This window comes from Onychostruthus taczanowskii, unplaced genomic scaffold (genome assembly GCF_017590055.1).
Source record: "Onychostruthus taczanowskii isolate IOZ18803 unplaced genomic scaffold, ASM1759005v1 scaffold13, whole genome shotgun sequence".
NCBI lineage: Eukaryota > Metazoa > Chordata > Aves > Passeriformes > Passeridae > Onychostruthus > Onychostruthus taczanowskii.
The window spans coordinates 8,161,113-8,222,060 of NW_024498462.1; the positions used below are offsets into that span (position 1 = coordinate 8,161,113).

A 60,948-nucleotide genomic window follows, 5' to 3' on the forward strand; every position below is an offset into this window, starting at 1 on the left:
TTTAAGCAGCATTTTCTAAACTATAGTCTGGACAGATTACAGGTAATGTGCTGGCCAGAGTGACTGGCCACTGCTCCTGGATTGGGGATGTTAATAAATTCTGTCATAGTAACATAATCCAACCGTCTACACTCACAATTGGAAGTACAGGAGTAACAAAAACCAGACATACAACAGGACATTAAAAGATCTCAGTTAGACAGGAGAGCAGCAGAACATCTGACCCAAAAATAATATTTCCCTCAAAAGATTTTCAAACCAATCTCAGTCTAAAATTAAGATAAACCAGCTGCCAAGGCAGAGGATCTAGTTGCCCTGTGTTAGTCCTTGGGAGTGTAGACCCAGCTCTTAGTAACTGATCTCAAGCTCCAGCCTCTTCTGGCGAGGATCAAAGGAGGAGGGAGTGTATCAGAAAGCAGAGACAGCCCACAGTTCACTTCACTGGCACAGCTATGCCCCATCTTTATACACAGAGCCTGGGCAGTCAGCCCTGACTCTTCACAAAGAAACCTCTTCAATATTAAGTTACTAAGTTCTGTCACACTGACACAATCCAGTCATGTGCACGCACCATTAACAGCACAGGAGTGATGAAAAACCAGCACATTTTCCACCACAGCCAGAATAAACTGCTCTTCTTTCCAATCATCATTTCAATGTCTTCAATGAATCTTTTTCCTCCTGTTGGAAGAAAATCATGGAACTCATTGTAAAGCAGGTACCTCCCTTGCAGGTGGGGTTACTCAGAAGTGATCAAAGAAAAGCAGTCATCAAGGACAGTTTCTCCAGTTCTGCATTAAAGTTTTTTTTAAATTATATTACTATTCAGACGGTTAACTTATAAATTCTTTACTGCAGTAATTAGTATTTTATATCCTTGGCACTGCTCAAGGCCAGGCTGGATGGGGCTTTGAGAAACCCAGTCTATTGGAAGGTGTCCCTGCCCACAACAGGGAGTTGGAACAGGATGATCTTTCAAGTCCCTTCCTCCCCAAAACCATACTGTGACTCTGATATACACTGTTCCTGGGAATGCTTATTTTAATTATGTATTTTCAATGCAAATAATTTACCGTAAATGTAGACAATGCCTACTATCTCCAGGACAGCTGAAATAAGGATTCCCCATCCAGCACAGAAGTGATCTATTAGGTTAACCCAGTAAATTCCTGCCTGCAGAATAAACATTAGAGGTTAAAATTTGAGTAGTAACATACAAATAAGATGCATTTGTTCAAGACAATTGAACTAATCATGACTCTGAGTTTTTAAGTTCACAGCTCTCCAGGTCAAGTACAGATTTATGAATATTATTTTCTTTAAATCCTCAGTGTAAAGTTGAAAAGCACATCTAACAAAATGCTATAGATGCTAAAACAAAGATCTATGTATATGCAGAGCATATATAAACAGCTGAGAGCAAGATTTAAATTTGGAGCTTACAGGAATAAAAGCTGGGACTGAAGTTTTTATACTGAACTACAGCAACATCTATACCAGTTATCAGTTCTGGGAGGCTCCTATCCTCCTACATGCATGACTTCTCCATGGGGTTAACCACAGCTTTAGACACCAGTATGCAATAGCAGGATCTCAGAGCAGGAAACAATCTTTGAGCCATTCCCCACTCTTGTGTACTAAGTCCTTTGCAAGCTTCCCCACCACCCTGTTTCATGACTTACGTACTTTACTTGACCATACGAATGTCTACTCACCACAATTACCTCCTTCACATTCTCAGTCTAATTACACACATAAATCTGCATTTCTAGATGGAGTAATTGCAGTGAACCTTTATACTCTTAAAAGCAATTGCCTCAAGAAATTTTATGCAGTATACTTAAAATTCCTTTTCTGTATATCTATTTATATAAATATACACATGCAGGAGAAGTAACCATGCAATCTACAAATGCTCATGAGCTAATGGGTTTTTATTACATGGATAGGCCATTCCTCAATTCCTGTCCTGTTTGGTAGTGAGTTCTGAACAAGAAGATCCCATCAGCATTTATTAGCAGCACCATTGTGCTGTGGACATGTTGTATGCGTGTACTTGTGATTACACAAATAAATTCCTGAACTGAGGAACGATAAATCAGGCTGATCATTCACAGGCTCTATAAAGGCTTTCTATTTAAAAGCATGTCTCAGTTCAATAATCACAGAAGACCTTAGGTTCTTCAGGCTTTCCCTGGGAATTGCTTGCTTGTGTGTTCAGGCACACTGTCAAAATTCAAGGGTCTCTAAGATTTATCCACAAAGACAGGAACAGTTGGAAAGGGTATTTTGATTTGAGTTCATCACCTGCAACATAACTAAACTCACTACCAAAAACCTCAATTTCTTACCTGAGTAACACAGATAAGCCCAAGAAAAAAGAATGCTGCACACAGACCCAGGGTTACAGGTACTCTTAATTTTTTCATCACTCTGGGATTTATATCTTGAATGGTGGTTGTAAGTGTTTCTGCAAAGGAAGAAGTAGGGAGTTTGAGCAGCAAAATTAAGAAAGGCAATGGTCATTTGAAAAGCCATAAAAACCCTGTTGCTTAAAACCCCACTTACCTATGGTGGCAAACTGGGAGTCAAGGCCCAAAAGCACAAGCATGAAGAAAAACAAGAAGGACCACAGAGGAGAAGCTGGTAGCTGGGAGAGAGCCTCTGGGTAAGCTACAAAGGCCAGTTCAAACCCTGGAAGGTAGTGGAGAGAAGGATGTTATTGTCATGCCTTGACAACGCAAGTCCCAGTACCAACAGTGTGACCATCAGCCTACCTGAGTCCACCACCTCTGAGACAGGCCTCTGAGACACAAATGCCATATGTCCCAGGATGGAGAATATTGCAAACCCAGCAAATACGCTGGTGGCACAGTTGGTCACACAAACTAGAATGGCATCTGAGTAGCAGTTGTTGTGGAACTTGTTGTATGAAGACAAAGCAACAAGCCCGCCCCACGCCACGGACAGGGAGTAAAATATCTGAGTGGCTGCATCTTTCCAAACCTACCAAAAAAAAAAGGACATGAGAAGTACTGTATTACTTATAGTATTTATCATAAACATTTAAGTCTGTCCTCCATTGAAGCTCAAGGGTATTTTTTTTTTCATTCAGCCTGTATATATAATTCTATTTCATATGAATTTTAGGGAGGATAGGATATAGATAGCATGCTGGTGACCTTGCAGTCTCAATCACAAACAGTATCTCTATGATGTCTAAAGGTCATATCCCAAGCATGTTGCCAAATACTTAAATCTTATTGGGCTAACCCTGAAGAAAAGATTAGATTTGTTCACATAGGTGAATTGCTGAGGTATGAATCTTGGCACAAATACAACAAATAAGGACAACCAGGACTGGCTGCAGGAGTGAGAACTTCCATGTACCCTCCCACTTGTGTGACCCAAACAAACCACTCCTGCCTCTGATGTAGCCCCTCAGCTAGTGCCAAGCACTCATATAAGTACCACAAATAAATATCACACTTAATGATTGCCTTTGATAAAACTGCAATAATATTGGCATAAGCCAGAACAAAGAAAGTTCTGGCTTTCTTTGCATGCGGTGCCCTTCCTGGTCCACCTAATTACCCAAGGTAATTTCCCAGGCAAGGCATGGCCTGAATTTCAAACTCAGGGATCCCTTCAGCCTTATTATAAAGTCCCTTAAAATTATCAGCAGGAACTTTCTCAGCAGAACTTGCTAAGATTAAACTCCAGCATGATCCCCAAGAACTGTTTAGAAGCAATAGCACAGTTCCATCACTGGTGTGGCAGGGAGGGGGAAGGAGGTGACCGTCTTTCAATTTGAGAGTAGCTGGAATAGGGGCTTGGACTTTTTACACAACCAGCTGCTGGTACAAAATACAGGGCAGGACCTGAAACACCTGACTGGGTAAAAGAAGAAAGCCACATAACCAGGAAAGTATGTCACATTTCTGGGGCTGAACTTCCTCTCACCTCTGCCTCCATCAGCTTGGTGATGTTGGACTGTCTCCCAATGTAGTACTCAATGCCATCCAAAGCACCTTCCAGGGTGGCCCCTCGCACCAACAGGATGAGCAGGATAACATATGGGAAGAGTGCAGTAAAGTAGACAACCTGCAGAAAGATGGGCAGGGACACACATTAGATGTGAGGGGATCCACAGACCTCGATGCAGGAAGACTGGACAGACTTTAGCTAAAGTCTGCTGGTACAAAAGAAAAACAGGCGACCAGAGAACTGAACACATGACAACCACCAAACCATCTGGCTTAGCTGGTTCTGGAGCTGCATTCCAACAGAAGCAGAAGGCCCAAGCCACATATCCACATTTCAGATAGCACTTGATCAGTTTCAGAAATGGGGTTTTCTGGCATGATTTACTGCTGTAGCAAGGTCTGAACTCAACTACCCCAGATGTCTCTTGCTAGGTAGTGCTTCTAGCAAGTGCAGATTGAAAGCCAGGAAAAACTAGGTGACCAGGGGGGAAATTATCTCCTGATGAGCTCCCTGCTACTCTCCCCTACCATCCCTCAAAAAAAAAAAAAAAAAAAGCCAAAACAAATTTTTTTTAAAAGAAGTCACTGTTCTGGAAGCTTTCTTTACAGGAGCAAGGACTTTTAGGTTCTCTCAGACACAGTTCTACTCTGTTGTACTAGCACAAAGGGACCAAGGCCAGCAATACAATTATTGTTATACAGGCTATGTTAAACAATACTCTGGTTTCTTGAGTCTTAGTTTCAGTGTTTTCAGACAGGTAATTGACCCAGAACTGCTGGCTCCACCAAGCCAGAGCATTGCACCATTGTGTGGTGAGTCTGACATTTCCGAAGACCTCCTTCATGCTTGCCTAGAATGGACAATTCTCTCTGCCTTTCTTCTGTCTTGTTCCTGCCCAGCTAGATTCTTCCAAGTCTCACCTTACTCGCCAAAGACAATTGCCTTTGTGCCAGAAAAAAACTGACAGTGGAAAGAGCCAACTGCCAGGAACCCAAAGAACATGAGATTCAGAGGAGCCATGCAGCCAAACAACTGAGGCTGGGAAAGCACAGACACTCCACACCAAAGCACTGAAACAAGGGCAGAAAGCTCCAAATAGAAAGCAAAACAGGAGGAGACATCACACTGAGCAGAGGAAAGGAGGCAGCAAGGAGCCAAAGAAAGGCACAACGACAGAAGGAAAAGGGGGGGGAAAATCTGTGCAGAGAAGGTGAACAAAAGAACAAAGGCAACTGAGGCTGAAGATGTAAATGGTGGAGACGCAACATGAAGGTGAGAAAACAGTATGAGGAGGAAGCAACAAAACCACAAAGAGTCTCAGGTGAGGAAGAATGAAATTCAGCCTAGCCCAAGAAAAACTCCAGAAAACCATGCTGAAGGTTGTGGAAATGGGAGCTCAGCAGAGACAGATTCTGAAAACAAGCATCTAAGTACCTTGTCCCTACAAATAACTTCAACTCTTGGGAACAAACAACATTTCACAATCTGGAAGGAGCCTGCACACACACACACACACACACCTGTTCACAACACCTGACCTGTATGGTCCAACCATCTCAACCAGACTGGAAGTACAAAATAATCACCGGGTGTTCCCAGGGCGTGTGCCCATGTGTGCCATCACATGCACGCTTCCATCACACAGCCCAGGCAATGGCTAAAACTCTGCTGGAATCACTGGCATGACAGCAAGATCCCAAAATACAGGGCAGCCTAGTGGAGTTGTGGCCCAGGTGTTAAGTAATGGCTGTGTAATCAGCACCTTACTCATATTTTATGTAACAGTTATGAAGCAGAGTAGCAGGAGGGAAGCCAAATGCTGAGCCCGGCACAGGGGGGTGTGTTAGGACTGCATCCTGCCTTGTGCTAAACTTCCCTGGGTCCAACTGACATTGGGAGGGCAGAATCAGGCCAAAAGTCATCTCCCTGCTCTTCCTGACATACCTTTCCAGAAGATTTGATTCCTTTAAACAGGGCAGCTCCAACAATCATCCAGGACAGGAGGAGGCAGAGAGCCAGGTACCAGACGATCTTGCCGGTCTCGTCCAGCCCACTCGAGCGCTGCAGAGTCACTTTGCTGAAAGCACATGATGCTCCCGTGAGGAGGGGATGGCAGCAGCACACACACCTCACACCTCCTCTTCAGCTGCTTCTCCTATCTGCCCCATAGATCCTGAAATCCTGCCTCATAGATTCCTTCTGCCCCATAGATGCTGCCCTATAGATCCCTTGTGCCCCCATAGATACTGAAATCCTGCCTCATAGATTCCTTCTGCCTTATAGATCCCACCCTATAGATCCCCTGTGCCCCCAGGAAAAAATGAGCTGCTGTGTGAAGCTATATTTAACTGCATTTTTCCCTTATTTTTGAAGACTAGAGCTCTCATCTCTCCACACATCTCCTGTAAGGCCCACCTAAGATGTTCTGTGTTAATGATGAAATTCTGACAGGAAGAGAAGAGCCCAAAAGAATCAGTTTCCAGGAATGCAGGGAACATGAGGCAAATTGAGAATGTGGGGCAATAAAGAAATGGCAATTTTGCAACAGGCCAGATTCAGAATAAGGTGAATATATTTTACGCAGCAGCTCCTGAGAAAAATAAAAGTATATGCTGCATGTAAAGATGCCAAATAGTGCCTATCAGAGAAGAGGACTTCTTTAAATTGGAGTATTTTTCAATTGGTTAAAGGTTGACTCACTTGCTTTTCTTTCTATACATAATTTTTCTTAAAAAGGCCAAACTTATCAATTAAATTTTAAGTCCCCTCTCTAGTGACTTGCATGCCTGTGTCCCTTGATTTTTTCTGGACTGCAAGATAATACAAAAATAAAAGGTACATCCAAAACCACAATGCATAAAAAGTTATTTTTAGTAATTTCTTTAAAGTATTTACTTACTTCCAGTATTGTTCACTGGGAAATTGCACTGGTTTGTAGTTTATGGTGCCATTTATACACGTGAGATTGTTGCCCGCGATGAATGAGTAGTTTGCACGAATTATTTCCCCATTCAAGGTTGCATTGCAGTCATTTACTGAAATCAAGAAAAAGGAATCATTAACACTGGAATGACTCTTAAAAAAAAAAAAAAAAATCCGACTGATACAGCAAATGTGTTTCCTAAGCAATTACATCTTCAGTTTGCCTGCTAACAGTATTTGGAAACAAACCTGAAATGTCACTTGCAGCTGTGACTTTGCTACTTTACTGTAAATCAAAACACCAAGAATCTGGTGTGCTCACCACCTTTTACTTATCCTCAAGAACACTTATAAAAATCAAAACTGAGCATAGTTAAAATTGTAGCCTTGGTTACTCTATGAAAACCTTTATCCCAAACCAAGGTGGCACATGGATCTTCTGGTATCTGATATTCGTCTTAGTGTGGCAGAGGGCTTATTAGAGCATTTTAAATATTTTCCTTGGAGCAGAGTTGGACAAATGGAAACTGAGGTTGGGAATTTTTTGCCAGAACATACAATAAAAAGCACTTTATCAGCATATATATCAGCATTTACTGGAAATTCTTGTTGAAGCCTATTTCAGGACAGCTTCTTCAGTTTTGTGTTCATCCAAAACTTACAAATTAGGTGCTGAAATCTTTTTTGTTTTGCCAATAATTAATCATCCACTTTTTGTTACATAAGACCTCTTAGAAGATATTTTCAGATATATGGTTGAGATATATTTACATTAATGCTGTAAACAATGCAATGCATCCTCATCTTGTCCTTGTTATTTTAATAATCACTGGTTACCAGGCAAGACATTTCCAGCTGCTAACTGGTAATTACCTTACCAACTTCACCTTTTGCCTTAAACTGGTCTGATACAGAAACTGGCTGTGTTTGGGCCTTACATCTGCTTGTGAAACACAAGAACAATGGTGTGCAGATATGTTCTAAAGAGTTAATGAACTGTGAAACCAGCGCCTCAGTGGTGATCAGGATTACCATAGCCACAGGGGAGGCAAGGGGTAATGAAAAGACCTCGATAAAAACTACTGCAGTACTTTGTCTCATGGAAGGAAGGTATTTTTTTGCCACAAAGCCTGATGAAATGGGAATGCAGTATTTCCAGGGATTGGAAATGTATATACTAGAAAAAAGCTGAGGTTTAAAAGGAAAAAAAATGATCCAACAAGGTGATTTCTGCCCAGTTCTCTGTAGAGTTCCCAAGCACCCAGAACTGGTGGCAAAGTGGATAAGCATCACTCCTCTGTGTTCAGATGCAAAACTCCAGGAAGGACTTTTGAAGCCACGGCTAGCTGTCTTGTTCCCATACTTTCACCCAGAAAACAGTCCAATTACCAAAACCAATAATATTAAACTCTATCTGGTATGTATGGTACCTATTCGTGTCTTGCTGCATAATTCATCTGCCCAGGAGAAGCAGTCTGACCATGGCAGCACTTTTTGAAATGAGGCAAATAAGTAGTAGAGTGCATAAGCAATGATAACGTTGTAGTAAATAGTCACAAATGTTGAGATGACGACCATTGTGATGCCCACTCCTAGGAAAGAGAAACACACAATATCTTAACCACCCAAAATTCGGGTTACAAACACCACACCACCCCCTGCCAAAACCAAATAGGTTTCACGTGACTTTTAAAAGGCTACTTGGGAAGAAGTTGAAGTTGGTTTTTGTTTGGTTTTAAAATATTTTTTAACAGCGGACAAACAGTGAAATTTTAAACCCATTAAATGATGGATATGATCCAAACTGACCATCTCAAACATTGTTTTGAAACAGAGTTTGAATCAGGCCCATAGAAAAATTGGACTATTTACAAAGTCTAAAGGAGAAATTCAGTATTTTGTTCTCTCCCCAATCAGAGGGAAACTTAATAAAATAAACTGTACTAGACTGCCCAAGCCATTTTAAAGATTCCACTGTCATGAATGCTTTAAGCAACAGTAAATATTGTCAGTATTACTGCTCTCCCCCTTGTTAAAATGAGTTTTGTTCTGTGAGTTTGGGAAAGCCAGACAAACTGCACCAATCATCTTAAACTATATAGAAGTTTCTGTCTTCGCAGACACATTAAAGACGCGCTGTGTTTAAAACCTTTTGCTTTAGGATAGACACACTGCTTTCATGAAAGTTTCTTGTGCTGCAGAACAGAGACTGGCAAAAAGAGTAAATGTTGGGGCAACCAGTTTCTGTAGGTGACAAGCAAATTCTTGTTGCATCAGAAGGAAACTTCCTCGTTCCTACGTTAACTCCTCTGGTAGATTAAGACAAACAAAACCATTGCATAGTCCCTTACACCCATGGTACAGGACCAGGATGGACAGGCGTGGGTAAAGCACATGGTTAATTGTTTCCAAACAAATCTCCCTGTGAGAGTTTGGAAATACAAACCCTCACCGAGACAAACTACCACTACAGCATGCAACGATTTCTCTGATCTCAAGAGGCACCCCACTTTACAAAGCCAGAGTCTAGGCTGTTTTATCACCCCTGCAGATGACTCCCAAGGCAGCTGCTGGGTGATTGTACTGCACAGAACACCCAGACCTGTGTGCCTGTGCCCACACTGGCAGCCAAATACAGAATTAACCCATCCAACACACAATTGCCTTGCAAGCTACACTGGACGTGAAGCATAAAGAAATGGTGATAAAGTCAACTTCTAAAATTTATTTTCAATCAAATCAAATTTTCATATCAAGGGATATTTCCTTCTGCTGGACAGCTGGAGTGAGGGTGATGTGCTGCTGAGCACTGAAAGACTCACTGATAAAACCTTTCATAACCAAGAACCTTTTTGGGGAAATCTTTACTCAACATCTGTTTATTAGCTGAATAATGAGGAAGTATATACCTGGGTGCATAACACTGACCCTGTAACATTGGGAATAGTTTCAACACGGATATCGGTGGCCCAGAATTAGTAACTTCATGAAGAAATCATTAATTCACAACAGTTTATTACTGGAATAAAAGCAAAGATAAGAAAACCAACCTTGAAACAATGGTAGCATTCTCCAGACGGAAACTGGCCCTAGACTGGCAAACTGCCCTAGGGAACATTCCATGAAAAATAAGGGCAAGCCAGCTAACGCCAACATGAGGGTGTAGGGGATTAGAAAAGCACCTGAGAGAAGGAGATAAAAAATGGGGGGGAAAGCATAATCACACACACAGAGAAAACAATGCATCTTTTAGCATTCACCACAGTTTTATCACATTTTATACTCCTCCTTTCTCCCCTGCTCCCCACTGTAGGGGCTTTTTCTTTTTTTTGAAATAGAGAGATTTGTTTCTAAGTCCTGTTTTCTATAAGACAAATAGTACCTGCAATGAATATCAGAACTGCTGATTTAAAAAGAATGGATTCTCTTATAGAAAGTAAATTAATTTTATAAAAAACTATTGAAGATGTGCTCTAATACAAGTAGGAACACTGCTTAGCTGTAGGCACCACCAGCCTTGTCCACTTTCTATTTAATCTTCCAACTTTTAATTTAAAGAGGAACAGAACCATTCCTGTGTGTGCTCAGCTGTGTTTTGCAACTGCCCTGTTAAGCAGCTACTGGACATCAAAGCATGAAGATTATTTTCTATGGTTGGCTGAGTCCTGTGTCAAACAACGTCTCAGGATGGCTCTCATTCAAGTCCATTTAAAAGTGCATGTTAACCTGATATCAGTGAGCACCTTGTTCTGTGAAAGGGACTGGCACTTCTTTGTGTGTGCACAGAAGACAGGGAAAGCGAGAGCACAAGTTTCATAAACACAACACGATATCCCTGCAGGAATCTGTCCTCATCACTCTCAGTGAATTTAAAGCAATCAAGGACCCAGTTCTGCAAGGAACTGCAAATACCTGATGTAATTTCAGGAAGTAAATTATCCCAGAGAATTAACTGGATTACTCCTGTGTTTCAAAACAAGGATGTAACAGTTGTCTTTATCAATCACGGCAAGAGGCACACAAAAGGATGCAAGCAACAGCACAAATATGCCTTAAATGCAAAGTCTTTGCTGCAGCAGATAAAAGATCTAGTTCAAGGGCTGATGTCACAACTTATTTTGTTTTCACAATTTTCTTCAACAAAACTCCAGGTAATGCAAACCAGCCCAGCTCACTCTAATAAAAATTCTGTACTGGGAATGCCTCCTTATGTTCCATGTGCATCTGTGTGGGCTGTACTGCATTTACAGCCCAGAATTTTACTTCAACAACTTAGGCAGAGCAAATAGTTGCCTATAAGTAAGTTCTCTGCAGTTACTATTTACGGACTCTTTAATTACCAGTGGTAGCCTGGCAAGTAGATAAAGCTCTGGAATACAAGCCAAGGAAACCAGTGCCTCTGCTTGGCTTTGTCACTAGTTCATTGTGTAAGCAGGTAGAGGCTCTCTCTGTCTCACACTTCCCAAGTGTTTGATCTGGGTAATTATTGAGCTGAGATAATTATTCCAGCTTACATTGTTTGCATGGAAAAACAAAGGTGCAGAGGGGATTCAATTGTTCTCTATAAACATACCAGGTATGGTATATAACATAAACTTACCAGGAGGTAAGCACTGGGGAGGGAGAGCAGCTATTTAGACAAGTAAAGTATATTGGCACACGGACAAAAAGGTACATGTTGGTTATGAGTAACTCAGAAGATGGAATTCCCAGGTAGAAATTTGCAACTCAAACTAAATACTATTTCCCTTCTCAGCTGGTACCCAAAAAGCACATAGGTGCCTCTTACTGCCCTTTCCCATGAGCAGGCTCTATCCCAGTTCCCAGGGTGACGCTCACATCCAGCTTTGGCAGAACGTGCCCAACCTCAGACCAACCCTCGGAGCTTGCTCTCCTCTCTCCTGGGGAGAGCAAGGTGTGCACACCCGACCCTGCCATTCAGCACAGGTACCTCCTCCATTCTGGTAGGTGAGGTAGGGAAAGCGCCAGACGTTGCCCAGGCCCACGGCATAGCCCACCAAGGACAGCAGGTAGTCGCCCTTGTTTGACCAGTTGCCACGCTCCAAGTTCTCATCGCTCTCGCTGGCATCTTTTTCATTTCCAAAACTGAAGTCCTTTGAAGAGAAGAGGGAAGGCTTGTGATACCCACCAGGCAAGAAGGGCAATCATATCATCATTTCTCTGTCCAGAGACGCACCTTGGTGTGGCTGATCACCCAGACAGGATGGGCACAGCTAGTTGCTCTGCCAGTCCAGCTGATCCCTGGCAGGACAGCACAGACCTGTGAGAGAGGGTCCCACCAGAGAACCCAAACACCTCCACAGCTTTGCCTTACTCCCGCCTTACAACCCTGTGCTATCAGCTCCAGGAGACTCTCCTATTCTGCCCCTGCACATGCCCAGATGCCCCCATACTTGTTCCGATGTTCACATACCTGTATGCCCACTTTAAAAAAAAACCACCTGTCCTAGCGCCTTGCGCATATGCCGAGGCGCTCATCCTACTTTACCTTCCACTACCTGTTTGGATCTCACCCGCCCAGACAACTTCATACCTGCCCACAGCTGCCGACGTACCTGCAGCCTGCTCGCCCGAGTGCCGCTACGCCCACCTGGGCACCTCCACAACCCTGCTCAGCTGCACCCACACTTGCCTACATCCTCGGGCACCCCACCTGCCCGGGAGCCTCCGGCCAGCCTCCTCCCGCCGCCTCACCTTCTTCTTCCCGCAGGACAGAAAGCCGGGCAGGCTGAGCATCCCCATCCCTGCCGCCGCCGCCGCTGCGCTCTGCCCGCGCCGCCCGCCGCCCGCCGCTTTATCGGCGCGGCTGCCGCCCGCCCCTCGCTGCCCGGCCCCCGGGCGGGGCCGCCTCCCGCCCCCGGGGCAGCCCCTCGCAGCCCGTGCCCGCTTCCCCGCCGCACCCCGCCCGCTGGCCCTCCTCCGGCCCCGCGCCCACTTCCTCGGGAACACCCACCTGCCTGACACCTTGCACGGTCACCTGCCCACTTCCCCTCCTAAATGCTGCCTGCCCTCCACACGCCCTCGCTCCTCGCCTTACCCCGACCCACTTCCCCTGCCGCGAACCTGCCTGGGCTCGCTCCCCCAGTCAGGGCTCTTCAGCTCTCGTTGCACCCCTGCCTGGCCGCCTCTCTGTCACCCACCTTCACTTCTAGCATGTCCCCCCCACTCCTTCCCCTCTCCCTCCTCGTCCAGTACCTACCCACAAACTCTTCTCTTTGTCTTCTAGCTCCGAGCCGCCAGTTCCCCATCAAACACTGACCCTCACCTGAGCAGCTCAACCCCGCTGCTCGCTGTGCCTCCCCTCGGAGGCACTGCCTGTGCGCCTGACCTCTGCTCCCTGCCCCGGAGACCCTGCTCCACCCCTGCCTGTGCCACAAGGGAGTCAAACACCACGGAAATTTCAGCTTCTGAGCACACCTTTCAGGTACAGGCACAGAAAGGGCAGGTCATAAAAGTTAAGTCATCTCCAGAGGAGGAATTTGAGCAGAAAGACTTAAGGATTTTTCTAAAGCACTCCCCCAGTTCAACCACCAAGGTGGCTGTGACATTTCACCCTTTATGGGAAGGGATGTCACAGTGACCTCCCCCAGGCATTCCATAACACGAGGACACTGCTCAAAGCACACGCCGTGTACAGACATAAGGACATGCAGATTGTCTGGTTGCTTAATTGCTCTCCCCTATTTATAAAAGGTCTTTTCCATGGGTCTTTCAGATCCACACCTTGACAAATACCTTTTCTGTCCAAATTAGTGGGACTTTTCGTTTAGCAAAATGCTACCCAGCGTGTCTCAATCTAGCCACAACTAAGAGGTACACCAGGGCTGAGGACTGTGTGGGACAGCATCTGAAAGGTGGGAAAGTAAAATAAGATTGTCCTCCTGTGCAGGAGACTCTCAAGAAGAGTTATATTTTAGTATGGAAAGATGCCAGAATACTCTTCTCTTTGGAACAAAATTTTATCACCCTGTGCAGCAGACTCTCAAGGAGAGTTATATTTTAGATATAGAAAGATGCCAGAATACTCTTCTCTTTGGAACAAAAAGCAAGTACAGCTGCAGTGTCCTGACAGGACACAGGCTTTGGGAGAAAATAATAAATAAAAATTAAAGAAAACACTCCTTTACAGGCTCTCTGCAGCAAGCAGTGGAGAAGTTAGTATCTCCAGAGAGGATACTGGAGATATCCTCTGACAGGAGCCTGAAGCAGGGCTGCATTTCTCCTGTTAGCTCTGCAGCTGAGCAGCACAGCAGCTGCACTTGCATTCACCAGGGGCTGAGTCCATCGGGATCCCTGAAGGCTGGTTCCTCACAGCTGGAATAGCCACGCACCAGCCAAGCACCATGCCAGCCAGTCACCCCTGGAATGTCTCAGCTATGAATACAGAATCATCAGCCAGCAAACCAGAGCCAGTGTGGCTCTACCATAGATGAGATATCCCATCTCCTGACCAGCAGCCTAACTGACGTCACCTTTCTAGTTTGGAAAGCACCCCTGGATTACTATCAATGCCATTTACTGAAGCTTCTGTTAATCCAATGGGGAGAAAAAATAATTTAGAAATAAATTAATTATAATCTTAACATGCTGAGAATACAGCAAACAGTTCTGACATTTCCTAGGAGCAGAGAGATACCCATGTTTTCCATTTGGTTGCACCAGTGTTATTATCAGATGTTGGGTATTGCCCTTAGCTAACACAAACAGCTCTGGTGATACAGCAGATTGTTTGATGTGCTTATTTAAGAATACGATGAGTAAATTCTGTTCTTAACCTATACCTTCTGCGATAGCAGTGCTTACTAATATTGGCACCTGACACACACATCCAAAACTGATTCAGCAGACAAAGCTGGGGCTCGTTTACCTCTCCCCTTCCCAAATGGCATGAGCTAAAGACCAGAAAACCCACTTTGCAAATCACTTTAGAATGCACTAAATCCTGGCAGGCCAACACATGCAGACCAACCAACAAACCATAACAAAAAAAACCCCATGTTGGCCTTCAGGATCTGAGGAAGAGGACCTAAATCATTTAACTGTCTATCAACAGCATATAATTACTCTCATCCAGAACTCAACTGGCAATGTTACACTCTTTAGAGGAGAGGATCAGACAGACAGGACTGCTGTAAACTGACAGGTGAAGCAAGGCAGAAAACTTAGAATGTTGGCTCCTGCAGCTGCAGGAATTATCCTCTCCTCTGCAGCTTAACAGAACCAAGCCCTAAAGTTCATGTTTAAATTAAGGCTTTCTGCCTAAGAAAGCCTTAACCTTGATTTAAAGACAAAGTGATTAAAAGTGAGGCAATTTCCTTGGTGTTGAACTGATCTACAGGCAACTTAGACCAAGCCTTTACCACTAACTTAAAAAAAAAAAAAAAATCAATTATTGGTCTAGTAGCCCATGAAAGCAAGGCAGCATTCTCCATCTGGTGAGAAATGTCTTATTTCACCGTGAGCCTGCTGTAAGCAAGGTGGAAGTGTATCTACAAGGAGGACATGTCAAGAAGTGGTCCTTCTGCTTAGAAGACAGAATGGAGGGGTGAAGATGGTGTTGTCAAGGACAAATTACAAATGCAATGGTTTCTGAAATGGCCATCTGTGACTTCAGAGAGGCACTTGTGGAAGCAGTCAGGGTTTGTAGCAAAACACAGTGTGGGAATTACTTGCTGAAGAGGCCTCGTGCCAATACTGGCTTGCCTGGCTCTAATGGTTCATCCAACCATTTGTGCAATAAAGGTAGGAAGCAAATTTTCCTTCCAACGCTGCCAATCCCTTCAGGGTGATGAGGTTTCGCTCATGGGAAAAGGAGTTGACGTATTATATATCCTTCCTGGATTTATTTTTTTTTCTTTATCAGTTTTTGCTTTTCTCCATAAGTGGGATGTTCATTGCTGCTGCTCAACGGGCCACCAGGATACACATCTACTCAATATGGATCTCAACCCATTAATTTGTTTTCATTAAATGGAAACCCTGAAAAAAGTTCATTCAGAACAACATCAAAAGTTTTCAGTACTGTGTGACGTTTGCTTCACTAACATAATAGTAGTTCATTCTATTATGAATTATGTAATCATATTAAAGACCTGTATTGGCAAAATCACAATGAACTGCTTAATCCAATTTTCCTCCAACTTCAGGACTTTTGGATTAATCTCTAAAGCCATCTCAGAGGTGAGAAATGCAGCAAGGTCACTCCTACTTGCCTCTATGGAAAGTCTGCTATCACAACCCAAAAGAAGCAGCTGAAACCTTGCTCGTTTATCTCCTTACAATGGAACAGTTGCAAAAGTGCTATAAATGCAAAATGCTTAAGCCTTCGAAGTCATGCTCATAGGATGGGTGGAGACTTGAAACTCTATGGAAAGCAAATTTGCCCTCAGGCCTTTTCAGCAGGTTGCAACTTGCAAATCGTTCTTATTACATGCAGTAATCAAGTTAGTGATGGAGAAGTTTTACCTATGCATGTAGAAAAAACTTATAAGGCAGAAATAAATTAAAATATACCAATAAAACTGAAAGGTTCTGCAGAACAACTTTTTTACTACACTGACCTAGAAGATTTTGTTGTCCTAGCCATTCAAAAGGAAGCCACAGGTCCCATCCACAAAATTAATCAAGGTGTTTTCATGACTCTTGGCAAGATTGACAGTGCTGTATCTATGGAACATTAATCTCCACTTTAGTTAATTTTATTCAAGAGTTGGAATGTGCTCCTCAATCACTTCACCCTCTGACCAAAACTCTAGGACAACATGGTCTTTCTTGTAGCACTGCCTCTCTCCAGTCCCTGAGAGCTCATCAGTCTGTCAGAGATTACTGAATTTGCCATACAGGGAAAAAAAGATTGTTCTGAAACACAGAGCTCCATATAGAATAAGGAGAAAAGAAACCAAGAAAGGACTAAATGTTGATAAAGGTCGAAGATGCTCAAATCACACAACCATCTGAAAACCTCTGCTGAAATCCAGACTTGCATTAGAGTTACCAAAGCACAGTGAACAACATTTGTGGCCCAGGGCTCCTAATTCCCCCAATTCTGCTTCTGCTTTTGGCACAGAGCGTCTGAGTTTTCCATGAATCATTGCAGCCTTGTGCCAAACAAACATCCAAGTTTTTCCAAGATGCATCAGGCAGGTGTCACTCTACCTGCCCCCTCCCTGACCATCCTGGGGGCAGGTTCCAAACACGTCCAACTCGTCTTTGAGCAACTGAAAGGCTCTGTAAACACAAAACCTCGGGTATCGCATGAGGAAGGACCTAACAACGAAGAAAATGGAAGAGATAAAATACGGGAAAATGAAAAACTGGAAGCATGCAATTATCAAAACTTAATGATCAGGGAGCACATAGGTGTCAGAATATAATGACTTTTCAATTAGGAAATATTTCAGAGGTGGGGCCAGTAGAAACTAAGGAGTCATTTTTAATTGAGTAAAATAAAGCCTAGGAGTGAGTACAGTAGTAATTTTCAAATATGCTGTACTGAGTTCATCAATCATTAATAGTTTCATTTTTAAATTCTTCCTCAGCACCAAGTGTCAATATTTCTGGAGTTCAGCACAGCCAAGAGATGCTGGTAGGTAGTTTCTCTTCCCCAGCCCCCCAGTTCTATACTTTCTTGCTAACTGCTCAAAAAAAAAAAAAAAAAAGCTTTTCACAAAAGATAACATAAATGCATATTCTTGAGAAGTTTTTGACTAACAGAAAGGCTTTGAAATACAGGTATTGGCTATCACACAGCAAAAAGAAGACCTTTCAGCTCAGTCCTTTCCTTGAGGTAATTTTACATATTGACATGCAGTCTTGCTATGTGATAGCCAAGAGAATTATCTTTGTGATTGTCCTCCTTCACAAAAGGACAAAAGCCGGGCTGTTAGTCCTGCCTGATATCTTTGCAATGGAAATACCCCCATCAACACTTTCCTCCGCGTGATACCTGTTCCTGCAGGTTAGCAATTACTCTCAGAAAGAGCCTCATCCAAGTCACTGTGGCTTCTCACGTGAGAAAAAACAACCTCAAATCGAGTAGAAATGCCATAAAGTCACCTGCTGCAATAACATGATTCTGATTCCAAAACGAAAAAGCAAGATTTGCAGGCATACTAGAACAATTACTTAGCTGAGCATTTTCACAATTTGGAAAAAAAAAAAAAAAGGCATTTAAAAGAAGATAAATACTAGAGGTATTAATATTATTCATTCTGCTATCTGCATATCCTACAACTCTTTTCATCATTAGACTTAGAAATTCGTTCTAAAAAAACTGGTCTTTTTACCTTGTTTCTAGGATAGTAGCAGAGGTAGGACTCAAGTATTTAATACAGCACAAATTTTGCAGAGAGCATGTGAACTGCAGTGGTCACAAGCATTAGACCCCATCATTTCTTTACCTTCACCACAGGACCTCCTCCCCTCTAAAATCAGGGGGTGCATTTGTATTCCCCTTAAGCAAGGGAGAAAGCTGACCACCCCAAAATAATCCACAACTGACTGGAAAGAAAAGCTTCAACAAGAAACACCACAAGTTATTTTACCACCCACAACACTCACCTGGTTGCCACAAACCTGGTCACTCCCCTGACATTCCTTTCCAGGTCTTCAGGCTCTCTCCCTCTGGCTCAGGCTCTCCTGAACAGGCATCCTCAGAGCCCAGACCATCCTCTTCTCCTGCAGGATCAGGAACAGCCATATCTGACCCCAAAAGCCCAGAGAATGGCTGGGTGGAAGGGATATGAAGGCAACTCCCTGCTTCCCATGGCCCTGCCATTAGCAGGACAGCAGAGGCAACACCTGCTCCGGGGTGGATCCTCTCAGCACTCTCACCTGACCCAACAGCCAGAGAGAAGCCATTCTCTAAGGAAACACTGATTTTAAACAAGCCTCTCAGAACTCCCAGCACTGAGGATTTTCTGGACTTCGCCTGACTTCTTGTGCTTAAACTCGGGGTCCACAGATTTTAAACATGTTAGGCAGCATCTCAGCATGAAGCTTCTAGGATTATAGTTTTGGATTCGTGTTCCACAGGATTGCCACTTTAACTGATTTGGGGGAAGGGCTGAAGTCTCTATCAGACTTCAAGGGGTCTCAGTATAGAAAGGTAAGGGACTGAGTACTGTGCTGATGTGAGGTCTCAGTGCAGCTGTACCTCTGAAAGGTGAATTACTAAAATTAGTATACCCAATGGCAGCAACCTGCTTCCACTAGGTTACAGCTGCTCTGTAGTGCAAAGGGTGCCCACTCCTACAAATGTTTTACTCCAGAGGACAAGAATAAGTACACTCCACTTTCCTGAAAGTTGAAGACTAATGTATGAAGTTTTACACTGTTATTTTTTTGTTCTCAAAGGACCCACAATTTCTGTGGCTGGTTTTAATGTTCAAGTGAAAAAAAGTATTGTGAAGACGTGGGTTCTTTTTTTTTTTCCTTAAAGCTGGGGCAATTATATAAAGGCTGGTGTCTGGTATATCAACATTTGGCACTCATCTGGACACCTCTGGATTGTGAAGCTTTGCAAACTTTTATACAGTCATGAGTTTCTTTGCATAATCTTGGTCTGGCAATCCTGTAATCTCCTACACTCCTCATTACAAACTTCTCCTTGACTGGCAAACAAGGGAGTAAAGTTTGAACAGGAGTGCAGGAAGGCAAAGTAGGAAGTGCACTGACGTCCTTCCCATGAGATGAAGCAAGACACAAGAAGCTGTGTTTATGCACTTGGCAGGAACACCAGGACGAGGCAGAGACACTGCTAAAAACAGTGGATTGGGCAGTCCCTGGAAAGGTACCAATAAACTGTGATGGACAGCAAATACTGATCCCTAGGGGACTAGCTGTGAGAAATGCTGTGCTTTATAGTGACAGTCTGGGTGTGAGGGCTCTACAATGTTCTGTTTCTTATCCCCAAAGGCTCACCTTCTCTCTGTTGCTTTGGCTTTGGTTTTTTTATGAAGAGCAAAAGCTGTTTTGTTTTTTTATGAAGAGCAAAAGCTGAAGGAGAACCAGATTTTCTGTACATTATGGGAAGTCTCCAGGACTGTTCCACACAGCACAGAGCATATGCAGCTGCTTTTAGGACCATGTAAAAAATGCCCTGCAGATTTATTGCTGAGTTGTGGTACCCAGTAAGAAGTTAAAAACAGTGGGAAGCCCCAGAGTTTACTCAGAACGGCTACATCAAACCCAAGAAATGTGCACAGAGATTGTCTTTGTTTGCATACCCAGATACATGCTTTGCAGCCATACCTCCCACACCAGCACACGTAAGAGTATTTGCCCTGTTTTAGCACCCTGAGGCATACAGTTAAAACACATCATATTTTCAGCCTTCTGAGTAGAAAGGACCCGCCTTGATTAAAGAATTTAATCAAGTAATGTGATTAGATGATGTAGTCAAAGCAGATCCTGTCCTACTGACATCATGCAACATGATAATTTTCCCAGTTGCACAGTGCAGCACCTGGAAAAAGTCCCAGGAAACTTCTCTCTGTTATTCCACCCAATCCCATGCACTTCTGAGCTGATAATTCAAGGCTTAGTACAATCACTGCAGAGCTGTTGCAGTATGGAGAAAATTCGAAAAAGTCATTTTTAAGGGTTAATTTTCATTTTAAAAATTGATGGTTTATGTTCAAACCACAAGATTCTATGTTTATTGATCATCACTTTGCAGAATTTCATCAACTAAGCACATATCACTTCCTTCTATAGATGTTTCAAGGTAGTATTTCATTTAGGACATTCTGGTGGTAGATATTAACCAAAATGTAAATTTATAGCTTTGTTTCCAGTGGTGCTTGTAGTGCCAGCAATTGTCCAGTTTGTGGAAGAAATGCCAACCATGCTTATACAAGTTTCTGTGGTTATGAAACAATCCTGTGAGGCAGGGCTTTGTTAGTTACATGAAAATTTGCTTTCACTTTGAAATTAGGGGTTCCTTTGCTGTTGTTATTTTTTTATTTGCTCCCTGGAAAGTGAATGTTGATACTGGAATATAGTTCCACTTAGACAGAATTGTTCAGGACGTAGCTTGGTCACCTCTATTCTGATACATGTGCATGGATACAAAACAAAATTTGTCTGAATCTGAATCTTCCTAGGATATAAATCATGGTTGCCTCCTTTACTGGGACACTGAGGGATGGTGCCAGGTCTGTCTGCAGCATTAACACGAAACTGATACTAAACTAGGCACTGGTAGGAAAAGGAACAACACTCAGGCACAAGTCCTTCCAGCAAGAGCTTAATATTGGCTGCTCTCTTGTTTCAATGCTTCCCATGTATTGGCTTTTGCCCATATACAGTGTGGCTTTACAGGCTAAATTACACAGCTTTGTGTCCTTCCTTTTAGTGCCCTTCCTACCTAAGTGAATGCTGAAGCAGGGGAGGAAACATGGTGGTAGAAAGTAAAGCCAGACAAGAGAGCTGTGTTTACTCCCCTGCTTAACTAAGAAGATAATCACATTTTTTCCTTTGTATTCAAATTTCATGCACTTGGGACTTACCCTGGGTGTATATACCTGAAACACTAAATAAATAGATTTTTTTTGTTATTTTTTTAACCTCAACAAGATTACAAGGAGGCTGATAGTGCTGTAAAAGAAACATTTTCCCATCAAAGACTAAAAGACTACTGGTGATAGGAGTTCAATCAGAAATCCTGGTACATTGATCTCGACTGTTTCCTAAGGATTTCCATGGTTCACTTGACAGTGAATGCTCCTTCTCCAAGGGCATGCATTGGCTGATGAAGTGGATGTGGATGGTGGAGAGGAAACTGAAACCTAGAGAAAAGTTCCATCTGCCACGCTAGCAAACAGATTTACTGCTATGCTGCTGGCTGTTTATATAAAGATTGAGGTCAGGTCCTTCCTATTTGCCTAAATCAAGGCCAGATAACATCTCTACTAGTTTGAATATTTCAAGCACAATATTTAATGACATGGACACTTGTTTTAGGCCTTTCGTTTGGGAAGATAATGATTGCAAACACAAGAACACAATCACCACATGGCACTCTGAGCAAGGTCAGGAGATTCACAGGCACACTAAGGTCACACATGATAAAACAGACTGCAAATGGCTAACTTGCTAGCTGTGCTCCAAAATAGAAAGGATATTTGCCAACTTGGCACCTGTATCTTCTTTGCCAAAAGAAGATATCAAGCATTCCTATTACAGGGTCAGGAAAAAGAAAGTAAGTATTTCTTCAAAAAATTCTTAGAATGGATGATCTGCAAGGGTTCATCCTAGCTGTTTTCTTCAGTAGGAAGGGTCACTGTGGTGTCAGAAGGCACAAAGCAGGATTTGGGAGACAGGCAGATCTAGATTGTACAATCCAATATTCTGTGGACAGTAGCCTTATTCCATTCCTCTCGAAGTGATCAAGCCTCAATTTAATCTGTTAAGATTTTCCACCCACTACTCCTGATAGAACGTTTCCACAATCTGACACCTCTGAAAACAAAATGCACCTTTAACAGCTGTACTTGTACTTAATTCACTTTGTTTTCCTCCTTTGCTTTTCCCCACTTCTCCCCTTTCCTTCTGTCTTTCCTCTTGCCCTTTTCTACTGAGACCTGTCATATCACTTCTCACTCTGGTATTTCTAAGGTAAATAAACCAAATTCCTCTAGTCACATCTCAGTTCCTCTGGTTATTCTGACATCCCTTTTCTGCACAGTCTGGATTAAGTCTTCAGTCTGGATTAAGCTCCTTTGAACATGGGTAACCACAGGCAGGGACAAAGAGCAGGGAGGCCAAGGATGCAAACTTTGAAGACAACCTAAGCATCCTGTTTACATGAGAACCCAAACAGAAGAGGCACATTCTCCAGACATTTGAAAAGCTGTTGATCCCAGAAAAGTGATAAAGTAGAACCAGCAAGTCTAAAGTCTTTATCAGCTTAATACATTTATTTATTAAGGTGTTTCTTTGGTTACTGTTTGAAGGTAGTTCCCCGCTGGAAACAAAACAAACAACTATATTTGCAGAGGATTAGATCATATTAGTCTGTTTTATAAAGAGAAAAGTATTTAGGAGGAAGTCACTGGAGGTGAGATGTCTTTTTTAAATGGCAGACTCAATAGAGCTGACTTTCCAAAAAACTACTCATCTCAAATTCAACAAAAATGCTTAGGCATTTTAAAAAATTTTAAAAGGAAAAATACTGTAACATAGTTTTTTAACTTTTATTTGCAAAATGTCTTTTAAATTTTGTTGTAACTGCCTTTATCTTTTTTTCTTTCAACTTAACCTGAGCATTTATATGGCAACAGGCTCAGAAACAGAACAACTCAGGCAGGAATGTACCTCTAGCCCAGACTTCTGCCTATCAGGTGAACAGGTTTTTGCCTTTTTATATGAAATTAAGTAAAGAGGATGGAAATCTAGGCTGAAGCAAGCAGTCAGGTTTTGCTTTACACTGAAAATATTTTTACCTTCAGAAGACAGGAGAAATAGCTTATCCTCATCTCAGAGTGAGCAGAGGCAATCAGAGGTGGCCTGTTTTAATACTGTCACAGCAAAGCTTTCTGCTAAAAGTCCTGAGATCTCTTTTACTGAACCTGTAGTAGTGGAAATGAGATTCCTGAAAGTGAGAAATTGAGAAAAACTTCCAAAAAAAAAATCAATACCAAAGCAAAAGCCTGCTCGAGATGAGGGAAAGAAAAAAATAGTGAAATAGAACAACTAAAAGCTTCTAACACCCTAAAATAATTTAAAGTTGTAGAAAAAAAATTAAAACAGGACTTTGACAGTCACAGAGAAGCAATTCAGCAGGAAAAGCCAGAAAAAAGTCATTAATGTTTCTGAAGCCCAGAGATGCAGTTTGGATATATTATGGCACTTCACACACTCAGCAGGCAGAAAGCAGTCCATAGGTCATTTCCTCATGGCCCATGAAACAGAAATTCTTGCCTGACTAATGCCAGGAAAAGATTAGAAGAAAAGAAGACTAATGCCTTCTGAGGAAAAAAAAGCCAAGCCCAGTAAAGACCTGTAGCATTTCCCCCCCTCAGCTCTTCTGGTGAGATGACATTTGAGATGACATGGGCATCCAAAGATTTGAGAGCAGGCATTAGAACAAGGAATCACAGTTGCTATTGCTCCAGAGTCACTGTTGTGTATCCCATGCTTAAACAATATGGTAGATTCATCACATACTCAAATGTTGTGATGACGCTATGAAACCTTACAATAATGAAATAATGACACTGTGATGTCATCCAAACCCTTCAGTTGTCTTTCTGCAACTCTCTCTCTCTGAGCCAATTGGCTGTATCTAGCTCATTGGATTGAAATGTACTTCTAAGTCTCTTTATCTGATCACAATATCTGATTTCTCACTGTTAGTGAAACCTGCTAGGCTCTAAATTTTTGGTCACACTCCTCATTGGATTGAAATGTACTTCTACGTTCTTTATCTGATCACAATACCTGATTTCTCACTGTTAGTGAAACCTGCTAGGCTCTAAATTTTTGGTCACACTTATTTTGTGTCGTGAATGAAGAAGAATTTGCAAATGAAGTAGAAAAAGTGTGGGGGAGGTGTGTGTTGACTATTTCTTTTCTCTTTGAAAAAATGCCTTTGCACTATTCTTGTTTTTTCCAGTTTGGACCAACTGATATATAACCCAGACACAATTTAACCAACACACACAAAACCTAAGCCACATGCAATCACAACAGCAATTCCAATTTCACAGCAGGATGGTGAGAAAGAGACAAAGTTCAAGCTTGATTGTGGAAGAAGGATACCAAGCACAACTTGTTTGTTTACTATCACTATCTCCATTCCTCACCCCTCTGCTGAGATGCCGAGCTTAGCCTGTGTACAAGCCAAGCTGAGATGAGCCTTGGAGCCTGTGTTGGCCACGTTGGTCAAAGACACTCAGATGACCTCCAAGCTCTTTCTAAAAATATCTACTTCTTCCTCTTTGAGAAGCTCCATGACAATTGTTTTCTTTAGGAGGCTCACTCGTGTTTACAGTTGCTGAAGAAACCAAGATGTGTTAAGAGGACTGAAACCCACAGGGCTGGTTTTGCTGATGACAGGACCAGTCTCTTCCTCCTTCTCCTTGGCCAAGTTTTCAAACCCCAGCAGTGATCTGGGACCTCCTTGGACAGGCAGTTTGAAACACCTTGCAATGGAGCCTGATGAATGTGCTCTCTGCCACGGCAGCACCTGCACACGGGCAGCACCTCAGCGCTGGGAATGATGGCTCTTGGCTCTGCTGAGGGGCAAATTTGGAGCCAAGAAGTGACAATTTATTGAGAATAAAGCTGTTCAATAGCAACATTTGAGTACTGGAACAAACTCCCATGTACACCAGTTTAGTTGTGTCTATTGGACAAAGTCAGCATCTAGATAAAATGCCAGTACAGCCTAAAAATTATGTGGAGCAACCCACAGCAAAACACCTTTCTATAGATTTTATTCTTCCTGTCCCCCTTAAGCTCTTTTTATGACAAAACACTTGGAAGCCATCAGAGACAGAGTTTCACTCAGTGAAGAAAACTTCCTTTTTAGATTAACTTTTCCCTCTTGTTTATAAAGGTAAGATAGAAGTTGGATAGCAATGGACTCATAGTTTGCTTAAGGTAGTAGTCAAAGGGTGTTTACAGCTTTTGTAAAAGAATGTGATTATTTTATACTTGTATTTATTCAAAATGAGAAATTATCATCAATTTCCTTCTATTAGCATTTTATTTTCTTCCACTGAATTCTATTCCTTAGATTCTGTTTTGAAAAACTCAAATAATTTAGTGTTTCTGTGACTACTATATTTTCTCTGGATTACATCTATTTAGACCATGAGAGAAACATCAGGCTTGTTCTAATTTTTTGTTAAAGTACACCATCATCTGTCAGGTGGATGCCTAACAGATGTAAGAGCCATTTTCTTTTTTATTTGCAGTATATTCGGATCAGAGAACTTCTGTATGAGCAAAGAGAGTAATCGTAGAACAGGTAGAAAACTGGATTCCAAAAGGTTACATAAAATTCCTTTTATTTCCCAAATGGGACATAGTAGGTTCCCATGGAAGTTGCCAGATTAGCTTAGGATAATTATATCTGTTTTCACAAAGCCTGCTAAATGAATCCTATGAAGATATGTTAATTGTTTTAAATATTGCAGTAACCTCCTACCAAGCTATGCCAAATCTTGTAGGTTGCAATACCTTTTCCTGGTTCTTCCAAACTCTGACTCCATCAACAAGTCCTGAACAGAGGAAAACCTAAAAGCCTCCTGTAGCAAGTCCATGTTGAGCTAAAGGAATCATAGAATTATAGAATATCTCGAGTTGGAAGGGACCCATAAAGATGGAGTCCAACTACCTGCTCTGTATCTAAAGCTATCCCAAATGACCAAGAATGTTCTCCAGACACTCCTTGAACTCTGACAGGCTTGGTGCCATGACCACATCCCACTGCGGAGCCTGTTACAGTGACCAACCACTCTTCCAGTGAATAACCTTCTCCTAATGTCTAATCAGAACTTCCCCTGATGCAGCTTCATGCCATTTCCTCATATTTTTCTGGTCACCAGAGAGAGATCAGCAGCCCCCTCCACTGCCCTCCCTGAAAAACCTGCAGACTGCGGTGAGGTCCCTCAGCCTTCTCTTCTCCAAGCTGAACAAACCAGATGACCTCAGACACTCCTCCAAGTCTTGCCCTTGAGACTTTTCACCACTTTGGTTGCCCTCCGTTGAACATGCTTTATAATTTGATGTTCTTCTTACAAAAAGCATCAAACCTGCACATGAGACTCAGGATGGGGCTGCACCAGCACAGAGCACAGCAGGACAATCCCCTCCCTCAAATGCCTGCTGATGCTTGGGTTGATGCACCACAGGACAGGGTTGACATATTCAGCTTGCCATCAACCCAAGACCTCAGCACAGTCCTCACGAGTTAAAATACTCAGAAAGGCCTGAGGAGCAGGGATGCCTGGTTAGAACTGTCCATTTCAAGATGCCACAGGGTCTATTGTGCTCACCATTCCTCATAACAAGAGGGACCACCAACAGGCAGGTGTGGTCCTAAATGCAGCAGCCCCTCTTTGCCCAGAATCCCAGAAACACACCCATGAGGTGAAGCCCTGCTAGGTGTAAATGTAGGAGGCTTCAAAAGCTGTCATGGAGCTGTGCAAAGAGGCAACTCCCAGATACTGTCAACTGGCTCTGTTTCTGTTTTCTGGCTGGTTTGTTTCAAAGTTGTGAGGTTTATTTTTTTCAAACTTTCCTTAAAGTTCCTTGGTCTGGCATTGAGGAAGGTAATTTATTTACACAGAAGGGGCTGGAGTTTAAACACAAAGATGACTCAAGATAACCTTCCCTTCTCTGTTTTACCCAAAAGGAATTTACTGGAAGTCTTTATCGAGCCCTCTCCTCCCTCAGACTTGGACGCAGGAAGAGGCATAAATGGATTAGTGCCTGTTCCACCTGCAGCAGTCACCGAGTACAGGCCAAACAGTGAAAAGTTCAAGAAAGTAGGTAACATTGTCACCTCACGAAGGTCTGGGGACCAGGTCAGTTGTGAAACACACTAACAGCATGGGGCTGGCCCAGCCTTTGAAACAAAAAGCTGAAAACAAGATTTAGTCTGACACCACAAGGAGAGGAAACGCTGGAGCTCAATCAGGAGGAATGTGTTGTGCTGCAAACTGCAGGGATTTATTGCAATTCCCGCTTCCAGTGAAATCACAAGTGGGGATCGGGGGGCTGGCTCTCTCCCCGTCCTTGGCACAGGAGGCAGCTCTTGGCTCTTCAGTTTTGTCTGCTTAAGCCTCTCCTGTAGCTCTGGGTGTGTTGTGGTTTAACCCAGCCAGCAGCCAAGCACCACAGGCCGCTCAAGTCACTCCCTCACCAGCAGGATCGGGGGAGAACTGGAAGGGTAAAAGGCAGGAAAATCAGGGGTTGAAAAAAAGGACAGTTTAATAGGGAAAGCAAAAGCCATGCACACAAGCAAAGCAAAAAGAAAATTAATTCACTTTTTCCCACAGGCAGGCAGGAGTTCAACCACATCCATGAGAGCAGGGCCCCACCACACAGAACCATGGCCTGGGAAGACAAATGCCACCACTCCAAACATCCTCCCCTTCCTCTTTCTTTCTTTCCCCCACTTTATATACTGAGCATGATGTCATGGGGCATCTTTCTGCAATAAAGAACAGTGTCATAACAACAGCTACAACTGGAGAAGGTCAATATTTCATCTGTTCGGAGACATAACCTCACCAGGGCAAGGATAAGGTAGAAATAAATGTGGAAGTGTATACATCCCTCACAGCTCATTTTGTGTGTATTTAGCACTCCAGTACAAACTTGCTGCTAGCTCTCTGTAGCTCTGTTGTATTCACTGCTTGCTGAACTTTTCTTCAAAAATGGGCAAAAAGCTCATGGCTAAATTTGGGTCAAAAGAGATTATAGTGGTGAGATTTAGATTCAGCTTTATGTAACTGGAAGCTCATATCAGCATTCCAAGTCTGAAAGCAAGACTCAAAATTTTAGTTTTGGATTCTGCTCAGAAAAATCCAGACAGAAAATCTCACAAATAAAAAAATATTTGACAACATTATGAGCATCATTAACAACTTGATTATTTTTCTACAGCTGTCTCTCTGCCAGCTGCCTGAAGTTAAATGTCCAGAGTCAAGAGGAACATGCTGAAAGAGCTGCAAGAAACAGCAACTTTGTTTTTTCAAACAGCATCTATTTGGTATTTTCTGAAGATTGAAGATAAGGAAATATTGAATTCCCTAACTTTCCATCAGCCTAGAAAATCCTGTGCATTTATGGAAACCACACACATACAAGGTAGGATTCTGTTGACTTAGGCAATGTGGGACTTCACCTGTTGCTTGGGTGTATCTTTCTTGCAATTTCCTTCACTTCAGATAGGAGGAAGCTCCTGTATTGCTTAATACAAGGATTAGTGTCCTATAGCTTGCACTCCCTCCAGCAGCATCCTCTTCCACTGAGCACAGCCTTAAAGACATGTAATGTTCTTCCATAAGTGCTAGCAGCAGGTTCAACAATTTTTCACTTTGTTTTGGTCTCTCCTTCATTTACTGCCCTTGCCATGACCTGATCTGCCCCTAGGATTTACCACAATGAAAACATATTTGTTTTTATAAGTAACAACATTAACTTAACTACTGATGCTACAAAGAGGCTCTGTATTAAAAATAACATGCCTACAATCATACTGAACACAAAGGATCTTGGAAGTCACATGGTTTGGAATAAACACACCACAGTGCTTTTTCATTTACAGGTGCCTGGATTTGGCTGCTTTGGCAGTGAATGCCCAGCAGCTGCTGCCTGTGGGTGCTAAGGAGTTGGCACCTGTTAGAGGAAATTCAGCATTAAACACTCTGTTATCTTGCCCATGAAGCAGTCACCCCTCTCCCTTTATTTGCATAGATAAAAACTTTCTATGCATGTGTTTCTGCATTGTCATAAACACTGCCCTGTAAACCTGAACCATACCACAGTGGCAAACAGAACATGTGAGCAAAAAGAGCATGTGAACCTGTAACAAATGCTGCTCACACCAGGCAGAGCCCATGGCCATGGCAGGGATCCCCGGAAGGAAAGCAGCCACCAGGCCATGACTAACAGAGAAGCAGGAATTGAATGTGAATCATCTTCCAAAGTATCAAAACCAAAACAACATTAGGTTACAGATACGCACACACTGAGACAGAGAAGCTGCACTTCCCTTGCACAGCAACACAAAATTCACTTATTATTCTTTCACAAGCAACTAGCATGTAATTCCTGGTGAAAAGCACACACAGGATCCTCTCCTACAGCAGCTCCCTCCCTGTGGCTGCCCCATCCTGCTCTTCACGTGCTACTCCTGCTCACCATAACACCTGTGGGCTGGTACTGCTGGAGAAGTGTGGGCAGCAGGAGCAGACTGACCACAGGAGCACAGGGGCTGCAGGAATCTGCAGGAATGGGAGCACAGTGGCTGTAGGAATCTGCAGGAACAGATTAACCACAGGAGCACAGGGGCTGCAGGAATCTGCAGGAACAGATTGACCACAGGAGCACAGGGGCTGCAGGAATCTGCAGGAGGAGATTGATTGACCACAGGAGCACAGGGACTGTAGGGCTGCTTGGCAGAGTTGTCAGCTCCTCTGGGAGGGGCACCCATTCTTGTACCATTTTTCATCACCATTACTTTGGCATTCAGGTCAAGGTTAGCATGCACCTCAATCTTCTCTTACTAAATGTAGCAGTATCAGTGCAGGAGTGTGCCTGGGTTTTTAAAGTTCCGTTTCTGCTTCTGGTATTGATTTTTTTGGTGCTTACATGCCTAAAAGAGAGATAACATAACATGGACTCAAATGGCAATACAAAGATAGTTTGTTTGAAGCACTGTAAAAACCTTATGAGATCACACAAACACTCTGTTGAGAGAATGTGTAAACAAAAATAAATGTCTTGTATAAGCTGCTACAGCACTTTTAATCAGGAAGCTTTCATTGCTGTCAATCTTAGTTAGTCATTACCTTCATTGTTAATTATAACCCTCCCAAATTTTATTCCATATGATTCTTAAGATCTAGGCATTCTGACTGAGACAATCTTTGAGGCTAACACCACAATATAGAAACCTCTGAGACAGAAGTGCCTGCCTATAACAAAAAGTACAGGGAGGTCAGCCCAATTAGCCAGGGAAAACTCCTTGTGCATTGTGACCAACTATAATGGGTAAAGGCTCCATCTACTCCTAGTAATTTCAATTTTAATATTTGTCCTAATACAAAGTTACTGCTTCATGTTATTTGTAAAATTTATTAAATATAAGACAGGTGAAAATTTTAAAGATTTAGTAAAACTTCAGAACGATATTTCACTTTGGCTGAAGTCACAGGAATCTAAAGCAGGAAATGGGAGTGGATATTGACACTAGACAATGAACAATTTGTTCAAGCAAGGATTTAGAATTTGTGAAAATTCTTGCATATTGCAAAACACTAATGAAAACCCCTTCATCCGTGGTGCAATATCCACACTTCTGCCTAGGTCTTACATGCATAGAGATCTTTTAGTTGCTGATTACAGTGGCCTCTGCCCACACTTCAGCTCTCAGACTGAAGTGTACTTTGCCACTGAGTACTTGCTCTTCACGTAAAGACGGTGTCATGATTTGTATGTTGTGAAGACATTTTGTACTCATTATTAATACAGCAGTATTTCTGTGCTTTGAACATCATCTGAAAGACCATCTGTAGAGTTTTCAGAATTAAATAGTGTGCAAAAAATAAATCCATCAATGTTCCAAAGTTTACCGAGAACAGAATTTATGATTGCTTATGCACAATGTTCCCTTTTCAACTTGAGAGTACTCCAGCAAATACCTAGATTCATTAGGATGGCTCTCAGGACTTCAAAACTCTTCTTGGGACTCCACACAGAGGAAACATTATAAGCTTCCTCATTCTCTAAAGAGATGAAATGTTATGGAAAGGCTGGTTTACCTGAGTAACAACGAGGAAACAAGGTCAAGCTCAGAAGTGGAGGCACCAGACAAATTCAGACCAGAGCTCTGAACTGCAACCCAGGTCTAATGACTGAATTTCAATCTGCCTTAGGTAAAATGCCATGCCCGTCCTCAGAACTGATCAATTAGATTAGAAATCTGGTAGGGAATCATATTTGATGAAGAATTTTGTATGAAGCCATGTACAGAGTTTTAAGCAGAAAGCAGCTTAAACAAAACTGAAGGTCGCTAGTGAATATTTACAGTGCTGCATTGATATTAACTGGTAGGGAGAATTTGGTTTAGCTTTTGGCAAGGAAATACTTCCAAAGGTTATCACAGACTATCACAGAGAGATTGTGAAGTTTGGGGAGTGAGCAAGGGGAGAGATTCTGGGAAAGGAAGAAAGAAAAGACTGGAAATAACTGCCAGGTCAGAACCACTTATTCTCTTGAGAATTGTATTTCCCCACTGTAGTAATAACCTGACCTGATTCAGTGGAAATTGTTTCAAGGCCAGGGAAAGGCAAACAAAAGCACACATCAGAAAGCTGTAAACAGAACTGACACTGCAGGATCAGGATTTCATCACCTCTAGGAAAAGACAGTCTGAGCATTTCCCACGGGGAATACCAAAACAAGCTCCCTTGCCCTACAGGCATAGGACTGGATCCAAGGTGATTGCAGAGGAGAAACCAATCATCTGCCCTTCCAGTAAGGGGCACAGACAGCCCTCAGTAATGCCATGCCCACAGCAGTTTTCAAGGATGAAGTCGGAAACTACTCGGAAAATAATTGGCAGTTGCCAAACTAAATACTCAGAATGTTCTATTTTTTTCACAACTTTATGTTTGTTTCTACCATATTGCTATGAAAAGTTGTGGCACTTCTCACTAGATGCCTCTAATTCTAAGTTCCTATAAAAATTATTTGCCACAGAGCCTTAGGAATGATGTAAAAAGCCCACCAGTCTCATTCTTTCAGTTGCTGTTAGATCTAGCTGGAAATTCACCCACAGAGCAATTCTCCAAAAGAGCAGTAACTTGGTAGTGTTGTGTAAGGGGTTTTGGCAGCATTAAGTTTGTATCTATTCTCTACAGAAGTATTTTGTTTTGACTTCAAAGAATTCAATGTTAATCTTTCTTTTAGTCCAATAGAATTAAAAATTTTGGGTTTAACACTGCTGAAGAAGTCATAAAATGCCTTGATCTAGTAAAATGAATTATCTTTATCTTGATCATTTAGAAGTGAAATGTATCAGAAAAAATTAATTGTAGTAAATAAAAAAGGTCAGCTTTTCATAACGATTCTCAAGAAAAGAATTCTCAGAACTTCTAGTCAGAAAAATGTTCATTTTTTTATTATATTGTAAAAACAGGTGAGATTGATGGAATTACTGGCATCATTTCCCTTTCTCATGGCTCATAACATATTTGTACAAATTTTAAATCTGAGATCATGTAGCTTGCCAGACACAAGAGGGAACTGGAAACTGCAAACATCCATCCTGAGTCTGACACAGACTCACTGCTGCTCAACTCCCCTCTTCTTGCTCGCCCACAGCTCTCAGGGAGCCTGTGGGAGGCTGGGAAATGCCTGGAATGCAGACACGTGGCTCAAGAGGGCAATTTCATCTTTCTTTTTCCTCCTATATGGCAACTGGGAGAACTACTAAGCTACAAATCTAACCTAAGGTTATCCTTGCACAGCATTTTGTAGCGCAGAGCAGCTCAAGACCTTGCACCTGTTTGATTTATCGAAAGGAGTAGTGGAGGATTAAAGATTATGAGTGATTATTCAAAAGAGCTGTGTGTAGAGGTGTGTTCCTCAGCCCTGACAGCTGATGAGCCTCCACAGAGGCAGAGCCCAGAGCCCTGGCTGCCACATCCCCTCCAGGAGCTGAGTGCAATGTAGGAAGAGGCAGAGGTTCATCATATGACCAAAATCTATAGCCCCTCACCCTTCCTTCTCCCCTCAGCCAGCCTGCCCTGGAATTTGGGGGCAGATACCCAATCACCTGTGGGGTGCTGGCCTGTGTTTGCAGAACATGGTCTGAAAGCAAAGCCTGACCAGCTGCCAGCTTGCTCCCTGATGGCTGCTGGAGGATCACACCAGTGCTAAAAACACCAAGAACACATTCTTGGGAAACGACTGTGGACTCCACAGCCCTGGAAGACAACAAAGCCGAGCTTCAGGCAGCCTCTCAGAAGCTGATAGCAGACACAGACTGGGGAGGAGCACCAATAACACAAGAAACTACTTAATCTTTTGTTAAATTATCATGCCACAGGGTGCAATTAAGTCTTAGGACAGTGTAGGCTCTAAGGGCTATACTTGTGCGTGGGAGAGGGGTGATTTTCTCCCTCCCAAAATTCATGTGCACATTCCTCAGCTCCGCTGACCTCACTGAAAGGGTGGAGAAAAGTGAGGAGGACTTCACCAAAAGATAGAGGTATTCCTGCAGTGATTGAAAGTAAGGGCAAGACTGAGACTTGCTCGTTCTTCCAGGCCCCTATCCCACCATATTCACCCCCTGTTAGGATTCCCCCATGGCCCTGCACTTCAGGAAAGTTAAAACCTCACAGCCTGCCTCCACCAGACTGGGGCTCATCCCCAAAGGCTGCGTTTGAAGTCTTGTGCCTGCGGTGCAGTTTGGCACAGGGAATTCCCAGAGGGCCAAGGCAGAGGCACCTCCCCACTGCAGTGACCAGAGCACAGACAACTTTCCTCCTGTGTAGGAAAATCCTTCCCTCAAAGGCTTCTCCCCTCAAACTGACCAACTGATTAACACCCCCGGGAGCTTCTTTGGCTCGTACATGGATGCAGTTAGGAAGAAATGTTCCCACTCCTGCGGGGCTGGTCTGGAATCTGACCAGAATGGTGCCTGATTTCCCAACACCAGCTCTCAGTGGTGCTGCCAGGTCAGCACGATGCCACAGCCTGGCTGCAGAACAGAACCCTCTCCAGCAGGAACAGCCCCTGGCAGATGTTTGGTCTGCAATTCCTTGCCTTGTGGTTACTCTGTGCTCCAGCTGGACCTTCCCAAGGTAGAGAAGGAACAAAACTGTTGCTCAATAGGGAGAGTTTTGTGAGCTTTACAAGATAAACCTTCCAAGAAATCGGAAGGAAACCAGGAATGTTTTGGTTGCCAGATTAAAAACAAATACTGAGCAGCCCCTCTCCCTCCCTCCACTCAAAGGTGAATACAACATCAGCCTTTCCCCCCACCTCCCACCCCTCATGTGCTCCCAGCAAGTTCCTGTCCATCCAAAAAACAACAGTAAAACCTCTGACATGCTGCCTAGTGGCAGAAAGAAGAGGAAGCAATGTCACTGACTTTGTTGATGGTGTCCCAAGGCACATAACTGAGAATTAGAGAAATACCTGTTTGGAGGATTAAGACCCGCAGCAAAAAGTTTAGAGGATTACATTGAAATAATACCTGACCAGTTCTTTAGGAAGTACTACACAGATTATTCATGTCACAATTTTTGAGGGTAGTTTTCTGTGCAGTCTGTGCAGAGACCCAGAGGAACATTCATAGTTGCACCTACTCAGATAGTTGCTTTTTATGACTCACAGAAGTTTAGAAGGCTATTTAAAAAAAAAAAAAAATAGAGCTGACCCATAGAAAGCTATTAGACCAAAAAACTTGAACAAACACCACTATGTTTCCTACATCAGGCAGTGATCAAGAATAAAACCAAAACACAGAAAGACAATTAGGGTGAACTAAAGAAAGATCCTCTGGGGAGGTGTCTTCTTCTCCAGTACAGAGCCTGGGACAAATTTAGAAACAGGCGTAACCACTGGATGGTTGATTTTGTGATTTCCTTGGATTTTTCTCACTGCAGTAAAGAAATGTATTTGCTAAAAAGTAAGAAAAATCTAACTGCAAATATTTTGTTTTATAAGGCCTTTCTCTACATGTTGAAAGTTGGAGAAAGAGGGTTTCAAGCTGGAGGCCAGAGGTGCCTTGGCAGCCCACCACACCCTTTCTTCTCAAAGAAGATTTACGGGTTTTACTGGTATTACCAAGCATTCCAGCTGCAAGAAACTTCATTTTCTGAAGCTGAAATGGAAGAAGAAGGTGAAGGAAATGAAGAAGGTGAAGGAAATGAGGAAGCTGAAGGAAAGGAAGAAACCATAACTACCATAACTTCCCACTTTGTAAATCAAGTGGCAAAGTCCAGCAACTGCAGGAGGTGATGTGGTTGTTTATTTAAAGGAGTGCAAGGCAGGGCTCCTGTATTATACTCTGTAACAGGTACATGTGCCATCCCAGTGCTGCTCTCATCATCTGTGTGGTGGGGTTTGAGGGAAGGAAGAGGACAAGGTCAACAAATTTGGAAGAAACTCGCTGTAAACAACCAACTCTCAGGTCTGACCATATGCAGCTTGTGCCATTGAAAGTTAAAATCACTCAGTGAAATGTGGTTTTTATCAGAAGGAAGACAAAAGTAAAAGTTCTACAGAAAACAAGAAAAGCCAGGAAAAAGAAAGTAACCATGCCACAGGAGACAAAAGACAAGTAAAATCAGGCAGAAAATCTAACTTCAGGTCTGAGGAATGCAGTACTAAGCTCTGTAATTGCTGTGGACCAAGTAGGAAGATGCATGAGTAGAGATGGCCAGAGATTTGCCAAACAGAAAAGGTAAGCTTAAAAAAAGAGGAGTAGAACCAACAAGGACAAAGAGGTTCAGATCTGAAACGCTGACCTGACAGCTTTGGTAGGCTGTACAAAAGCAAAAGGAAGAAAAGGGAATGTAAAGAAGTTTTGGCTACTTCTGTCTTCCATCAGGAGTTATTGCAGTGTATGATGCTAATGGGCAGCATCAGATTTCTCAATATTAGCTTTACATTGTGTTGCAAATAGCAAAAAAAAATCTGATAGTATGGTGTTAAACAGAATCTTAGAGAAGAATGTTCCCTCTTGGCTGAAACATGCCATTTTTGTCTGTGTGTGTTCCTTCTACGTGCAATTTTTATCTGTATTATTTCTTCAGTTTTGGAAAGTTAAGACATTAGTACCAGGGAATTTTGAAGCTTATCAGAAAAGCTCTAGAGCATTCCTTCAGTTCTTGTATCTTAGGGGTTTATGAACGTTCCCTCAATTGCACAAGACAGAAAACACTGGAGGATTCTGCAGGCAGAAATTAGAACTGCTGATAAATCTACCACATGGAATTTATTTACTCAAGTAATTACTTTGCTTCAGATAGGAAAGAGAACAGCACTTGTAAAGGTACCAGAGAGAGACATGGCAAATTTGCTTCTTGTGACCATGAGAACACCACTGCTCAGTTGCAGCCCAGAGGGTCCCCAGAGGAGGCACTGCTCATTGCAGTGTCAAACACACATTTGTAGACTGTGATTGTAGTGCATTATTCCTGGACTGTGTTTTGGAAGGGGACACGAAGATAAAGTCTGCTGCTCCCTTCAAAGCTGACAAACCTCCAACAAGATCTCCTAACAGATAAACATCAGCAGCAGCAAACAGTTTGTTTACCTGAAGTATATTGACCTCCATGTAGCGAACATTTTCCTTCTCCATGATCAACCCCAGTGGTTTGTAAATGATACTGGTATCAGTGCCCATGGGTGGAGGCAGTGCTGTGTGGACATGGAAGGATCAGCAGCGGTGCCTGTGACACCTTCTGACCTAAGAGCGTGGGGGTTTGCGTGTGCAGGTCTTGTCACATGCCCTTCTGTTTGCAGCATGTTCAAATCACGTTCCACCACGGACGTCATGGTTCTCCAGGCTGATGGAAAACACAGCTCTGTGGTTTGGCATCTCTTGCCTATGATCCCCGCAGACCAGTGGACAACAAAGAATAATTATAAAAAACCTGCCTTATAGTATGCTCTCGGTCTTGCACTTCCATAGGATCTTTTTTTTTTTTTAAATAGGATTCCTATATCCAAGTTGTTAGAAAAAACACAAGCTGGCTGAAGTAGGACTGTGCAGGAGATAAGAGTAGTCAATTATAAACATTATAAATATCCCCCTTATCTTAAAATCTTGGAATTTCAGATATTAGACAGACATAGTGAAACCCTTAAGCTCCCACTAGCCTTTGTGAACTGTCCTCTTCAAGAAACAGAACAGATTTCCAAGAGCAAACCAGGGATAGACTTGATATTATGGGTCAGATAACTGGGAGGCATTAAAACCCAGCTCCAAGGGCTTCTGTCCCTATTAATTTTTGACTAACTTTATTTTTTATTTGCTGTAATCTAACTGTTTTGCTCTGGAATTTATTACCCACATAGATGCCAGACTGAGTTAGAGCTTCTACTGAAATATGTAAAAGAGCTGGAATTGCCACATGAAACTGCCACACTTTCCAAACATAATAAATAATTCACTTAGGAATAAAATCATATCCATGTTTGTAGATTTTGTCACAATGAGTTCTCTAAATATAGTTTTTTTCTCTGAAGTTATGCAACTTTAAAAAAATATTACTATTTTTGCTATTATGTTGCTCTCCCCACCTAATCTGGTACACAACAATTTATGCCTGCAGCAAAATGCCTCAAACACAGAACAAAGCTGATTTCATCAATATGTAATCTTACATGTAATCTTACCTTATCTTCTGACTTACCCTTTACTTCTATGTAAATTTTTTTTGGTGAGAAGCCATGTACTACAGAACCCCATTCTTATTATAGCTACACAACAAATTAAACTGCCCTGCTGGAATTCCATGGTACCAGGCATGCACTGATGCCATGTGTGGTCCCATCATGGGACTGTCCCCTGTGCTTGCAGAAATTACTAAAGCACTGATGTGCACTGAACATTTGTAGGGAAGAGGTGTATTCATTATAGTGTTTGCATAAACTGATACAGGCACAAGTGCACAGAAACAATGATTTTGGGCACCTCCATTTTCTGGATGTTTCAAAGAAGATACTTAGGACCTGATCTGGAAAGTACTAAACTTACAGAAGGCTCCAGCCCTCAGTGACTGATGAGTGAAATTAAGCACCAAAATATGACAAATCTAAAATTTAAGAACTTTGTTTCAGCCATCTTTTTGGACAACACTGTGGCTCAGAAGAGGAAATGGAAAAGTGATTTTTCTCCTCTCAAGGAAATTGTTTCATGTTGTAGTGACTCATGTCAGATAAAAACAGGGGATTTATTTCTTACCCTGAACTCTGTACAGTAGATTCACCTTTGAAAGCAAAGAGTGTCACTGGAACTCTGAACACTAGAGCATGCAATACCAGTATTTAACAGAGATGCCTGATACATGCCTTGAGGGATTATTCATGCCATCTACCTTAGTTATTCAAGAATGATAAGCACAGTCTCCTAGGCGAACATTTCCTTCTGCAGACAATGCATGAAAAGCTAGGTATCTCCAGAAGACAAAAAAGAGACCTTAGGTCAAAACTTCCATCAATTTAGACCCTCCTCCAAACATATCCCCATGCTCTCAAAAAAGCCAATGCAGAAAGAGGAGCAATGCCAGCAAGTAATTCAGATTTATAACAAACTGCAGGGGTACCTTTTTCAACACTGAATATAAAGCAGGCAGAGGTCCTGCAGTGCCAGTGGTATCTGCAGCCCCCAGGGGTTTTCTGTGGTGCCCCAGCAGCTGGTCTGGCACCAGCAGTTACTGCTCATGTTTCACTGCCCTGCAGCCCTTGCTCAGCTGGGACAGAGTCCTGTGGGGCAGTGGGGTGTTCACAAATGGGTCAGGTTACTTACCACTGGGACTCTTTTCTGAGGGCCACATGAACTTCCAGGAGCTGAAAGACTCAGGTTTTATGACAAGAAGTGGATCCACCTGTAAAACAGAAACACTGAATTTTTAAAGTATGGCTAATTGAGATCTGATTATTAATGTCTAACAATCTTGGCTTTTAAAAAAAACCAAAACTTTTCACAAAAGGTGTTATTATTGCATCAAAGTTTTCATACCTTCCAAGCAGATAGTCCTCTACAGCAGTCTGTAATTCAGCACTAGGTGGCCTCTTTCTTCTTTCAGAGAATGTCTGATACATCATTATCTCACCTAACGACTTAACCAAAAGTAAAAAGCATTAGGCAAATCTAAAGAACTTTGTTCAGAAGGATTTTAAGACAAATACTGCAAAACTGATCATTGCTTCCTAACTGGAATGCATTCGACATAGCTCAGAATACAGAACTGATTCTCTGCAACTTGGCTTGCAGCCTAAGCCTTGAGCAATGTTTTATCCACACAGCTTCCTAGGAGGTACACACAGTATTTTATTCCTGGAAAAAAAGCCCAAAACCAAAATGTGCCTTCATCCAACTCATAGATGCAAGAGCATACAGAGGGAAAGAGGGTGTGAAGATAAAATAACTGCGCTTTTCCACTCAGCTTAGGTTTTGCCAGGTGAGATCCAAAATAGCAGTCACAGCTTCACCTCCCCTGCTCTGAACAAAGCTCTTGCACTCCAGCAGTGTGTGCTCTTTCTGCCAAGTGGTCTGCAAGAGCAGAAAACTCTGATGAATCACGGAGCATTTAAGAGACTCATGGATGGGATTGAGGTTTCTAATGCAGAGACCAGCATAATTGTTTAATTGGAGCATTTAGCTTTCTTGAAGAGGCTAACAAGGAAACGAGCATTGCCTACAGCAAGAAAGCACTCTGGCAAAATGGCCTCAGGAAAGGGGTTCTTAATTTGCCTTTCAGAATTTCTCAACCACCAAAAGCACAATCACTTCATTGCAAAATCACTGTGCTTCTGCAGGATAAGCTTTGTGCTGAACAAATGCTTGTAGCAGTATGGGCGATTAGGTGAGATCATATGAGGAAATAAAATATGTTTTGCCATGGTGTGGCTGAGCAGTGACTTCCTCCATCAGTTGAAATGGGATAATTTGTTTACAGAGCAGGTAAACGCTTCTTGCTAGGCAAAGAATGAAGACTGGAGCCTGTAGAGCTACTAAATGTGAGCCAACAAAAGGGTGATTTATGACAGGCTGCTTCTCTGGGGATTTCTGTGGGCATCCCCATGAAAAGGAAAGTAGTGACTTCTTTTGGTCACCACATGAAGGGAACAGAGGCTGTCTGTCCCTGCTGTGCTGCTCTGCCTCTGACTTAACTCCTCTGCTCCTTTGGAGTATTTTTCTTCTCAAACAAGTAACAGGAAGGGTTTAAGACCCCAGTGAAGTTGAAGAGATTTCCTCTACGTATTGTCATTAAATATTTGGTCTGAGACAGAAAGAAAGCAAGGCCAAAGGAAACGCTCTGTGTGACAGCTTTAGGTGTCAGCTGCCAGCATTGCCCTACTTTATTATGAGTTCATCTGGTCTAAACACAACACAAAAAAGATTATAGGACAGGCACAGGCGGCATCATGAACATATCAAAGACTTATGACGGGATCCACAGTAGGAGGGAGCTCTGGGATCAGCCTCTCGATTCTTCTTGTGTCTCCAACCGTGTCTAACTTGGCTCACCCGGCCTCATTACCAGTGTCACAACAAGTCCTCAGCACTGCCACCCAAGGAAAACCTGTGAACATTCCTCAGTAATTATTCAGAGGCTTTCAACAGACCCTCACGCTGAACCCACCCTGTTCATTCCACTTGAATCTCTGACATTTTTTAAAAGGTGGATTTTTTTTTTTTTTTTTATGGCATGCCTTACAAGAGTCTTGCTTAACCCAAGTGCTGTCTTTGCAATCAACAAGTACATCATTTCCCACCCAGCTTGGGTATGGATAAAATCTGCTCCTGCCTTCAGCATGAAGACTGCTCTGGATACTACTGCAGCTGAATTAGCTACGGGGTAGCCCAGCATTAACAATTTTTTGTTTTCATTACCTGTTTGTGTTCCTCATTCATCCTAAAGTTACCTGCAAAGTATCAAACATCAGAATAAAAATAGCTAGAAAAGCAGCTTGCTGTGTCATAGTTCAGGTTCATGTGTGACTCAGAGCTGAAGGAGTAAACATTCCTAACTCCTATTGGTAATTTCTTTTTCGGGTGTTCCAGTTGGTGAAAGAAAAGTCTCTTTGCATTCCTGCAGGGGAGGAAGATCAACATAAAATCAGATGAAAGACTGTCAGATCCCAGGCTGAGTGCCAGTGAAGTCCACAGGGCTTTACCCAGTTAATACAGCATATTTAGTGTCATACTATAAAGTCTTTTTTACTTAGACTTGTCCTTGAAAACAACTCCCTTGGGTTGTATAATTTCCATAGTAAAAGCCCATATATACTGAGCTACAGCAGTCTATTTGCACAGATTTAAAAGAAAAATTAATCTTTTCACTATTAAACATGCTGATTACATTATGAAGTCTGTCTTGGTCTAGAAGTACATTCTTAAGCAGACCTTTGTTAAACAATTTTACTGCACACTGAATGCACATGGAGGAATGCTCTTGCAAAGAAGCACAACCACTTTGAAGAACAAATTCTGCACACTGTACTTATCTAACAGCCTTTCAGAATTTCCCAAGCACCCAAATGCTGAGCAGTATTACTAACATCAGACAGCTAATACAGTAAACACAGACACTCAGCACTTTATGATAAAAAGGGATTCATAATCACAATAGTAGAGATATGTATAGAGAGACAAATTGCAGAGTCCTACCCTTGGAAGAAACCTGGCTGTGGTTAGTGGAGGTGTTTGCAGGGTGAGATGGAGCACATGAGTACCATAAGATCTATTTCACTACATGTAAAACTCCTCAAAACACTCACCAGAGCAAGTAAAAAACCACAAAGTAATGCTGCTCAGCATCTACTGAGAAAACTGACCATGCTGCCCTGCAAGTGAAGGCCCTGAATAGTTGTATGTCACATAAACATCACCTCTTGGAGTGCTCCATTTTCTCCAGAGACTGGGTGCTTGCCACATATGTTCCACCCTGCCGTGACACATCTGCATGCCTAGCACAAGCTGTGTTCATCATGTTCACTTTCCTGCCGTTGCGAAAGAGCTCATGTTTGGATGCCGTCCTGACTGCTCCTGCAGATGTTTTTTTTTTGCTGTGCTTGTTGAAGGAGGCTGTGTTTTGGGTATGGCACTGCACCCTGGCTAGTGGGGCATCCCAGAGTGCCTGGGGCTGGCATGGCTGAGGGCACAAAGGGACAAGTTTAAGGCACACACAAGTTACTTCAGAGTTCAGTCCTGTACCTCCAGCACAGCAAACATCTCTGCATGCATGTGCTTCCTCCACCATGAATGACCTGCAATATGTGTGGGCAGAGAGATTCAGAGCACAGCCTCAGAGGCATCACCAGGGAATGCAGAACACACAGTAAAACCCAAGTTTAAACAGTAATAATTAAATGCTGGTTCTGTCTCCTCATGGATATATTACATGAACGTGACATCTTTTTATTCCATTGAACACAAGCTCTCCCACACGTTGTTCAAGAGCAATTGTATCTCATATACCCATTACATCTCTGTCTAAATGCATGTAATGATTTTACCATTTCCTTTCCTGTTATAAATGCTTCTTACAGTTGTTTCAAGGAAAGTGTCATTTCTAGAGACAGCCTTGTCTCTGTTCCATTTTAGCTGTCTGTCATGTAGAATTGACAGCTGTGTCAGAGAAGGCACATCTGCACTGTTGAAGTTGCTGATTTTCTTATTTAAATTTACAATACTAGAAGCCAAAAATCACACTGGATCCTGGCTTCCCATAACTGCTTGTCTCACAGAGATGAAGCAGAGCTTTGTGATTTTACATCTGCTTACTCCGAAGAGCTACTGGTTGTCAGAAGGGGATAGGGGGCAAGTTCAGATGTCCCTCATGGCAAGGAAATTAATGCCATGACAATGATCCACTTCCAGATCCCTCTGCTTTGCCCCTGTGAAGTGCTTTGAGGATTAACTGAGTTCTATCCGGAGCTTACAGTGTCAAATCCAGGCTCTGCCTCAGCTGAAGAGGAAGTGGAAAGTAAACATTTGAAAGAGGCAATGAGAGAGGTTGGCTTGCTCCCTATCCTGGGACGCTCTACTCCAGGACCCCACTGATTTCAATAAACAAATCTCAATTTTTACCCATTTTTAAAATTTTCTTTCCCATTTGGGTGATAATGAAAGCTGGCAAACAGGAGGGAGCATCCTCTCTTGGACAGGTTCCTCACTGGATGCTCTGCCACAACCACTGCAATGGGATGACCACTGCACCCAAACCAGAGGAAATGGGATGTTGAAGACAGCAGCCTGGGCTCCTTCTGTAGACAGGTATCTGGTAAGACAGAGCCACGGGAGACTCAAACCCTTCCTGGCAGAGCCATGGGCCACAGGAACAAACCCCTCTCTGGTGCACCCAGCTGGGTCCTGCAGCAGGCAGATGTGAGCAAAGCACATCCCAGGACCTTGTGGAACAGAGCAGCCCTTCCCAACAACAGCAGTCATTTTCCTCCATGGGAAGGAGATTTCAGATGAGATCAGCAAGGCTGCCAGCTTGGAGCAAAGACTTCCAGACCTCCTCAATCCCCACGCCTCAGGTTTCCTGCATTCCTGCCAGGACCACTCAGAATATCCAAAAAGCCTCATTTTCCTAGGGAAACATGAGCAGTTCATTGCTCCCTGGCACCTCTTCACCCTTCAGCCAGGACAAGGGGAGGTGTGAAGGGAAGCCAAGTTGTGGCAGTGAGCTACAGAGTGGCAAGATGATATTCCTGCTCAGAATCGGGCAGGAACTGCCAGAACTCTTGTGCTGAGTGGGTGCCAGCACAAGATTCAGGCCACGTTGACTCCTCAGGGAGAACATGCTGTACCCAACATTTCTTATTGTATATCTTACATAAACAAAACATTTAGCTCACCACCCAGCACTAGCTCCCAATAAAAAAGCCAGTGGCTTTCTCTGCTGAGTACATTGAAGTTGTGTAGTCAAGTCAGCTCAGGGACATACACAGGATGCTCAAAGTTGTCTGAGCAATCAACTAGAGCTAAAAAAGGAAGGCACAAAGAGGCTTTGCTGAGCAGATACATTAGAGACAGACTGACCCATGTAGGAAACCATCCCTTCTATCTCTCCTTGGGGAAAGACCATCTAACAGGTCTAAAAGTGTCCCAGGACATTTTCCCCTCGAAACCCATCAGAATTTCCATGTGGTCCATCACAAAACACCCCTTCCACAGCAGGCTCTCCTCTCCACTGCTGCTGCACCACAGAGCCAAAACCCAGTGGTTGCTCATAAATTCATCTTTCTGCACTTGCAGAGTGCACAGCCCATAGTGACCACACACTCTCCCAAAGTCCCTGCCAAAAGTGTGAGTGGCTCCCAAAGTCCAGGTGGGTGCTGTGGGATGGCCAGGCTGACCTGAGCAGGCCCCAGGCTGCAGGACTCCTGCCTTGGAGAGGGGTTTGCATTTTTTAGGAGACCCTAAGGCAACACAGGGCTTGCAAAGGAGCTTGCAAATATTGGGGTCTGACTGACAGAGGCTGCAGCCCTGCACAACTATCAGAAAAATTTTCAAATAGCAGCAAAATTTTCTCTTGAAAGGAAAAAAGAAGCTTCTAAATTGCAAGGAAAAAACTGCTTAAATTTCCATCCTCATTCTTTTGCTGAAAATCACGAAAAAATAAAGACAATATGTGGAAACTCTGAAACCCCTCCCACACACACATTTTATTTTAAAAGTCCCTCAAAAATCTCATAAGAACTTGAACATGACGGAAGAAATTCTTAGAGCTCAACATTAATCAGTTTGCTCTAAAAATAAAGCAAAACCCTTGATACAGAACCTCCCGTTTCCCCCCTCTTGAGACAGAATTTTTGGGATGTTTCTTTAACCGCACTGCTCAAATTCATGACCTATTAGAGGTACAAGGCAGATCTAGCAAACAAAAATGTCACACTGGGGTCACTAAGTTTGTCACTCTTGCAGAATATGACCTTCAGGGTAGACTTCTTTTGAAACTGCATTTTGAAAGAAAGAATTTTCCTCCCCTCTCAGTTCACCTCACATTTAATACTCTTTTTTTGTTCCCCTGTTTATAGGATAGTGACACTGGGTGCAGCTGTCTCAGCCTCTGCAAGTGGTTATCAATCCCTGCCCTCCACAGCCAACCATGAGTTTGTCCCACTGCAGTGGGAGATGCTGCATTGCTGTTCTCTCCTTGGGAAAGCTTTAGTCTCATTTTCTCTAGTCTCCCACAGCTGTAAATGCAACTGGATTTCAGATTCCTTTAGTATTTCCCTATCAGCATAAGTCTGCACACCAGGGAAAAGGCATGATCCTTGTTAAACACTGCTGGTTTTGAGCAGGTCCAACCTGACATGCAGAGAACATGCAGCCTGTCCTCCTCTCAGGACAGGCACAGCTGTAGCACAGAGCCCAGATGGTGCAGGTCAGCTTTTGATTTGAGATTCCAAAGACACCAATTAATGTCCCACTTGTGTTCTTTACTGACCTGTGTTGTAGCAAAGGTAAAAAGCTTCCACAACCTCTTATTATCCCTCTGAGCTTGCTGCCTTGAGCACCTGGTGATTTTCTAAGTGTGCTGGTTTGTTTTGCTGTAGCACAACTGTGTTGCTGTCCTCATTGCTAAGCAATTAACAGTTTGTCCTTCCAGAAATACCCAACGTCCCAGACACTATTAGCTCCTCGGAACATTTTCAACAAAAACATTCCAGGGGAGCTGCATGAGTAGCTCCACCACTTTCAGGGATGAGCATCTCGCCAGCCACATGCCCCACTAGAGAACACCAGAGTAGGACAGGGAGAGGGGATTACTTATGGTCAGGCCCTGTTCTGGCAAGTTCTGCACAAACTTTTCACCTCACATCACTCTGAGACTCACATTTCTTGTAAAATCCAGTGAAGAAACTTACCCCTACCTACCAGAAGAAACTTACCCCTACCTACCTACCTGCACAGGTTCCCATGGTTTCCAGCCAGTTGGGACTTCCAGGGAGGCTAGCTTGACTCCCAGATCAAAACTGTGGATTCAAGCTTCAAGAGTAACTCTGATATCAGAGACAATTCCCTGAAACTAATGATCTTTGGTCACTCACCCTGGGGAAACCTGCAGGTAATGGTAAAAGGTGCTAACAGACCCCTCGTTTAGACTGAGCCTATCAAAGGGTCCAAGAGGACCAGTACATCTCCAGCAAAATTAAAACTCAAATAAATATCAAAAGCAACCTCAAAATAGAGTCAGCATTTCCCAAATACTTTTTTTTCTCATTCATTCTTGTAGTTAAAATGAGTAAAGTCACATCATGGTTTTGCTTCTGTGTGACAAGACAGTCACTCAGGATCTCTGTATGCAGTACTCCAAATTACATTAGTAATTGACATTTTTCACATCATGGTTTTGCTTCTGGGTGACAAGACAGAGTCACTCAGGATCTCTGTATGCAGTACTCCAAATTACATTAGTAATTGACATTTAAAATGCAAAAGGTCCACACAATCAGCAAGCTCTTGCCAGGAAGGCTGCTATACAGTGTGTGGGGCTCAGCATGCCCACGTAGCAGTGGGACCCTCCATGTTCACTTCCTGCAGCATTTTTGTCACAAGTGACCACACTGAATCAAAGAAAGGACCCTCTGGCCTATGGACATGTTACCTGCTGTGAGAACGGTATAAAAATGTGCACTTTGTGGGTTTTACTTTCCCACAAGGATACCCTCCCACCTTCAGCAGTCTGCAGAACCACGTCTCCACAGATTCTCAGGATCCCAGGCTGAAGCAAGCTGGAAGTATATTTGATGCATTTTACATACATCTCTAGCCATTTATTTTTAAAAAATTAAAATATACAAAATAAATGTCAAAATATTTTCTTACAGGTAGGTACAGAAGTATCTGCACGGCTTTATTTACACAATTCTCTAGAGAGAATCTCTTTTAGAAAATCAGTTTAGGGTACAATACTCAGCACCTATGCAATTGTAGCTATGGTGTAATGGTCCTTCAGCATATTTAGACTTCTTGTGTTACATATAACCCTTGCCTGATCTCAGCCATACAAAAAGCTGATATTTAAAATGTCATCAATACAGCTATTTGTCAGAACCTTCCATCTGTGTGAAACTTGAGTTCTCATGAAAAGGAAGGAGGAATAAATCCCTGTGTACGACAAAAATAGATTCTCCTTCAAACAGCTGGCGAATAAATGGGCACAAAACAAAGGGAAGAGGAGAAAGTAATGTCACCACTGCAGGGACATCCAGCTGCACTGACATCACCCCACAACGTGGCCCAGAGGCTACAGGAAGGACTCAGGTTCCCCCTCTTTGCCCATGGGGGTTTCGGCCTCTCTGAAGCAGCTGCCCCTCCTGGCAGAGGAGCTCTCCCGGTGGCTGCTGAACTGGTGAACTCTCCTCTTGAACAGGCGGTGCAGCTTCTCCTGGAACTGGTTGCCAATGAAGCAGTACAGCAGGGGGTTGATGCAGCTGTTGGCGAAGGCCATGCAGATGCCGAAGGGCAGCGCCGTGTCGATGAGCCCCAGCACCTCACAGCTGTCAATGACGCCCATGTGAGCCAGAGCATTCAAAAACGTCAAAACGTGGAATGGCAGCCAGGAAATCAGGAAGGCCACGACGACAGCAGCCACCAGCTTCAGGACTTTGTCCCTCTTCTGCCTGCTTTTCCCAAACTGCTGTGCCTTAAGCAAGTGGCTCCTGATCCAGATGTAGCAGGTGGTAATCACTGCCAAGGGGATGAAGAAGCCGAGGGTGTTTTTCAGGAAGGCTGTTGCCACAGACCACTGTGCGTAGTTCTCATAAGGAAAGGCCATAATGCAAGCATTGACCTCCAAGCTTTCAACGTAGTGAGTGTCTCGGAAATAAAAAGTTGGGAGGGAGGACAAACAGGCGAGGCCCCACACAACCAATGCTACAAAATAAGCTTGTTGTGGAGTTCTCCTCTGGGAGTGAATAGGGTGGACAATGGCGTGGTACCGGTCCACGCTCATGCATGTGATGAAGAAAATGCTTGCAAACATATTCAGACACAGGACGGAACTGGAGACCTTGCACATGAGAGACCCGAAGAGCCAGTTGTATCCCTGAGCATAGTAGGTGGCCCAGAAGGGGAGGGTGGCCAGGCACAGCAGGTCTGCCATGGCCAGGTTGAAAATGTAGATATTAGCAACTGTCTTGGGGCCAGTGTGACGACAGAGCACCACAACCACCACGCTGTTGCCAACCAAGCCAAGAACAAAAACCGCAGAGAAGAGGGCTGGAATGAGTGAAAACTGATAATCTGAAGAGGTAAGGGGGCAGGGAGGGGATGAGTGCGACACAGCCGATGAGTTTGTCAGTGCTGTAGACAGGATTTGGAGACTTTCCCTGGTGGTGACAACCAGGGAGTAGTTGCTCTGCATGTTGGTGCTGGTGGAAAGGGAGTTTCCTCAGGAAATTCATGGGCTGGCAGCACTTTCCTATCACATTGCTCACCTGCAGATCAGAAACCGTGTGTTAGACATGCACTCTGCAGCTGTCTTAGCTCTGAGATCACACAGACACGATAAAATAAAAAGCATTTGAAGTTACATCAGTAAGCTGAGTGCTGAAATACCAGGCAGCCCTGCTGAACTCCTTACCTCCATCCCACTGACAGAGCACAATTAGCCCTAGGGACGTCACAGCACTTTTTAATTAGCCTGGCAGAGAAGAGAGCAGCTGGGGTTTATCTGTGATTACAGATGGTGCTTTCTGTGGCCAGCAGAGCAGAAGGATTATGGACTCAGGAGCTGGAGACACTTTGGGAGCTTCTGTGACCCAAAGGCCACACTGAAGCTCCTCATGATCCTTTTCTCAGTTTTCTCATGATATTTCCAGCACTCTGAGCAGTTAAAATAATATAAAAGGGCAGGCGTGAAACCAGCCATTAAAAAGGACTATTAGGAAAGCAAGCTGTGATATTTTTTTTTCTTTCTTCCTCAGTTCACAGGGCTGGACACAAAGACACTAAAGGGTCTTTGCAAAATGTCATTCACTGTCAGTGTCCTTCTGACACATATCTGCATCTCCTTCCCTCATGACAGCTTTAATAAGAACAGTAAAAGAGATAATTTCAATGTAGACACAAGCAATATACTCAGTCCTTGCAGGCACTGGATTAAACAGTACTATGTGCCATTAATTTAGAGATATCAGGACTGGATTTCAGTAGGGGAAAATGTAGCTATAAAACAGCTAAAATAAGAGAGTTGACAGGTCTGTCTCTGTTACATTTCAACAGCTCGTGTCTGCACTCTGAGCAGGACATTTTGCAAACTTTAAGACTTTGTAAGTCAATGAAGAAGATATCATGGCCAAGTATTTTATTTTACATACTAGAAAGAGGCAATTCATTTTTAATTAAGTTTTTGTGGACTCAGGCATTTAAGAATTCTCAAGGAACTCTAAAAATAACAGAAATTTTCACCAAGGCTACAGATTTGGGCAATGATCTCTCATTTAACAGAAGGCAACTGATCATTTCAAACATATTTTTCTGTATCAACAGTTTAATGTACAGTTGCTTATCATTTGCTTAATGCAAAATATGCAAGATACTACTTTGGATATACTGAAAAAAATGTAATTTTAAATATGTTGCCTCAACAATGAAAATTCTGCAGGAGAATTTCTGCAGAGTGCTGGTATTTAAAGTCACAAATAGTCGATCATAAGCCCATGTTCTGTATTCAAACAGGTCCTAAACCCAATGAAAGCTTTTTCATTTGGGAACACAAATATCCAGAGAGGGTCTGGAGTCTCATTTCACCCTTATGTCCTGAGCCCTTCACTTTAACACACAGAATGTGAAATCTCAGAATCAATCACAAAGCATTACCTACCTCCCTGACTCCTAGCAGAGGGACCACAGCATAATCACTTGCATTGCATTACAGGGAGCAAGGTTTCATAGACAAACACACTCCCTCCCTCTGGTCCTGAGCAACTGGTGCCTCAAGATCTGCTCTGAGCTGCTCCCTCCTCTTACTGCAGGCACGAGGCATTCCAGCACAGATGGAATCAAATCAATGGAAATTATGTTCTAACAGCAGATAGAAAACCTACCTCTCAAGCCTCACATTTGTCTGGATGCAGCTCCAGAATTCCGTGCTCCTTTTTTCTGTTTTTCTTCTGGTGAGTGTGGCCACCAGCAATCTGCTCTCTCATATCTTCCCTTTTCCACTGGGAGACTTTAACCTACATAACTCCAGAACTGAAATATGAATGCCTGCCAGCTTCTTTTCCTTTTGGAAACAAAACAGTTTGAGAACCCCCCTTTCCAAGGCCACGTGAGCACATGCAGTAAATCAGGAGAGAGCAACAAGACAGCCAGAAAAAAAAGGGGGGGAAAAAAAAAAGGAAATGAAGCAAGCAAGAAAAAGGAAATTCACACAAATATCCCTGTGGTTTTCTACTGCAGCTCTTGGGCCAGGAGGATACACCCACATGCAGCCCCTTTCTGCCCTCCACGTGCACACACAACATGTGGGAGCCTCCATGAAAGGATCCGTGCATCTCTGAGGGCAGCAGGATTCCCGGGCAGTCCGTGGAGTCCTAGCACATTTGAGAATGAAATAGGCTGTTAGTCTTGGCAGAATTGACTATAATGTGAACACAGAGAGACAGAAAGTGGAGGAACATCACTGCATTCACAACAGCACTGCCTGGGTAAGGGGGCTGATCCCATCTCCCAGTCAGAATGGGAGAGCCACTGCCCCATTCCTTGCAAAGACAGGCACACTGCTGGGGCTGAGGAGGGCAGCAGGACAAACCAGGACAAACCAGGACAAATCAGGACAAATCAGGCAGCAGGATGTGGCTGAGAGCAGGCTTGGTTCTGAGGCTGCACTGGGGTAGGACATGACCAAACCGAGCTCATGCCAACTCCCATTCACACAACACAGAGTTTTTACATCTGCTCCTTCCTTGCATCACGTGTGTGCCTGGCCCCAGCCTCCTCTCCCTGGAAGGAGCTCCAAGAGGGCTCCTGGAGGATGAGAACAGGGGCAAAGGAAGCACCCATAGCCTTAACCATTTTGCCCTGATGCCTGGGTGTGATCTCTGCAGCAGCTGCCCATCTACTGGGGGCACGTGTGCTGTGCTCCCCAGCAAGGCTCACAGACAGAGAGCAACCACTGGAGCCCCTGGCAGTGACATATCCCTTTGCCCCTGGATCTCAATCACTAGCCAGCACTGGACCCAAGCTGATCCTATCCTCTGAGCACCAGCACAGCCTTGGGGTGATGTGCATCCACCTGTAGGGAAACCCCAGTGCTTGCCCTTGCTCCAGGAGTGTGCAGCACACCAGAGCCATCACCAGCTCTGCTGATACCAGAGCGACCCGGAGGAAAGGTGGAGAACAGCCTTTTAACAGCATATTCAGGGCAACCAAGGGCTGAGCAGGCTGTGGAGAACAGTCTCACCAGTTTCACCAGAGCCCAGCCATGTCTTTGACCAGTAAAACCTTCAGAGAGTGTTGAAAAAGCTTATCAGCAAACTCATATACACCCATCCCCTGGAGGTGAGTGCTACATTCAAGGCAGAGAGAAGAGTCCTTGGCAGATTTTGTCTTTATCTGCCTCATAATTCAAAGTCCAGTTCTTAGCATTTTCTGTGCTAAAAGGAGACTGAGTTATTTAAAGAAAGGGAATCCCACACAGCATTTCTATTTACCACAGTGCAACGATTTACTGCTTCAAGGCCATGATGACAAAGCAGTCCATGGTCAGGACTGTCAGGCTGCAAGCACACAGAAGAAAGTCATGAGTCCTGCTGCAAAGGAGCAGAGATGCACCTTCTGCCACCAATTCCCCCTGTACAGACCCTGCCTGGGGACTGCTGGCCCACTGGTGAGTGACCTGAGCTGTCTGCACTCACTCTGAACCATATTTATTAATTTTTTTGGTAACAAGATGTGCCAGGACACCCTCAGCCAGGAGTCTTCGCAGCTAGTTGCACACAAACCATTGGCAAAAGGTTTTGCTCCATTCCTCAGCAAACACCCAGTGAAGGAAAAATGCACAAGAGTGTTTATTTTTCTAAAATAACAAACACTCGTTGTTTAGACTTATATAAAGTTTTCCTTGCCACACAACTTTTGATACTTACAGATACTGACTGTGTTTATTCTGTTTTGCCTACAGAATTGAGACTTTAGCAGACAAGAAATGGCCCTAATGCAGGCAGTGCGACGGGGGTCATGGCTCAGGCTGCCCTTTGACAAATCCTGCTTCTGTTCTTTCCCCTGCCAATGCTCAGTGCATCTGATTCTTTATCTGATCCCAAGTCCTCACTGCAAAGTTTCCTCTCACTAATGTAAAAATCCTTCTCTCTTCTATTTCCCCCACCACCTCTTTCTTCCTCTCACTATTTCTGAGCATCTTGTATGGCTGTGAAACAGATGCCCAAGTTGTCCGTGCACAAAACAGCCTCGTGCCATGTAGAGCTGCAGCTGAGCAAATGCCCCCTGAGCTTGTGGGGTGTGTTTTCCACACCAGGCTGGTAAATCCAGCACATGGATCTGCTGCAGCAGAGCCCAGCACACAGCTCAGCACAGGGCAGAGCTTTTTCACTGCTCATCTGGCTGCAAAGTTACAAAAGCTGAGAGTTTTCAACACAAGAGCTGTTTGATTTTAAATTAGTAGAAGCTTGAGGTATCTGGGGGTTGAATTTGGGGAAGGATTTTGAGTACATCTTTTACACCAACTAAAAAAAACCACAGTTCAAGAGGAGCAAGAAATGAGCTGCAGGCCTACATACAGCCCTTAGGTTTGTCTTTCTATCCTCAAGCCTATCAGTCTGTAGAGGTCAAAATGTCACCAGCAGTGTCTAAAAAAAAAAACAACCAAACCTAGAAAACCCCAAACCACCACCACACACAATTAAAATATCACCTTCTGATCAACTGTACAAATGAAAAGGATCCAGGCACTCCAAGCCCTAGGTCTTGGATTTTGCAGGCAAGTGCTGCCACTGTCAGGGATGGAATATTCCAAACAAGCAGCCTGACAGTGCCAGCAGGCTGTCAGAGCCACCTCCTGAGGCTAAACCTTGCCAGCCAGCCAAAGGCTCAGGGTAATGTGAGATCCAGATGCAAACTGTATTCATGGGCTTGATTTGTTCCTTTTAGAGAAAACAAGAGGGAAAAAATCTTTTATAAATGTGCTCCCCAGGATGCATAACCCAACACAGATCACCGTGGCTGTGTGTGGTGTTGATTTACAGCAGGATCCCCTAACTCCCTGGTCTCAGGGCTGGCAGCAGGAGCTGGGGATCCAGCACCAAATGCCAGGGCAATGATGATTTTCATCATGCCAGACCCTGGGATTAGCTGGGATGAAGCATGGTGCTAATAATGCCATGATTGCAGGTTTGATCCCTGCATGGGCTGGAAGAGCTGGACTTGATGATCCTTGTGGGTCCTCTCCAACCCAGAATATTCTGTGATTCTGGTGTGTGCTGTGCCAAACATTCCAGCATTCCATAAACTTTTCTAAGCATTCCCCCTTCCTGCATTTGTTTATTTAAGGGTTTCTTTAGGGATTCATTGCTCAGTCGTGCAAGACTGGGGAATCTAGCTCACCCTTCCCCAGTCCCAGAGCACTCCTTCAGAGAAAGCTGGTTGCTTGCATCCTTCCTGGGGACTCAGGGAAGGGAGCAGTTGTGAGCAGTGACCTTGAAGGCTGAAGGCTGGGGCAGTGAGTCCCATTCCCATCCAGCACCCATGGTTCTTGCTGGGTCACTTCTGGGTCCCAGCACTGTCTCAGGTACTTCTGAAGCATGACCAGTTCTGGCAGTGGCTGTCTGCAAACCCAGTGTTTTGGCTGAGAGCTGCCAGCATTCTCAAAGGCAAAACCTTGGTCAGTGTTTCACCCTCCCTGCTGGAGCCATGATTTCATGTGGAAGAACTAAGCAGGGCTGGGGAAAATGTTGCTTTTTCACTTCACAGCAGCACAGCAGTGACCACAAGAGCCACCCAGACAGGGCCCACCAGATACTCTGGGAGAACAGACCTTCTATGCTGGAAGAGGTCAGTTTTGGAGCAGTTCAGTGAGTGTGACAGAGGCATTTGGGAGGGAAGAGGGATGCCCTTTCCACCTTCAGCATGCAGAAAACTTATCCAAAGCATTTATTTTATGAGAGATGTTTGTGTCCAGCCAACAGCACTGCCAAGATTGAGGTTATCCTCCATGACATTGTTTGTTCAAATTATTGGCTGTAAGCATTTTGCAAGCTACTAAAAGTAGTGAAGAAAACAAGCAGATAAGTGATTTTGAAAACAAGCTGCACCCGTTGCTATTAAAGGCAGGAAATGCACACACCCTGGCACCACTGCCTGTTCTTGGGGCATGCCTGCTCTTGCTGAAGGCAGCAGGACTTGGTCAAAACTCCATCCCTGAGGGCTGCACAGCTCCCAGCCATGCCCCCAGCACAGACAGACCACCAGACTCCAGGGCCTGCCAAAAACAGGCACAGAGCCTTCATGGCCATGGCAGAGCAGCATTTCAGCAACTGAGACCACCACAGGAACCCACAGTCAGCTTTCATAATTTATCATCACAGGTAGTTTTCTCCTCACTTCTCTCAAAGCAGTTGCTGTGATGAGCAGCAGAAGTCAAGACACTGGTGCCCAGAGCTTGTGGGAGAGAGTTCCCTCCTGTCTAACTTCTGCTTTATTTGAACTAATATAGTTGTATATAGCCTGGCATTCAAAGGATGTGGGAGTATGCTTCACATTTCTCTTTAGGGTCTCAAGGTGGTATTTAGGGAGAGTTAGGGCTCTGTGGAAATTTTTATAGAGTTAAATAGCACCCAAAGGGTCTCTTTCCAGAGATCTTTTAAAAATAAAGATCTTCCTCCCTTTGCTATTCTGAACTATAACCACTGCAAACAGCTTTCCCACTTTTTAAGTGCTTTTACTAGAAATTCCTCTTATGTTCCAAGAATACTGAGATACACACGAAAGAGAGTTCACCAGCTAGATAAAGCTTTGGGGGTGTCAGATAATTCCTGACATTTGCACATTCCACATTATTTAATCAATCTTTTAACCAACAAAGCTATTAAGTGATTCTACTAATTCCATCTTCCCCCAACAAAAAGGTTAAAGAATGCAAACATTGCTCTTTTAACTTATTAGACCAGCAAGACCATCCCAAAGTAGATATTTTGACTGCTGCCTCAATCTTCTAAAGATAATTCATCTCCTTAAAATCTACAGTATTAGGCAAGGCTCTTGACATCAGCTACAAACAATTTCTGAAGGGGATGTGCTGGGCTATAAATCCCAGATGTCAGATAAATCAGTGACTGAAAAAAAGACAAAAACACAACCACGGTCATGTGGTGGGTGGAATACATTTTAACAGAAGACCTGCAGTGGTTCAGCTTTTCCATTAAAGCTGGGTGGATGAGCCACCTCAGCCAAACCACATGATGCACTCCAGAAACCCTCCAGGCAGATGGAGGGAGACAATCAGAATCCCTGCACGTGGAGCACAAAGAACTGAGCCTGGAAAAGAGAACCCAAGAGCAGGACACTAATATTGGAACAGCCCATAAAGGGAAAGTTTGCTAAAAATGTAGGTGGAGGAAAAACTGATGTGCCAGTTCTTCTCAAGGAACACATCCTTACCTTGTCTCTGCAGCACCTGGCGTGGCAATGACTGCAGTAGAGATGCTCAGGGAGCTGGAGCAGTGCTGAGCACGGGAGCACTGGGCACTGCAGCACACACAGGACATTCCTGTGGCCACTCTCTTGGACCAGCACTCAGCCCCCAGCAAAGGTTTAGCTCTCCACAGTGCTGAGTGTTGGCACACCACTGCACTGCTTCCACCCCAAGGGCAGCTGCAACCTGGGCTGCCATCAGTAAGTTTGGGCAGCCACAGCCAAAATCCTCTCAAGGCAGCTGCCACCCCACCTCCATGCTTTGTGGAATCCTTACAGGGAGAAACTGGATTTGCCAAACCTGTGACAAAGTGTAAAAATCTGGTCACTTTGATACTTATGGGTTTCCTTGGCCCCATAGGCTCTGAAGCAAGGAAACATTCTGCAGCTGCATGGTCCTGTTCCACCACAGTGTTTGAGTCCAGTAAAGCAACATCTGGCAGCAATGAGCTCCAAGAGCTGCATGCTTTTGGTCTGAAAATTTCCAGTGTGAAATCAAGAAGAGTTACAGACAGCACTGGGCTTTACTAAGAGCTAGAACATGGTAACACTGCTGGAATTACAACCAGAATTACAAGCAGAAATAAAGCCTGTGTAGAATAAAATGGACACAAGAGCAAGAGAGCCATCTTTTTCAGCATGAGCTACAAACTTCAGCTAAAGGCAAAAGTATTCCCAAGCACACAGTGCAGCTCCCTTGTCCTGCACAGAGATCAGCAGAAACCTGTCTCCTTCACAGGGCTGCACTGACAAAGTCATGGAGGGATGGATATTCCAAGCTGTGCTGCATCAGGAGGCAAGAGAAGCCATGGAGACCCCAGCAGCAGGACACCCCTCCGAGGTGATGTCCTCGAAGGAGCAGTCCCAGCTGAGCCAGGAATACAGAAAACAAAGATTCACCCACCAAAACCTTTGGCCTGACCCCAGACACAATCAGTGAGCAGTGCACATTTCCACCTTCCTCTGGGGCTCCCAGGACCAGCCCTGGGCACGGTGCCAGCACTGCTGCTCGTGGTGGAAACCAGATTGTGGCCCCCAGAAACACTGCACCAAAGCCTGTCTAACTAAATAAATGATGTTGTTTACAGCTGGAAGATGGTCTCCATTACACAACATGACCTTCCTAGCCAAGCTTCCAGGGAGAAGTTGTTCTTCAGGGGATTGTTGCTTGAAAAAATGAAGAAGAAAACAGAACTAGCTGAAGCCAACACAGTGATTTAACAGCACAAGAGATATAATCTGCTTCTGCTGAGAAAACAACAGAGCTGCAAACTTGTCCAGGTCACACTTACTGTTGGGCATACTGTATATTTGGGGGTTTAGCCACTGTCTGGACAGAGCTGGCAGAACAGGGGAGAGAAAGAAAACCCAACCTGTAAAACATGAAAAAAAGGAAAAAGCTGAGCCAGACCAAGAAATTAAGAGCAAGGAAATGCACTGGAAGGCAGAGGGCTGACAAAAGGTGCTTCAAGCACATCAGAATACATGAGAACTTCAGCAGAGAGAAGTGAAAAAGGAAAATTTAGAGTGACAAAAACAAGAGCAGCAATTGTGTCACTAATGGCCCATCAGCTGCAAGCTCTGGGTCTGGTCCTCCTGCAGAATGATCAGTCTGGAAATTGCTGATCCCTGGCTGTTGAGTTCATCAGTCAGGCCTCCAAATGCACTTTCCCTTTGCATTGTGGATATGGGATAAAAAACAGGGCAGGGGCAAGGACACAGAATTTTAAGGACCAAAGTCCAGCTGCAGTTGCTCAGTGGCATCTTCAGACCTGCTGGAGACAAGCAGTGCCCTGGCAAGGACAGAGTGCTCTTGGGCTCGGTGTTTCAACCACAGGGACCATTTTTCACCCCTCAGTCCTTATCCCAAGAAGAGGCACTGCCAGGACACAGCACTCCCCTGTGCTTTCCCACAGAAAAATGTCAGAGAAATGTCTCTCATGTCAGAGAACACGAGGCTTGCACAGCTCCTGGCAGACTCCCATTTTACTGCAGGGGCGTCACAGCCATCAGCAAGGGAAATCCCTGAGCCTGAGGCATCTGTCAGTGCGTGCAGCCTCTGTCGAGGTGAGAGCCCTCCCCTCACACCTGGATGGTAGAGCCTCCATCCACTGCCTTTGCTGAAACTCTAACTGGTGAAAATCACAAAAATTCCTCCCAGAATAGTTTTTTTGAGGCAACTGCCAAAAAAAACCTGAGAATGGTGATAACCCATGAGCAGGAGCCTCTCCCAGACAGCTGCCAGGGAAGTCTGTTACCTGTTGCTGTTTGCAGAGGGCAGGAGGTGAGAAAAACCACTATCAGAGCATGATGCTGGGCTGAGAAGTCTCCCTGCCTCTCAGGGCAGCACTTAATCAGCTTTGACGTGCCTAAACTCTTAATCCCCACGGGGCTGCAGCAGGAAGAACCAGCTGATTTATTTTCACTGTGCACAGTCCAACCGACCCTGCCCTGCCCGTGGTTCACCTGCCCAAAAGGTACATGCTCTTCTTCTTGCCTCCTTCTCTACCATCCATCAGGTATTAGATGCTGTGGCTGATGTGTGGCTGGTCATGTTCTTTCTCGTTATATTTATATTTACTTGTGCAGCAAAGGCTGGGCTGAGTCTGAATGTCTCCAATTCATGCCCAAGCATGTGCAAATGTACACCTGAAGAGACCATCCTCTGCAACAGAGCTGGACTGAAAACTCTACCTGGAGAAATTGCACCATCCACCATCTCTCTAAACCTCTCCAACAATTATTTGCGGATTCTCAACACGAACACCTTCAGAAACCTGACTTTCCTTCACAGCCTCTGGCTAGATGGGAACAATCTGACTTTCCTGACCCCAGGAACTTTCCATGCTCTCAGCAGGCTGCAAGAGCTGCACCTCAGCAGGAACTCACGCCTCACCTACCTGCATGCAAACACTTTCAGAGGACTATTGAACCTCATCAGCCTGGATTTGTCCCACTGCAATATCTTTGAAATCCACCCACTTCTATTTTCACACTTGCCTTCTTTAGAAAGGCTTGATTTAGCCTCCAATAACATGAGGTATGTGCCACAAGCCTTTAGGAACCTCTCCAGCCTCACAAGGCTGTCCCTGGAGGGCAATCACATAGAAGCCATCGGCAGAGATTCCCTGAAGGACCTGGAAACCCTGAACGATCTGAATCTCAGGAAGAATCGGATATGGATCATCCAAAGTGGGGCTTTCGCAAAGCTTCTCAGGCTGGGCATGTTAAATTTAGGCCACAACTTCATCACTGATTTGCCTAATCAGCTTTTTGAAGGATTGATCCAGCTCAAGACCATGCACCTTGAAGCCAACAGAATCACTGCTGTCGACTGCACCTTCAGACAGCTGCTCAACTTGAGAAACTTGTACTTGAACAACAACCAGATCTCCTCGATCTCAGACTCTGCCTTTTTATACCTGAACAAGCTGCACTTCCTCCACCTGAGCAAAAACAACCTCAGGTCCCTGCCCGTGCGCTTGTTCTCCCAAGTGACCAGGCTGAGGTACGTGTTCCTGTCCCACAACCCCTGGAGCTGTGACTGCAGCTTGCTCTGGCTCTGGCGCTGGACAGCCGCGCGCCGGGCGGTCATCGAGGGGCTGGACTGCGCCTTCCCGGGCCCTGCCAACACAACAGCACCCCAGCAGCCCCGTCCTGGCCCCCTGGGGGACTGCCCCGTGCCACTGGAGCTGGCCAGCGAGGACAAGTGCAGGCTGGCTGGCACCAGCGTGGCCCCCAGGCCCCCTGCCCTGCCCGGCCAGCTCATCCTGCTGGCACTTGCCTGCCACTTGTGGTGCAATGACAGGGGATGGGGCACCGTGGTGTTTCAGTTATAAAGTGGAGGCTGCTTATTTGAGATTTGTTTATGAACAATGGTTTTAATGACAGGTGGATTTTATATGGAAATAAAGGGGTTTTATGATATGGGAATAAATTATTTCATTTATGGGCAATAATCTGAAATGCCAACATCAACATTCAATGCAAATGCTCACGTTGGCAAGTTCAGGGCTGGGGCTTGTGCTGTGGGGCTGGGAAGCATGTTCCCCTCTGCCCTCCCCACTTCCCAGCTGACCACAGCCAGGTGTGACCTCCCTGGGAAGAGCTGCCTTCCTGTGCCCAGCCCGTACTGGGCAAATTGTCAGTACTGCTGAAACAGGAATAAACTGCACGTGCTCCAGGACATCTGGAGTCCTTAGAAAAGGCCCAGTCCATCAGCCTTGCTGTGAGCACGTGGTACCCTGCCACAGCAGCACATGGGGATCTCTGCTTTGGAATGTAAGACAGTGTTGGAGGTGTGGGCAAAAATACCACCATGTAAAAAACATTTTATCTCTCAGCTGCTCCTCACAGCACTGAACCTCAGCTAATGTGCCCAGCATTTACCCCTGCAAGGAGGTCACTTGCCTCAGGGATGGTCTGTACTCGTTGTATTTCCCTGCATGCAGTCAAAGAGCTCTGTCACAGCACAATTCCAGTGCCACATCCCCAGTCTGCCTCCCAGTCTGCCTCAGGTGCTGGGAGACACAGATCAGCCTCCTCTGTCCTCCCAAATGGAATTTTCCAGTTGTGCAGGTATATTAAAAGCCTTTATCCAGTGTTTACTGGGTCCTCACAGAAGGAAGCAAAGGAATGTGTGCCAGACACACCACATTTGTCCCTGTCCTTAGAGGAATTATCCCAAACTGATAAGAGGTAAGAGAGAAATACACCCTTGCTTAGGGCTGAAAACACACAAACCTGCACAATCTGACATGGGAAACCTGCCATGGAGTGCAGAGCAGGACCAACCTTTGCTGGTACACCATGGAAGGGATGAAGTGGGGCCTCACATGCTGCATCCTCTTTATATTTGTGATTAGGTTTGTGCAAAGCATTTAAAGGTCAATACAATAAATTTTTGCTTACATTGTTTGTGC

At 44.0% G+C, this 60,948-nt stretch overlaps 3 protein-coding genes across 3 annotated transcripts in view; 1 reads left to right on the forward strand and 2 right to left on the reverse strand.

Moving 5' to 3' along the window:
* The window catches only part of SLC6A14 (solute carrier family 6 member 14), a 14,316-nt gene extending 1,638 nt beyond the window's left edge, over nucleotides 1-12,678 (reverse strand). The window contains exons 1-12 of the mRNA XM_041396521.1: nucleotides 12,625-12,678; nucleotides 11,861-12,023; nucleotides 9,960-10,091; nucleotides 8,340-8,501; nucleotides 6,887-7,022; nucleotides 5,932-6,064; nucleotides 3,964-4,104; nucleotides 2,778-3,006; nucleotides 2,569-2,694; nucleotides 2,352-2,470; nucleotides 1,074-1,173; nucleotides 572-681 (exon numbers count right to left, since the gene is read on the reverse strand). Coding sequence (XP_041252455.1) covers nucleotides 572-681; nucleotides 1,074-1,173; nucleotides 2,352-2,470; nucleotides 2,569-2,694; nucleotides 2,778-3,006; nucleotides 3,964-4,104; nucleotides 5,932-6,064; nucleotides 6,887-7,022; nucleotides 8,340-8,501; nucleotides 9,960-10,091; nucleotides 11,861-12,023; nucleotides 12,625-12,672 — 1,599 coding nt within the window. The 5' untranslated portion in view covers nucleotides 12,673-12,678. The remainder of the gene's footprint in view (nucleotides 1-571; nucleotides 682-1,073; nucleotides 1,174-2,351; nucleotides 2,471-2,568; nucleotides 2,695-2,777; nucleotides 3,007-3,963; nucleotides 4,105-5,931; nucleotides 6,065-6,886; nucleotides 7,023-8,339; nucleotides 8,502-9,959; nucleotides 10,092-11,860; nucleotides 12,024-12,624) is intronic.
* Nucleotides 12,679-47,162: 34,484 nt separating this feature from the next.
* AGTR2 (angiotensin II receptor type 2) lies at nucleotides 47,163-50,629 on the reverse strand. The gene is made up of 2 exons (XM_041396538.1): nucleotides 50,425-50,629; nucleotides 47,163-48,813 (listed from the first exon to the last, which is right to left on the reverse strand). Exon 2 carries the CDS (start codon nucleotides 48,738-48,740, stop codon nucleotides 47,622-47,624), a length of 1,119 nt encoding a protein of 372 aa, XP_041252472.1. The 5' UTR covers nucleotides 48,741-48,813; nucleotides 50,425-50,629; the 3' UTR covers nucleotides 47,163-47,621.
* A 7,949-nt stretch (nucleotides 50,630-58,578) lies between these two features.
* On the forward strand, nucleotides 58,579-59,865 carry LOC121331911 (nyctalopin-like). The gene has a single exon (XM_041396743.1). The coding sequence runs from the start codon at nucleotides 58,579-58,581 to the stop codon at nucleotides 59,863-59,865; it is 1,287 nt and encodes a 428-aa protein (XP_041252677.1).
* Nucleotides 59,866-60,948: the final 1,083 nt, after the last annotated feature.

Coding starts and splice junctions, on each gene's coding strand:
- LOC121331911 (XM_041396743.1), top strand. CDS start 58,579: ATGTTCTTTCTCGTTATATTTATATTTACTTGTGCAGCAAAGGCTGGG.
- AGTR2 (XM_041396538.1), bottom strand. CDS start 48,740: ATGCAGAGCAACTACTCCCTGGTTGTCACCACCAGGGAAAGTCTCCAA.